At 42.0% G+C, this 72,089-nt stretch overlaps 1 protein-coding gene across 2 annotated transcripts; it reads right to left on the minus strand.

The window, feature by feature from the left end:
* Window positions 1-3,145: 3,145 nt before the first annotated feature.
* Window positions 3,146-37,284, minus strand: MTG1 (mitochondrial ribosome associated GTPase 1). 2 transcript variants are annotated; one of them, XR_015059293.1, is made up of 12 exons: window positions 37,075-37,284; window positions 36,792-36,858; window positions 35,759-35,861; window positions 26,284-26,370; window positions 26,093-26,149; window positions 25,897-25,987; window positions 22,224-22,285; window positions 19,642-19,738; window positions 17,397-17,478; window positions 10,516-10,628; window positions 3,864-10,021; window positions 3,146-3,826 (listed from the first exon to the last, which is right to left on the minus strand). XR_015059293.1 is itself a non-coding variant. In XM_085885557.1 (11 exons), the coding sequence occupies exons 1-11, from the start codon at window positions 37,145-37,147 to the stop codon at window positions 9,924-9,926; spliced, it is 930 nt and encodes a 309-aa protein (XP_085741683.1). In that variant the 5' UTR covers window positions 37,148-37,284; the 3' UTR covers window positions 3,146-9,923. The 2 variants fall into 2 exon arrangements, 1 of the variants encoding a protein (XP_085741683.1); XM_085885557.1 differs by having other exon boundaries at window positions 3,146-10,021.
* Between the last annotated feature and the right edge of the window lie 34,805 nt (window positions 37,285-72,089).

Genomic DNA, 72,089 nt, shown 5'->3' on the forward strand with positions numbered 1-72,089 from the left:
CAATTGTGACGTCATATCAAACGAAGAAGAAGAATTGTGATGTCATAGCACCGTGTCCTGTCATTGGTTTGGTAAATAAATGGCCATAACTTGGGAACCACTTGTCCGATTAATATCAAACCTTGAAAAAGCACATCCACAGGCCCCAGAAATATACCTGGCAAGTTTCAATTAGATCGGACCAGCGGTTGTCGAGAAACAGCGGTCACAGACACCACACACACACACACACACACACACACACACACACACACACACACACACACACACACACACCACACACACACACACACACACACACACACACACACACACACACACACACACACACACACACCTGGAATTATAGATAGATTATGAAGTATTCTAAGTGGGACTGACCAGGCTCATTCTCAATTTCTATCCTGTCTACCTCCAAGACCACATATCCCCCAGTTTGGACTGAAATATTCCATCCACTCCACACCTTACAGTCTATCCATCCATCCATCCTTACTCTGTGCAGGGTGTTGTTGCTGCCAAAGCAGTCTCCTTGGCTATTGGGCACAATCCTGGACGGGATTGTCGCCACTCCAATGTCGGATACCAGCAAGTTGGCACTCATTTTGCCAACCTCAGAAGGATGACAGGCAGAGTCAACCCCACCTGGTATTTTTTCAACAGCCAAGGGGGATTTGAACTCAGGATCCTCGAATCCCAAGCCCACCACCCACACCATTAAGCCAACACCAGGTTTACAGTCTATCGCTAATTGGGTTTTTCCAAGGTTTGTATCAAAACAGCTACAACATTGTCTGATACATATGGGTTTGGTCCTTGATAACGTCTCTCCTCTTACCAATTATAGTACATAGTGGGTGACAGCAAGTGGTCGATAACCCTCTCATCTTTGCCTCGATTCTCTTACTGCTATGCAGCATCAGGACTGAACCACAGCTCTCCATCCTTTCGGATCTTGGGTGAGATGTTGTGCATCTTCTATAGTAGTTGCAGCCTCCGTTAGATCTTTCTCCATTGTTTGCTTCCATCTGTTTCTTGGTCAACCCACTGGCCTTGCACTGTTCATCGTGCTTTGGTATATTCTTTTTACTTGTTTTTCCTCCTCCGTTCTTTCAATATGTCCAAACCATTTCAGTCCACATTTACGTATTTTCATACTCACTGGAATTTGTTGAAGTCTTTTTTTGATAGTGTTGCGAATTCGCGCCCGCCGGCGTGCGAACGGCCACGTGACTCGAATCGTGGCACGTCGCCCACCGGACGGACAATTCTGTCGTGACCCTCTCGGACTAACGCCGGGAGCCAGTCACGGGTGGGCCTTTCGGCCTCACCACGATCGTGTCAATCGGCCCCCCGCGTGGGATAGGGTTGTTCGCCAAACTCGACCTACCTAAGTACCCACACGGAGGGTAGACCGGGCGATCGCACCTCGCCGCAGGTCGACCCCAGACACGAGCCGCTTAAGCGATCCGTTCCGTACTATCGGGATAACCGAGCGGTGTTATCGTCGGCCTCGACGGTTCCGATTAATTATCGGGCGGATTAAGCCCACTACCAACCCTTGAGTGAAGCAAGATGGAGATTCAATTAAAGAAAAGACGAAGCGAAACGGGAAAACAATTCAACATGATGCATATTTATTCCGCGGCACACGGAGAGCACACATATACAATTAAAACAATTATGCACAAAAAGCAAATGTAACAAAAGAAACAATGACGCAGAGATACTACCGACTAAGACCGACACACGGCAACACTTAACAGTTTTACTTCACCAGACTGGCGCCACACACACACGTTTACACAGAAACAAAAGAAAAGGGCCACCCTCAAAGACAAGGGGGTAGACGGGGCCTGTAGGCCAATATTTGCGCGGGACCTGAAAGAGCGGTCAGGTCCGCGAGACCGGGTGGGTCCTACCCGTGTCTTTGTGATGAGCCGCAAATGTGGCGGCGCGGCGGTACCCCGACTTCGTGCTCCTTCGCGGGTTTCGTTGGCACTGCTTGGAGTGGGGTGGGAACGGGGCCCCCTTTTCGCACTATCTCAGCGCGGGGGGAAAAGGGTGGGGGGAATTGTTGATACTCTGGGGAAAGAGTATAGCTGGCTTGCTTAGGTCCCGTGACGAGCGATTCCACCGCGACCTCGTCGCCGACCGCCATCTTCCTTGCCTCGGACCCGAACTCCTCGGTCTCTTCCCCCAATTCTCCTCAGGCGACTGCCGAAACCCACCGGGACGCCCTCTCCTCCCGACTCCACTCCGCGCTCCAAACTGACTCTGCCCAAAATACTCTCCGCTCTTCCAAGGCCGACTCTCCGCTCTTCCAAGGCCGACTCTCCGCTCTTCCAAGGCCGACTGCTTCAAAACTCTCTTCGCTTTTCCAAAACCGACTCGACCCTTTTCTGCCACTCTCCGCTCTTCCAAAACTGACTCTCCGCTCTTCCAAGGCCGACTCTGCTTCAAAACTCTCTTCGCTTTTCCAAAACCGACTCGACCCTTTTCTGCCACTCTCCGCTCTTCCAAAACTGACTCTCCGCTCTTCCAGGCCGACTCGACCCTTTTCTGCCACTCTCCGCTCTTCCAAGGCCGACTCGACCCTTTTCTGCCACTCTCCGCTCTTCCAAAACTGACTCTCCGCTCTTCCAGGCCGACTCTGCCCAAACCGACTCTGCCCAGATTCGCCTTGCGCTCGGCGCTTGATAGGCTGGCAGGAGAACCCATATGCAAATTTCCGGATCCGGATGAGCTCGGGGGCGGAGTCACGCTCACCCATTGGACAGAGAAAAATGGGCGTGAATCTCCCCTGATCCCAGAATTTGCATATCTCGATTCCACACAGACGCACCTGGAGGCGGGGCCAAACCGCCCTGCGCTTGTTGATTGGACGGATCAGAAGTGGGCGTGTAGCATTTCTAATCCGAATTCTCCTCGGAAAGGCCGCATTTTGCACTCACGGCTCAGCGCGTGTCTTGTACGAGCCCAGGACAGCCCGACGCTCGGTGCTCACAGGTGGTGCGGGAATGGCCGCAGAAGGAGAGAGGTGGAGGGTTTATGGTGGTGGTTTATGGCCATGGCGCCGTTTGGAATGGCGGTGATGCGATGTTTGCGGGAGCGAGTTGTGAAGGTAAAGATCGTGGCTGTTGGCGTTGTTGTGTGATGGTTGGAGCGTGGTTGGTTCAAAATAAAGATAGAACAGAAAAACGGCTATCTCAAAGCGTCGCAGCCCGAATGAATCACATTTATTCCCTCTAAACAACGGGTTTGGGGCTAACTATACATGTACTTACAGAGATATATCACCTACGGGACCTGAATGGTGGTTTGCGAATTTCCACAACCGCAACAATATGTTCCTTTCTGATGAAATGATCCATTCATCTTCTGAAACAAGTGTATTTAAAAGGAATCTATTTTTTCTTTGTTGTCTTTGTTTTTGTAAGGGTACATTGTGGGTGATTCGCATATCAAAATCGGTGTAACTATTGCATGGAATACTGCATCTTCATTTTTACCTTTTCTGCTAAATCTCTCCTTTTTTGTAAAAGTGACTTGAGAGTGTTATAGACTGTCAATGTGGGGCAATTGTTCTTCTTGTCTGAACACGAATCTATACTAATAAAAGGCAATGTGTGTGTGTGTGTGTGTGTGTGTGTGTGTGTCACCTCCATATCTCCAAAACTATAAAACCTGGCAGCCTGAAACATTGCGTACATTCTAAGAAAACGCAAGAGTGAAAATTGGGTGTTTGGGTTAATTAAAACACCCCTTTTGAAGAGAATTAACGGCCTTATTTAATTATGTCCTTCATCAGGCGATCCTTGGCCACCTCACTGTCTGGGGTTGTGAGGTGTATCCAAGGTAACCTCACTGGGGTCTGAAGCTGCCATATTTTTTGGCCTGCTCAACCATGCCTTGACTTGGAACAGGCCACAATGATTTCTTAACGATAAAGTTGTTGTTTTCACTTTCCTCACTCATATTATCGAATGCCTGTTCATCATAGCTACACAATTCGGACATATTTGACATTTCAGGCGTCTCCGGGAGGTAAAAATAACGTACATGTCACATCGACCAAGCTGTGCGATGGCAGGTGGTCCCAGAGAGTGGAGCCTCGCTGGCTGAAAATGTGCAATTTCATTTTTTGACAACATCGCTTTGTTTAATATCATATACATGTCACTTCAACATTCATACATTAAAAACAACAAAACCTCCATCGACCTCATGTTCGGAGTTCCTGATCCGAGTTTCTTCATGTCAGTTTGAGCTGGAAAAGCATGTGCCCACATTTTGTGGTTGCTTTGGATTGGTTTTTCTTTGAATTACATTTTGTTATTTGTTCGCTTGATTTCCATATTTAAAAAATTATATTTAAAAGGTAAACCTTTGTGGTTCTTTTGGTATGCTTTATCCGTGTGGAACTTCAAACGGAACTTAGAACAGGCTGTGTTTGCTCTCACCCGGTGATTTAACAAGGTTAGTGATTTTAACAAGCTAACAAATTTAACTGATGCTTTCATGGAGTCGGGTACACCTTGAACGTATGACGTCAATAATTAATACTCGAGTATCACAACTACCTTGGTCCAGCGAGGATGGAGGGGCAGACAAAAATGTTTATATGAACCGAGTTTGCTCTCAGAATCGTGAGAATTTCTCCTTGTGACTTTCAAAGCTGAAAACGCACAATTTCCGAGCTGTTTGCCACATTAACATGTTTTCTATAATTCGAGACAATGTATTTTTACCCATCACACGACGATTGGTCACTGTATTTAAATAATCATGTTTATGCACATCTTGAAACGTCTACAATGCAACGTTTAAAAAATATTTATTGAAATTCCCCCCAAACAAGGGTTAAAGGTACACAAGGTTTCTGGGTTGTGTTATTCGTTATGGGTCGTGATCTCCATAGGCAGGTTTTAGAAAGTGGAATGGAGCCCTCCCATGTCTCAAAGTATCCACCTCCGTGTATGAGTGTTTGTGTGTACGTGCAAGTGGCTGTTGTCTGCTATCTCCACATGTGGGTGGGTTTCAGGAGGTGAAACATTGACCTACCACGTCTCAAAGTATCTACGTGTGTCGTTGATTGGTATCTACATATGTGTTTCAAAAAGTGAAATGGAGCCCTCCTGGGTCACAAAGTATTCGTGTGTGTGTGGGCACGCACAAGTTACTGTTGTCTGCTATCTCCACATGTGGGTGGGTTTTACGAAGTGAAACCGAGACCGACCAGATCTCAGTGTGTGTGTCGTTGATTGGTATCTACATATGTGAGTTTCAGAAAGTAGAATGGAGTCCTCCCAGTGTGGGCTCCAAGTATCCACCTTTATTTCATGGACCAATCTGTGATTTTCTGTTCTCAAAGTTTTGTGTCGAGGGCTCTCTCTTCAGGATCGTTACTGAGCCCTGGACAGCTTCCAACTGTAGTTTGTTTGTAGTAATATTCCCAAAGATGGTTTTTAATATGCCTGAGAGGTTCTTTGTCATCATTCCCAGAGCTCTAACTCTCACTGGTGCAACTTTGGCATTCTTCAGTTTCCAGGATCTTTTCACGTTATACTTGAGGTCCTGCTATTTGGTCATTTTCTTGATTTCTGCATTATTTAGTCCAAAATCACTAGCATCAACACCTCACTTTGCAATGCCTTGTTCTCTCTTTTTTGTACTGAAGTATGATATCTGGTCGTAATGCTTTGTTTTCGATGTTCACGCTCGATGGGATCATTAGGTCGTACGTGAGTAGTACCGTCCATGTTTTCAGTCCATGCTATTGGTTAATGTTCCCACAAATTTTCTCGAACTGGAATATCAAAGTTTTTGCAGATGTTCCTGTGGTTAACATTACAAACTCTGTTGTGTCATTGTGTGTACAGCTATTCTGACATGAGATTTTTTATATTAGTGTTCGGTCATTAAGCACAACATATTCTCGTTGCTAACGCCACCTCCACCCCTCACCTATCTCTTCTTTTTTTCTTTACTCCTCCTCTCCTCCACTCTGTCTGTCCCCTCCTCACTCCCCCCTCCAAATATAATGCAGCACTTTCCTCCCACACCTCTGTCTCTCGCATCCCTCCCTCCCGAAGTGTATAGTAACGTTTTGTGAGGCATTGCTCTCCCCACCTCCATCCTCATTCTTCTACCCTTCCTAGCTTCCGCTTCTTCACCCAGTCCTCGCTTCCCTTCGTCCTCTCCCCCCCCCCCCACCTCCCCATCAGTAAAGCGACGGGTTATATTTGCTAGTATGAAATAAAATAATCATAACACATAAATAACCATCTCAAACAAAATTATATTTGAGGCTCTTGTTACCGTTTCTTAAGATTGAGATTTGTATCATCAAAGTTAATCCTTGCACTGCACTTTCATGTGGTACTGCTGGGAACTTGGGGCTTCACTCACATTATGACATCAAGGTTGCACTTCAGAACCACAACATCACTCACTTGGAGTAGCCTGCACGATCTCTGGACTTGAATCTCATTGAACATACTTGGGACATCTTTGGAAGGCTTGTTCATGGTCCCCAAGTCAATAATCAACTGGAAGTCACCTGCTTGAGGAATGGTGCGATATCCCCAAGTGCAAGCTGGATTGTCCGATTTGGTTAGTGACGTGTCCAATTTTTTATCGACACAGTCGAGACTCGAGGAAGAGCTAGAATCAAGTTTGTATTTATATTGTTACGGATTTCAGAATCAGGTCTGATGAATGCATCCACACATCCAGGTCCTCAGACAGTTATTTCCTAAAATGCATGTTCAGATTAGCCCCATCCCCATATTTAGTGGGATTTTAAATGTGATGCGTTGAGAAGGGGAAAGGATAGATCCCCTCTCTTCTGGGAAGTTTTTTTTTCTTTATGACAAACACGTTTACACACATTTCTTTCATGAGCTCTGAAGCCCACTCCCATTCTTCCTCAGCTACAATCTTTCGTGAGCTCCGACGCCCGCCTTTTTTGAGAGCACACGGGTCGTCATGGTAACCGTGCACCAGTGGGGGCGGGTGAGCTTGTGGCGGACGGCACCCCGTGGAGACATAAAAACGAGCGAGAGGTACGTTCTATAGAGAAAAAGTGTGAAGAGAAAAAGCAAAGGGCGAGAGAAGTGAGCAAGAATCGGGTGTCTGACCAGTGCCAACGAGACAATTCATCCTTCCCAGTGCTTCGGCAAGCGAGCGTGTGGTGCACGTGTGGATATGAGCAGCGCCACCACCAAGTAAGGCACGGTCGGTCACCAACACCAGGGTCTAAACCAGTGACGGATGATCACCCTCAGTGCCCTCCAGACGTCGACTGGCGTTCAAGGCTGCCCCGCGAGAAGGTGCACGGCAAAGCTGGGTGCTGGCGGCGGACATGACACGCACGCACGCATTTCAGGACGTTTTCGCTTCACGGACGACCTTCTGGTGAGCGAGACGATTCTCCCCCTCCCCCTGAATGATCTGCTGGGTACCCTTGTCTGTGTTTTGCTGTAAGTCAACCCCCAATAAGCATCTGCTCTTTGTCTCTTTCCTGGCATTTTGATTGATTTTGCTTTGAAATTCATTCTTTATTTACCTCAGCAAATAAAAAGTTCCTTTTATTTATTTATTTTATTATTAATAAATTATTTATCGATTTCCAACCTGTCCGTGTTTGTCCTTTCCTTCCATTGGTCGAGCATTGTTCGAACTGAGATAGACTGGGAGGTAATTACCACAGATTTGACCCAAAAATAGTCGGCACGCACCAGCGGTTAAACCGCTCGGCCGCCCTAATTAAAATCTAATCAAGATAACATTGGTGCTTTGCCGAGGGCGCGCTCCCCGCTCAGGTAACCACTTGACCTCTAGTTAAACAGAATAATTAGACGGTGGACACTAGAACTCGTGGTTGACGTTCGTGGTTTTAAAACAACCCACCGTTCCACAACGTTAATTGTGAGCCGTGGCCCCAGGTCCGGCTCTACCGAGGACAACCGGGGATTAATCCCCCTGAGTGACAAGCTGGTGTCTCGGTACCAGTGGCCGCAACAATATCAATGATGGTCACATGTTGTTAAAGCCATTTCTGCCAATGTAAATGTGCCTGTATTCATTTGTCGACTGACATTCTGTTTGTTTATGGAGTATACAGATCAATTTGCCAGTCCTCTTCAAGCAAATGTGAGCACGTTTCAATGTACCCATGAAAACAATACAAGTCTTGAAACTTTGGTTTCTTAATTACATTTTGTGAGAAGTATATTACCTTTCATATCTGCCTCAACACCATCACTCTTCAAGCATCAATTCACCAATAACCAGGCAACAAGATGCTTTACATCATGGATCAAAACAGCGGTCGATTTATAAAGCAATAACATGTTTTGTGAAATGCACAGTGAGACACGAGTTCAGGTGAACTTTAACTGGCCTACGTGTATCGGTTTCATTTGTGAGGGTTTGAATCGACATGAGTACACTTCATATGTGTTTGTTATTAAACACACCCAAAAGTATATAGAAGTGCAGCCATTCCAAAGTTGGCCTCAGGTGCCATCTAAAAACACAGGTTTTGCAAATGTTTATAAAGTGTGAGGTTGAAATCACTATTTTGGCCAAGTTTGACACAGATTGAGCTACATTGGCTTGCAGAGTCCATTATTTTGGAACACAAGGGGTGGGGGGGGGCATCCAAAGATAGATCATGTTCAGACTTTAACTTGGTCTGTGTGTTCAACGAGGTGAGATTTACCCTTGAATTAGATATTTGTCGGAATTAAGTCGTATTGTAAAACGTGCACTGAGGGGGCAGTGACCATCCTTCATAGAGTAGAATAGGATAAGATTGTTGTGCAAAACCTCCTGTAACAGGCGAGGCCAGGTGGAAGACTTGGGCGCAAAGAAATGCTTTGTGCTTATAATGTAGACTGTCACCAACTGCTTGGCCGGTGGACCACAACCCATGGTGGTATAGTTGGCTGCATAGTCTGGAGAGGGACAGGATGTTGGAGCTCTGTGGAAAACGACCGAGTGATTGGAGTTGAGCATTTGGGACATGGTTGTTATGCATCTCTTTCTCGACTAGGCTGCCTCCCTCGCCATTCCTCATCTTCACCACCGCACCTCGAGCCGTACTTCACCTTGTGCCACATCATCCTGCAGCCCCAATCAGCGAGTGCCTACACAAGTCTGGTATTTCAGTGTCATCGTTAGTTATTTATTTACATTTACATCTGAGATCGTGTTTCTTTTCCCTCTTTCATTCCTATCTGTCTGTCGACCGCCAGATTTGTACCGTTATTTATTCAGCATCCCGTTTAATGTTTTCCCCAAATACATTGTAAATAAACCCTTTATTTATAAGAAACATCTTCCTGCTTTTTGCCTTTGTGTGTGACCCACCGCCAATTTCGGCTTTCATTAGGGCAATCCTTAGGGTTTTGTAATTAGTAATTAATTGAACGCAATACTTTAAACTCCGTTTCAGCATTCGCGGAGGCCTCAAATCGCATCCCCAGCTCTGAGTGACAACTACTGAGGTCATGTTCCCCTTTCACCTGCAATCTTATTGAGCTATGGTGCATCCTAGAGTTCTTGTCCTGTTGCCACTTCACCCCACTTTGTTCACCGTTGTACTCCTATTATTCAACTCATCCACGCATCTCAACACCGATATTTAAAATACAGTGCCTTATACAAGTGCCACATCATGCAGTTATTTGAAGAAAACTTACATTGATTCTGATTGTAGTTTAAAAAACAAAAGGAAGGAGAATCATGACCGAAGGTCGCCACCAATGTCATGGGAAAGAGGCAAGCAGTATCCAAGTCATGGCTGCAGCCTCTAGCTTCTTTGCAAGCTGCACTGGTTGTTTCTCATGCACAATCAACACATCATCGCAGAGCTAAACAATTGTCTCAGATTTTTGGCAATGAGTTTCCTGGCCTCAATCGAGCACGACCTTGCCGAGAAGGCCACTTCGAAAGCTGCGCAGGAACTCGTTGGCGGCAAAGTTGTAGTCAGGCCTGTGCATTGTAATCTTTCCTGCAGACATGACAGAACATCAGCACTTGTAAAAACATTCAATCATGATATTGTGGAAACATGATGTGCTATTTTTGATTGATTCTGTTCTGTTAAGGCAGTTTAATTCCAAGGAATATGCAAGGTCCAATCACAGCAGTCAGCACTGGAATCTCGTGAGAATACCAAGAAAAAAAAACAAATGCTTTACTCTTTTCAAAAGAGATCTGTGAGATATTTAACTGTGAGATCTTTAATATCCACCAGCAAGTGCTCGCAAAACTGAAAATCAGATTAACATTCACTTTGAAGAATATGCTCTTTGAAGTAACTCCCTGCATGAGCAGCATCGGGTCAACAGCCGGTACTCATATCTTATTCTGTTGGGAATCAACCTCAGTCTAAACTCTAAACTCAAAAGCAAGTATGCTACGTCTAAATCTAAAGTATCCTGACCATCCCTAAAAAAGCATAAATTCTCGAAGCCACCAGTGCATAAATATCCTGTTACTCACCAACACCAGTCAGAGCTTTCACCTTCTGTGTTTTCCCCATGTGCACAGCAATGTGCTTCAGTACCAACCAGATGTCATCACTCGCTGCTGGAAGATCATAATGTTCCACGTACCTGCAGAATAGACATATTTATCATGTTCTCATCTCAATTTCTAATTGCTCTCAATATTAATCTTTCTCATGCACCACCCAAGCAAATAATGCGACACCAATTTCCAATTGTGAAAAGTGGCTGCATATGTGTCTGATGTGCATCACCAACCATGCATATCATTAAGATATGCAAATATGGAAGAACCTCATTGCTCAGTTTCAGGGTGTGTATGTATATATACATACATATATATATATATATATATATATATATATATATATATATATATATATATATATATATATATATATGATCTCAGAGAAAAAGAGTTAAAATCAGTTCCAATGAGTAAAGTAACTCATTGTCAAATCTACAAGGCATCACCATTTGGTAATATTTATCATCTCCATATTAACTAAGAGAACCGGGCGTAGTGGCGTGCGCCTGTAATCCGGCTACTCGGAGGCTTGGGTTGGAGGATCGCTTGAGGACGGGAGCTCTGCGCTGGAACGCGCTATGAGAGGGTGTAGGGTAGCCCGGAATCATGGCGAAACCCAATCCTTATCCCTGTGTCGTAAGAGGTGACCAGGGTTGCGTCAGGAAGGGCATCCGGCGTAAAACCTGTGCCAAATCAGTTTGCGGATCATAACAGATGATCCGCTGTGGTGACCCCTAACGGGAGCAGCCGAAAGACGAAGAACAACAACAACAACAACATATTAACTAAGGGGAACATGATCATGAAGTGGAAAAACTATAGGCGACACCAACCCTGATCAATTGTAACAATGTTGTGGGATTATTTTCATTCAAAATTAATGGACAAAACAAATGTCACCGTATCAAACCTCTCATGAGATGAAAGATCTGGGGGAGTTACTACCATGCAAAGCGAGCACCGCGAAAGTTTTTGTTGCATCTTGCATTCCATGTAACTAGCAAAGAGCTCATCCTTACCGATGGGTGAATTTTCCCACTTCTATCGATGCGTACCAATTTGGAGATGGTCGCACATGGGTGCGTTTATATGGCCCTCTGGGGATACCAACAGGAGCCTCAGTCATGTCATAGGTCCAAGTGGTCATGCTCAATGATCCCACTCCAACAAGGTAGCACTCACTATACGATATACATTTACATGGGAAGAATTGGAGACCTCCACCAACAACCCTGAACACCTCTCCCTGGCTTTGATTTTTTTTTTTTTACTGCTCTAAACCTTCCCAAGCAAAAGCTCTAAACCATCGAATCTTTAAACTTTTATGGCCAAAGTACTTGAGCGCCTCATTCTCTCTCGCAATCACCCTCGTATTCCTCCAGCTCATCATCAACATGGTTTTAGACCTCTCCACTCCACAACGACTTATCTCACCAACTGAATGCAGCTAATTTAGATGAATTTAACGAACCCAAACACACATTACCGAGGGGTGACGCTGCTCTCAGTGCCGGGCAAGGTCTTTGCTCGGATAATTCTCGATAGGGTTCGCCACCATCTGCTTGAGCACCAGCGTCCAGAGCAGTCAGGCTTTACACCAAAGAGGTCAACGACTGACCGTATCCTTGCACTTCCTGTCCTCACCGAACGCAGACGAGAGTTTCGGCAGGGGCTGATTGCAGCCTATGTTGATCTCTGTAAAGCGTTTGATTCAGTGAATCGGGATGTCCTCTGGAGGATTCTTGGTCTTCGTGGGGTGCCACCAAAACTGATCGATCTGATGTCTGAACTCTACTCTGGTACTGAGAGTGCTGTGAAGTGTGGTGGTACCATCTCTGACTTATTTCCAGTTGTTACTGGAGTTCGTCAGGGATGTGTACTTGCCCCCACACTTTTCAGCACTTGTATGGACTGGATTCTAGGGAGGATGTCGGAGAGATCAAGTTGCGGTGCGTCATTTGGGAATGTCAAGATCTCGGACCTTGACTTTGCAGATGATGCAGTCATCTTTGCGGAGACTTTAGACATCCTCTTGGGGGCCCTCGAGGTGCTGAATGAGGAGTCGGAGCCGTTGGGATTACGGGTTTCTTGGGTCAAAACTAAGATCCAGGCTTTCGGTGACATCTTGGATGCTGCTGTCCTGTCTGTGTCTGTTTGTGGTGAGGATGTTGAGGTCGTGGAGAGATTCACTTACCTTGGCAGTGATATTCATGTCTCTGCTGGCTGCGAGTCAGAGGTCAATAGACGTCTGGGTCGGGCCTGGGGAGTCATGGATTCACTGGATCATGGGGTGTGGCGCTGCCGGTACCTGTGCGGGAGGACGAAAGTCCGAGTCTTCAGGTCCTTGGTACTTCCAGTCTTGCTCTATGGGTGCGAGACTTGGACTCTGACCAAGGATCTGAGACGGAGACTTAATTCCTTTGGTACCAGGTCTCTTCGGAGAATCCTTGGCTATCGCTGGTCGGATTTTGTGTCCAACGAGCGGTTGCTGAGAGAGACTCGGATGAGATTTGTTACCTGCATAGTCCGTGAGCGTCAGTTGCGGCTGTATGGACATGTGGCTCGTTTTCCTGACGCTGATCCTGCTCACCAGATTCTCTCAGCGAGGGAGTCTCATGAGTGGAGGAGGCCAGTGGGTCAACCACGTGCCTCATGGTTGCAACAGGTTGACCATCATCTCAAGGAGATGGAGATGGGCCTGGCATCTGCCTGGGGGATGGCCAGACGGAGGCCCCTGGAGTACCAGCGGAAAGTGGACGCAGCGACGTGCTGTTCTGGCACATGCTCCCATACCTGACCTGACCATTCCTCCAGCTCATCATCAACATGGTTTTAGACCTCTCCACTCCACAACGACTTATCTCACCAACTGAATGCAGCTAATTTAGATGAATTTAACGAACCCAAACACACATTACTCACGACCATCAACATGGACAAAGCTTTTGACAATATACACTGAAACAAAAGATTCTCATTCCAACCATGAGCAACGATGACAAACCTTGGATCTCACATTTTCTTTCTGGCATAAAGCACGTGTTGCAAGCAACACCTTTTCATCATCTGAAGACCTCCCAAATGGTGTCCCGCAGGGAACCATCCTTTACCCATCATGTTTACACCTCTTTCTCCATGACATTCCAAAATGTCCTCCTCATGTGACAATCCCTACTGACGCAGATGACCTTTCCATTGCAGCTCAAGATGACACCATAAACATGACCACTCGACTCGCTTACTCCAACATTACAAAACACAATTCCAACACTGGCTCACACTAAACAGAATCAACGTCTCACCACATCGACAATCATCCCCAGACAAACGGAAATCCAGTTACCGACCCAACAATCATAATGTACGACTCCCCATCACTAAAAACCCACCAAAATACCAGGAATAACACTGGATCCTCACCCGACCTTCACCATGAGAAAGTCTTTATTGTTATCCACTAAAATAAATAGAGCTTGTGTGGCTGTAGCTATGTGAGTGATATCTACTCGTCGATTGGTCACGGCACTGACCAATTGGGTGTGCCTGTTTTTCCCTTCACTCGTCGATTGGTCGTGGTACCGAGGTGATTGCAATCTTGGTGATAACAGTGTGGCATCTTTTTCACATGCTTTCCTCACTCCCACAGTGGTGGTTACAATATTGATTACGGTGCCACGTCTTGATCACATGCTTTCCTCACCTCATGACTCATCCTGGTGATTACTATACAGCATCGATCGCGGTGCTATCCTTAACAACGTTACGTTTCTTTGACTCCTCGGACACCGAGCGGCCATCCATGTTCGGTGGGCTGACATGGGTACTCCTGCCCTGAGGGCGAGAGTACCTGATGGTGTTTCTAAATGGTTTCCATTGCAGGTCGGTGAGACCATGTTAGTATAGAGTGACCTGTAATGTCACTATCCTTTTCTTTTTTTCCCCGATGTCATAGTTTTTTCCATTTCAAATCAGCTCAGCTGTGATGTGCTTCCTGCATGCCATTGTACTCTGTATCCCTCGACATGTTTGTGCCTTGGTTTAACTAAAGACAACAAAACCCAAGACATTAAAATCCAGTGTATTGTACCATCAATAAACCATTTAATCGCAGGTCCTTTCTTGGATCAGCTGTTTTCTTCGTCGAGCCAGTTTGTCTCAACACCGGATTCCCGATCCTACTTTTCATTCACGAAACACATATGAGAACAACAAATTATAGCGAAAGTCAACCAAAAACTCAATGCATGAGTGAAGAATCACTTTAAAAATTCGAGTAGTCTGATCCGGATCTTCACCAAAATCTAATCAGTTCTTCCTTGTCACATACCACCAAACCTGTCCACAAAATTTAATCCGGTTCCGTCCACAACTTTTTGAGATATCCTGCACACAAACAGACAGACAGACAAAGTGACAGAAAGGGGTGAAAACATAACCTCCTTCACCTTCAGTGGGGGGTAATAAGTTTGATCAATAAAAAGAATCCCTAACCACAATTTATAAACAGTTTAACCAAAGCACTCACTATTCACCATGCTAGCCCAAATTGGGCACCCACTATGTCCAAACCGAATGCATTGAAACTTCAAATAATACAACACAAAGCACTCCAAAACATGATGGGCTGCACCCAGCTCACCAATATAAATCATCTCCACGCCGAAACAAAAACACTTTCATTCCAACACCACCTTGATATCAGCGGCACACTCTTCATTGATGCCACTCAAGCAAGAGAACACCCGTGTCACCACTTGTCCAATCACCCACAAGATCTTTCCAGCAACTTGCTATAACAATATTATTTCAAATGTGCCACCTCCACCTTTAAACACAGCATCTCGGGAAAAAAAAAACACATTCACAATCACATCACCACAATTGCTTTGTAACACCAGCATAAGAATATAATACTCAACGAACCATACTTCGTGATCCATCCATCTGAACAAACCCTCCCGCGCTCCTCCAGAGTAACATAATCGAGACTTTGTTCCAGGTACCACCCGAGCATTTAAAACCTATCAACGCAATCTCGACCCAACTCGGGACCCATTCTACCCAAGCTGTCATCTTGAACTTGACAACATACACCATGTAATTACAACTTGCTCTCAACTCGCACAATACAGACAACTATTAAACATTTCTTCTCTCCTCAATCTCTGGGGGAATCCAGTTGGAGTGGCTGGTTTCCTCGGGACTGTGGGCTTCCAGGGGCTACTGATGATGATGATGATGATGATGATGATGATGATGATGATGATGATGATGATGATGATGATTCAGCCTGTCATCTTTCTGAGGTTGGTAAAATCAGTATCAGCTTGCTGGGAAAAGTGAACCAGTCGAGTATCCTGTGTCGGAGTGGCGACCCGTCTAGGTTGTGCATGTGCCCCCTAGCCAATGAAACCACCGAGCCAGCCTTATGTGCCTGGCACAGCACAAGAATCATCCATCCAAATGTGTATTGTACATCACCACCTGATGGCAGCCATCAATATAAAGTCATTTTCAGTTACGCCAGAGACATCATAGAAGTGGAGGAATTAACTCATCCTTGTGGATGGGTTCTTTGCCAATACATTACATCAAAACATCATAACTTGGTCCTCAAAACATGCGCCTTATAAAAATAATGCAGGTACTTTGGTACCTTGTGAGGGCGCCATCCCACCTTTATACACATTAAATACAACTAACGGAAGAAGAACAGAAATTACAAACTGACAACCTTGAGTCCTTCCAGGTCCTTCTAGAGTATCTAGATTCTAGAAGGAACTGGAAGGAGAAGACCAAATATTATACGGGCAGAAAAAATTGAAAAATTAACTGTAAATACAACGGCTCTGAATTTCTGAGCAAAGAAAAGAAGGAAGCATGTTGAGGGAGGAATTTGTCCTGAAGTCAAATGAAATAGATGAGTAAAGTCAAGCCAAATTCATCATTACCTTGCCATCACTCCACAAGGAGATAAGTTATCATACCTCATCTGGAGGAAAAAATAGCAGCAGTCGCGTGAGTGTGTGCGTGTGTGTGTGTGTGTGGTGTTTAAAAATCAGCAAATAAAATAAACAAATCAAAACAAAATTTAAAATGAAAATTATTCAGTTCATGTGCATTGTTTCTTTGAGAATGTGAAAGGAGCTGAAGGGTCCAGGTGTGATATGATGATTAAGGGAGGCCATACAAGACAAAGGGCAACACATCCAAGGGTTATTTTGCATAGTCAATACAATCGTATCATGCATGAGGCTTGGGAAGATAGTGTATGATGTACAGGTAGTGAAAAAAAATGGAAACACCAGTGTAAAGCCACTTTATCGGGCGTTAGGCCACCACATGCACCTAGTATGGCCTGTATGCGCCGTGGCATGGAGTCCACCAGCATCTGGAATTCTGCAGGAGGGATGCGGCACCATTCTTCCACGAGAAAGTCAATCAACTCACACCTGCTTGATGGAGGTGGAAAACGCTGTCTCAGGCGTCGTTCCGGAATATTCCATAAATGTTTGGTTGGGTTCAGATCTGGTGACTGAGAAGGCCATGGCGTATGGATAGCATCAGTGTCATGCTCATCAAACCATTGGGCAACCACACGTGCTCTGTGGATGGCGGCATTCAGGGGGTCTCCTCTTGCAGCCATGCCAGTCATAATTATAGGCAACCAGGCCTGTGCAGCATTTTTATACACGACCCAAAGCATGCTGGGATGTTATTTGCTTAATTAACACATGGGCCACACCTGTGTGGAAGCCGTTGTTTTGTGTCCCTCATTTGCCCAGGTGTTTCCATTGTTTTGTCCACTAACTGTAGGCTTATTACGACAGACACATGAGTAAACCTACTTGAAATTTCTACATTTGTTGAGCACAAATAGTAGATAGTCTGCGATCATGTCCTCTCCAACAAGGTGATCCAGAATAGTTCCTGGGCAAGAGCAAAAATACTTTTGAGTTTGTTTCTGTTTCTGTTAATGATGGATTTTAGTGAAAATAAAACACTCAGTAAGACAATGAGATAAAACCTGGAAATTTATTCCCTTTTTACCAAAGTTGTGCTGCAAATGCCAAAGTCCATAAATGAAAAGACAGACATATCACATACCTTTTGTCCACGTTGGGCTCATCAAAGCACTTACATGAGACACCGTTTAGAAATGTGGTATGTTTGTTCATTACCTCCGTCATCTGGTTTCACCCCTGTCTGACTGTTTGTCTGCCCATGAGCAGGACATCTCAAAAAGTTATGGACGGATTATGACAAAACTTGGTTAATGAGTTGGTTCGGTGACAACAAGCCAATTTGATTTTGGTTCAGGTCAGGATGTAGATCCGGCCTATCAGTGGGAAGCAAAATGTAAACTGTTCAGCCTGGCAGAGGTATGCGCTCTACCGAGTGCCATTCTAGTTATCCCCGTGGTTTTTGAAAAAAAAAAAACAGGGGGATATTGTTAATCGGCTCCGTTTGTCTATCTGTATCTTTCCGTCCGTCACGCGATCTCCCCCGAAAGGGTTGGGCCGAAATTAACCAAACTTGCTAGTTATAATCAGCACATGGAAAGAAGGTGTTAAAGCAGTGTCAATGTTGGTCCTGCACCCTGGGGCAGGGTCAAAAGGTCAAATACCAAAAAATGCAATTTTGGGCACATTTTCAAATGAACCTTTATATATGCGATTAACATTGGGAAATGCATGAAATATGTAACAATGTTTTGTATTTGATCCTCAGTTCATTTCCCAGGGAGTGGGGACTTAGGGTCACAAGGGTCAAAATGGGAGGAAAAAAAACAAACTCAAAATTTGATATTGGGTCATTCTCGGTGGAACTTTTTGCCATCTTTGAACTTGGTTTTAGGTAGGAAGCGTGGGGATTTGTGATGGCATGTCATCGACTTCACTCTTGTTTCTATTTAAATATGTCTGGTATTTGATTTATTTATTTCTATGTATGTCCATGTACTAGAATAGAACTGTCATTCATAACCTGGTGTTGGCTAAGTGGTTAGGGTGGTGGCTTGGGATCCTCGGGTAGTGAATTCAAGCTCCGTTTTTCCGCCGAATTAACACCATGGGGTTGACTCAGCAGTCATCCTTCCGAGGTCGGTGAAATGAGTACCAGTGTAGCAGCCAAAAGGCTGCACACAAAGGGAAGGGGTATTGACGAATTTATTAAATCTGGTATTGGCGTGGCGCAGGCATGATGGGCCGAATATCCTCCTCCTGCACCTTAATCCCTTGTAAACCCTTGTTTAAAAAAGGGTACTATCACAGATTTCCTTGTTTTTTCATACTTATTTCCCATGAGGAGTACTTGCTATGTGCCAAGTTTAAATTTTTCCATGGAGCGGTTTCATAAATACAGAGGTCCAAAGTTTCCCCTTTTTTCCCATGGCTGCCACGCCACATAACCTATGACGTCATAATTATCATTAAAACATTCTACATGAGTAGTCACACCTATGGTGAAAATTGTGTCAATCGGATAAGCAGAAAACAGAGAAAATTAGCATGGACAGACGCACGTACGAACGGACACAACCCGAAAACAAAATTCCTCAGACAACTTCGTCAGCGGAGGTAACAACGTCATTTTGCTCAATGTTGCACTTTCTAGGAACGCATCCAAAATGCTAAGTGGAAAAGTGTCGTGCTTAAAATGAACAATTATACAATTTATTTCAAAAAAATCATAATTTGCAAAAAAAAATTTCATTTATGCATTTCAATGTCTTGAACCATGGATAAGTCAAATCTGAGTACAAGTCTAAGCCTGGACTTTCGGGGAAAAAAGTAGCGACATATGCCGAACAAGATGGTACACGCACGTGCCCCCACGTACGTGTACGCGCGCGCGCACACACACACACACACACACACACACTAGAAGGCTTTAGCTTTGCTGCTTACCACAAGTGGCCAGTTTCATTCCCACATCAATCTGAGTACAAGTCTAAGCCTGGACTTTCGGGGAAAAAAGTAGCGACATATGCCGAACAAGATGGTACACGCACGTGCCCCCACGTACGTGTACGCGCGCGCGCACACACACACACACACACACACACTAGAAGGCTTTAGCTTTGCTGCTTACCACAAGTGGCCAGTTTCATTCCCACATCAAAGATGTCAATCTGTGGTTTCATTACACCAGGTGTATCCAATACTGAGATGGGAGGATCATCACATACCTGCCACACACATACCTCTTGTTCTGACAACATATGCAACAATGCACAGGATACCATCAAAACACCAAACGCAATACGTACGCTGAGACAATGTTTGAAGACTTTCGCCGTTTTATAGAATTCATTAATTTGTGTTACAAAACCTTTTGCATCACTGTACATCATGCTTAAAGATTTATAGAGTTAGATCTTTATGTTAGTCTAAATCTTCTTCTTCTTCTTTCGGCTGCTCCCGTTCGGGGTCGCCACAGCGGATCATCTGTATGATCCGCATAGCGATTTGGCACATGTTTTACGCCGGATGCCCTTCCTGACGCAACCCTGGTCGCCTCTTACGACACAGGGATATGGTACACCTATTTTAACCGGGGTATACACCGGCCCAGTACACTGGTACTCATTTCGCCGACCTCGGAAGGATGACAGGCTGAGTCAACCCCCTGGTGTATTAATTCAGTGGCTCAACAGGGCTTGAACTCAGGACCTTTTGGATCCCAAGCCGCTGCCTGAACCACTGCGCCAACACCAGGCTATTATGTTAGTCTAAATGCAAATGGTAATTCAAATCACTGCTTCAGTCATTTTTTTTTTCCTTCAAAAATCTTTTTGAATAGAAGATTTTAGCGATTTTCTCTTGCCTCCTATGGCCTGCATGCCTGGTGTTGGCTTAATGGTCAGGGTGGCGGGCTTTGGATTCTAGGGTCCTGAGTTCAAACCCCGCTCACCTGTTGAATTAATACCAGGTGGGGTTAACTCGGCCTGTCATTCTTCCGAGGTCGGCAAAATGAGTGCCAGCATGCTGGGATACTGTGTCGGAGTGGCGACCTGTCCAGGATTGTGCCCAATAGCCAAGGAGACTGCTTAAACAGCACCATCGCTCTGCACAGAGTATGGTCCCAATCTCCTCCTCCTCCTCCTATGGCCTGCCCAACTCCTCTCTCCCTCAAAACCACAATTGTACGAGGTAATGCACTATGTGATCTTCCATAGATTGCACTGCAATGTTAAAAGATACAGTCATGTGCATACCAAATCTTGCTTCCACATCTTTGTTGGTTGTGTACATCAGCTATTTCATCGTTGTCACTATCCTCACTTTCTATTTCAGGGTCATACATGCCTGGAAGTATTGTCTCAGAATCCACATCAACACAATCTTGAAACATCCTCAAAATGTGACGTATCTTCATCCAAAAATAGTGTCAAATTCATTTTACAAATATAACAACGATCTTCTTCATTAACGGCCACAATTATTACCACGTCCTTGTGGGGTTGGCCAAGGGAAGCTTGGCCCGAGTCTTTCCAGACATGACGACCTGACGTTTGTCTAAGGTTAGGGCAGGAATTTGGAATTTGGCCATGGTGCCGAGCCGGCAATAGCTCGCCTATTCTTTGTGAAGGACACCGTGGGATCCTCAACGTCCATCAACTAATGCCGGCAGACAGGACGCCAAGTTTAACGTCCATCCAAAGGACGGCACACACATTGATGAATCACCATTTCTGTAAACACCGGGATGGCAGTTTATAGCTGGGTTGGGATTCAAAACCAGGCTCAGCGGCTTCGAAGCGAATGTGCGTACCTCTCGGCCATCCTGCCAGCACCCAAGTAGAAGGACGATATCAATTAGATAATTTTACCCATGCATCTTCATTTTTAAAACCAACAACGAATTTTTCACAATTTCCATTGCTGTAAAACCCTTTAAATTTGAAAAGTGTTCCTGCTGTCACAGCATCTTTTACTGCATTGGGATCTTCTCTCAGTTGAGCAAAACATAGTCACTGTTCAACAACAACAAAAATTATGCATCTAAAAGCAAGTTGGACAACCTCAATTTTCACATTGCACTTGTGGATATTGCAATTTTATCGACTGCTGAAAATTTCTGCGATTTTTCCCTCATCTGTTGCATATGTATGGTTTGTTCCTCCATCGTTGAGTTTAATTCGTCTCAATACCCCACTTCAAAATTTGAATGAACAAACGGTATTGATTCTTTTTCACCCATAGTTCTTATTGATGCATATCCATTTTGTTTTGAAGCTAGTTATGAGACATTGGCTGATGGGCACCATTCATGGCTGAGCAATTTCCTTGATACAAGCAAATAGATACGTGTCAGAGTCTTGTAAATATCTACAACTACGAGGGGCCTCTTTAAATACAATTGCCAAGTTATGTGAAGAATCATATGATGCGCTGAATTAACAACAACAAAAAACAGCCATCAAGTTGAGCACTGTAACGATGCTTTTCCAAGAATACAACACAACCACATCATGATTCAGGACACAAACGACATAAAACTATGCAAATAAAAAGCAATTGCTTTCCACAAAAATTGATGAAATATAGACTTTAAAGCAACAAATGTTTATATGGCAGCAATGGAATAATCTTTTGTAATAACAACTGCGATGCAATGATATTCTCACAAACATCATGGGAATAAAAGGGCGATAAAGATAATGAGCTGACCCGGATTCTTGTGAGAACAGACTTGGTTATGCCAGGAGTTGCCCCGACCAACGAACCTTTTCCTACGAAAAGGGAACAGGAAAGCCACTTTACTCAAACCCGAAAACACATTCAAACAATTAGGTCGACTCTTGATAGAAATTAACTCATGTGGTGATATCAGTTCTCTCCAAAACGACCAGAATCTGTCTTTTGTTGGAGTGCCTGCTTTGAGTCTGGGAGGTCAAGGGTTCGATTCCGACCCTGGCAGAGTCATAACAAAGACTTCAAGATGTGTGTTGCTTTCTCATTTGCTGCTCAGCATTTACAGCATAGAGCACAGACAAAAACCAATGGTTCACCTCCCATAAGGGTATGACAGATTACTCCCTAAAAGTCCCAAGGGGTAATAAATGCATCAAAAAAAAGATCAAAATCTACCATAACTGGTGAGAAAAAAAGTCATTTGAAAGCCTATTCAAATAAGTCTATTCAAATCATTTTAAAGATTAAATGGACCACGAATCGTGAGAAAAGGTCTATTTTACAAGCATAATATTTTCCCCCATTTTTACCCCTTAAATATATCAAGGACAACGCATTGACATATGTCATAAAACATTGAAAAAGGCATCATCCTACGACAGAGCACACATCAACACATGAAGATACAAGACATCTATGGGCTAACTTTGTGTCGTATAGGGTAGTTATCTCCCATATCCCATGGACCAGAGTAAGTGGGAGGTAATTTAATTGTGATGCAAGATATGCATCGTTTTATGTTTAGAAAGCTTTCGTCAATCCGCCTCCAATGTTTGTGTCCAAACCCACTTGAAGCCCCTTTTTTAAAATATGGATATAAAATGTTCTTACTGTTGATCTGTCCTTTCTGTGCTTTTACACGTTTCCACAGGTCATCGGCACAAGTTTAGGTGAGAGAAGCCACCTTCACGATCCAGACTGGACCCGCACCGTCTGGGTGAAAGGTCGAGGGGGGATTTCACCAACCTGCGAACTGGGCCCCGGACCAATAGCGGCCAAGTGAGGAAGGGCTAAGTACGTCACTAAAGCAGGTGGGGGCAGAAACTACAAAGGCAGTGTGTGCAAGCTGTGAGGGTGCAAGTGGTGGTTGGGGGGTGGGTAAAAAGATGCTCGGGAACTTTGCAGAGCCGGACGTGGCTTGCAGCGTTTCAGTCCTGTCTTTCTCTATCTAGGGGTAGTATATCCTCCTATGGAATGAAAGAGACCTTCAGTGATTAATTACCCAAAGTTCGTGTTCGTTTGTTGGCTCGTGCATGTGTATCCTGCTTAATGGGGGGTTCAGGGGTAATTGTTTGACGGTTGACAGCTTATTTTTGTATTCATGCCCCATGTCCTTTCAATGACACTTCAATAAAAAAATTATTGGAGAACAGGCGTACGTTACCGAAAAGCAAAGTGAATCTACTGGCTCAGTGGTCCCACTCGGCATGCTATTGTGGTGGACAGATACGCAATCCAGCCTGGGATGACCAAATCAGTTGGCTGCTGCGACCACTTTGATGCGGTTCGCCAGGATTTGAGCCAGGCAACCGGACAACTTCAACAATATAAATACCGATCTCGAAATAGTTAGTGCTTTTGTAGAAATGGAAATTAGAGCTATCTCCAAGAATTGGTAAGTGTGAAAATATATATGGGATTTCAAGTCAACATAGTTAATGAATATTCAAGAGGAAAAAAACCCTTGGCTGAGCATCTCATCGGGAGTGGAAAAATATTCTTAATTGCCCCACTGGCTGCAGAGAGTACAGCACTATGACAAGGATGGCATTGCTGATACCCAGAGTGCCCTGGTAAGAGATGTCACTCCACCCAAGGTCAGCAGCTGTATTTGGCCGGTGTCTCACGTATTTGTTTCCATGTGAGTGCATGATTTGTACTGCAGCTCATCTATGTGCTGGGTTTCACAAAAGTTTTTTCATTTGGTTCTCCAATGAGTACCAGCAGAAATGGCTTGGTACTCATGAAAAAAAAAGAATGTCAGCTTTGAGCATGCTCGTCTGCTTTCCCAAGCGCCTCTCAGCTTAGTATGTACCTCACTCCTCTGTAAGCGCTTTCTCAGAACGTCCGCTCCAAACGGGACACTCACAAGCCGCTCTTCTTCTTTTTTTTTTCCTCGTTTCGGACACTCCTGAACCTCCTCTTCTTCCTCTTTGCTCGCATGTTCTCCTTAGATCTATTTTTTTAATCTTGTAAGTTATAAACCTACAATATAACTTGTGAATTATAATATTATCACTTATAAACTTGATTTTGAAATCACAGTATATCAATTATCAGAAAAGCCTGGTGTTGGCTTAGTGGTTATGGTGGCGGCTTAGGATCCTAGGGTCCTGAGTTCAAGCCCCATTCGCCACTGAATTAATACACACCAGGGGGTTGACTCAGCCTGCGAAATGAGTACCAGTGTGTACTGGTAGAGGGACACTGCATCAGCGACAAGCCGCGTCCCAACCAATGATGCAACCAGCAGCCATAAGGCTGCACTCGAAAGAGAGAGAATTAATCAGAATCATCACGGAGCAATCTTAGGCCAAAAAAAAAAATGTTGCATTGGCGTAACCCGCCCGACCCTAAAAATTCCGCCGACCCTACGTTTTTTTTTGTTTTTTTTGCTAGATAGCAAAAAAAAAAAAAAAAAAAAAACCCGAAAAATTTTGCCGACCCTATTTTATTGCTATTTTTGTTGTTTTGCTATCGTTTTCAAGTATCTTGTTGATTGCGATTGCAAAAACCCGGAAGTGTTTCGGACAGAACCCGCCGACAAAAAGGGTGGTACTCGAGCCGGGGGAGATTTTGGGAGGGATTTATTAGGAAAAAAAAATAAATAAATAAATAAATAAAGATCCCGACCGACCTACCCTATTTTTCAGTGACCCGTTACGCCAATGCAACATTTTTTTTTTTGGCCTTACCCACACTCGCTGAGAAAACCTCTTCTTCCTCTTCGCTCACATGTTCTCCTTCGATCTAATTGTTTTTTTTAATCTTATAAGTCTGTATTCTTAGGAGGGTGTGGGGATTTAACTCATTTATTTTGTTTTTTTTGTTTTCTAAAAATCTTTTTTAAAACTTCCATTTACTTGGTTGGAGTTTAGTTTTATCCTATATGTTATAATATAACTTATAAATTATAATGTTATCATTTATGAACTTAATTCTGTGCACTTCAATTTTGAAATCACAGTACAGGATATCAATTTATCAGAATTATCATGGAACAATCTCACCTACACAGGCTGAGAAAACCTTCCATCAAAAGCCTCTGTTGCGCTAGTATGCTGTTGAGCTGTCGGAGCATCTTTGAAGCATGCATTTAGTGTTTTTAACCGTGCTTGAGTACCTGAGTACCAGTTATGTGAACTGTCTATGAGCCTCGGACAATGTCAATAAAAGGTCTTCATAATCTGACCAACTGGCTTTTGAGATAATTTCTAACTCAGAAAATAGTTGTCAGTGGAAGAAAAATCTGGTGTCACAAATATAAACTCAGTGTAAAAGGATTAAGTTTTGAATGCTAAAAACAAATTTTCCAATCAACATTAGAATTAGCATTTGACAAAAGTCAAGTATAAAATCCCCAGCATGACCAAGAAGAGACAGCTCTGCTGTAGCACTGGCGTAACGGTAAAAATGATAACTTAGGAACCTTTATTGAGGTTTATTCTGCGGAGAGCATTGATGAGTGATGATTTTCCAACATTTGGAATCCCCACCACCATGACAGAATAATCATATGCCTGCAACAAAATGCACAATTCATTTTACCTGTCAGAAACATAACTTTCATGTTTCATTATATGTAATAGGCAGTGCACCACACAAACCGCCGAGGCTTCACTCACCTCTTCTCGATGATGGCGAGGAGCTGAATGAATCAATTTGCAGACAGCGGGAACAACCTAAAAAGAGCATAAAACAAAAATTATTGTTCATAACCAATAACACGAGAAGAGACATGCAATGATTAAACAAATTGCAGTGTGCTACCTTTTACCGAGTGCAAGGAACAAGGTGCTGAAACATGCTGCCCCACCTGCTTAACACTGTGGTGCTCCTGTTGGAGGCAGTCTGTGAATATAACGTTTGTTTCGCTCTTTTCTGCCAACTCATCCAGAATCCTCTGTGGAGGTTTTCACGTAAAAACAAGAACGAGAGAGAATATTGCATTTAAACCATCTTAACAGCATCAAACTTTCGATTTTTTTTGGACTAATTTCACATTCCAAAGTAAGGCAGAGTTCCTACTTGCCCAATAAAACAGATCTTGATAAGAAACAACACTTACTGCTTCAGCAAAGCTGAATTTGACAGGTGACCAGCTGAAGAGAATGTAGTTTCCACTCTGCCCGAATTCTCACATTGTTATTGTAAATATTATGATGATAAATGCAAAATATTTGGATCAGAATCCACATCATAATATTGCTGCGGGCCAGAGGTCTGGTGGCGAGAACGACCACTAGGTGGGGGAGGTTACGTCGCCTCCCACCAGACTCTCCGGAATTATAGGCCGTCCCTCTCGGATAATTCCGTGAGGCGGCAGGTCGCTGAACCGACCGTGGAACGCCAATATCTCGACCGCGTGGCATAGGGTCTTTTTGTCTATAACCAATTTACCTAATTAACCACGCGGTGTCGTCTACCGGGGAACCATGCCCTAGGCACATCTTGCTCGAACGGGGTCACTCTACCGACTGCTGTAGAGTTCCAACTACCGAATACCAACTCCGGTTTGGGTGCAGCTGAGCGGAAACTGCCAAAGCTGTGCCAGCTATGATAGACTGATTACTGGGGATGAAACCCTGCTTATACTCAGACCCGAACCATGCTGGACCTATACAAGAGAGGACGGAAACGGACTGGGAATATTTCTCCAATTGTTTTATTTACAGTAAAATAAGGACAAATGCCAGACTTGACGTGAATATGCAATCAGGGAAATATTTACAATCAGCAAAAACACTTACTCAGTTCGAGTTACAAGACGGGCCCACACGCAGACACACACACAAAAAGAAAAGAAACCCCAGTCTTTATTTGACCATCGCAGCCATGAAGAGACAAGTTGGGTATCAGAGTTCGTGGGTACCTGGCCGTGCATGTTGAAGGGAGGGGGTGCTCCACAGTGCGGCACCTGCTAATGGTCATGCTGCTCGGCCCACAGTCACATGCGTGGGGCTCGTGCCCGTAGAGGAACCCGAGCAGAGCAGTCGGAGTCCCAGGGCGGAGATCAGGGTCGCGGACGGGACCCAGGAAAACGCCAACAAACGCCAGCCAAATGCAGAACTCCACTCGAATGTCCCAGACTCCAGCTCAAACCGCAAGACACAAACAAACCAACTCAACTCCTCCAAAAAAGTTACACTCTGAGGATCGCGTTGTATTTTTATGGACCTCCCCGAACGGGGCGGGGGCTCGGTGAAACAGACTTCACCGTCGCCTCGATTGGACAGGGACTTCATGGGGTCCGCCCTTTCTGGGCGTGACCTCGGCCAAACCAGGAGCCCCCCCCCTCCACGCGTGTGGACTCATCAAGGGGAAGATCCAACGTTGAAAAAGAACGTTTGTAGAAGCGCAAAGGAACGGCGGACTGGACGTTTTTGCCCCGTATACTGTGGCCAGCGAGGTGAGGGTTGCAAGTGCTGGAAGGTACCATCGTTGGTTGTTGGATGGTCTGATGGATGGTCGTTAGATGCAATAACCTCCCCAAAAGGACATCGCAACGCACACCTTTGATTCTCCCACGAGACAAAAGGAAGGGACCTGTCTCACATGTACTTAACGGAATAACTGACTCTTGGGACATCTGTATGTTTGAATGCATGTGGTTTCCAGATCCGTAACAATATGCTGAGGAGTTTACTTTGTGGATCAATTGCATCTGGTGCGCTGCTATTTATGCTACCTTCTGTGGTCTCATAGGTTTCACGGCGACTTTCTCCGACTCAATTTAGATGGAGTTTAAGCCAAAATCTGTCCATGTTGCCTGGAGAACGCCACCATCTTGCTACTCCAAAGCTAGAGTTTTGTTGTTCTATCTGTATAGTTGTTGTCCGATGGCATACATCTGGAAAACTGGTACCCACGTTTTTTGTTTCTATTGGGTGTGTGTGTGTGTGTGTATATATATATATATATATATATATATATATATATATATATATATAAATATAATGTTACGGCTGTGGAAATTGGCAATACACCATAAAGGGTCTTTAGATCAGTTATGACGCGAAGTTCATGTGTAGTTAGTCCACACCTGTTGTTTAGGGGAATATGTGTGATTCATCCGGGCTGCGACGCTTTGAGTTAGCCATTTTTCTTTCTCTATCGTTATTTTGGACCATTAAGCCGCCAACAACTCAAACAACACCACCTTCGCCTGATTACCTCCACAACTCCATCCCGCAAACATTGCTTCACCGCCATTCCCAAACGACGCCTGCCAACAACCAAACCACCACAGCAAACCCCCCACCACCTTCCCCTTTCTCCTTCCACAACCAACAACCACACCACCTGTCAACACCGAACATCGTGATGTCCACGACCCGTTCCGTGATTCTTGCCAAACGCGTCAAGCCATGAGTGCACATGGATGCCTTTTCGGGAGAGGAGAAGCGGATCAGGAAGGCTTCACGCCCCTTTTCTTCCATCCAATGACTGAGCATCGGGTGGCATGGCCCCGCCTCCGAACCCGCTGTGAATGCGTTCCGTTTATGAGAGGAAGTCGGATTAGGGGAGGCTCATGCCCCTTTTTCTTCCATCCAATGACTGAGCATCGGGTGGCATGGCCCCGCCTCCGAACCCGCTGTGAATGCATTCCTTTTAGGAGAGGAAATCGGATCAGGGGAGGCTCACGCCCCTTTTTCTCCGTCCAATGGGCAAGCGTCAGGCGGTGTGGCCCCACCCCCAAGCGCGATGCATGTGGGCTCCTTCTAAGAGGAAATTCGGATTTGGGGAGGCTCACGCCCCTTTTTGCCCGAGCAATGGCTGAACGTCGGGTGACGTGGCCCCGCCTCCAAGCATGTTTTCATCCGCGAATCTGCATACAAGCTCCTCCCCCGGTCTATAAAGACACGAGCACAACGCAGCTCGTGTGTGCAGAAAGGGGTGCAGAAAGTGGCGCTAGTCGGAAGTCGTGGAGGTTGAGTCGTGTGTTTGCGGGGATCGGACGGCGAAGGGGACGGAGCTCAGAGTGGAGGTCGAGGGACGAGTCGCGGAGTGGAGCAGGGACGCAGAAGAGGACTCAGGGGCGAGAGTTCGCCGGAGTCGGTGCGGTCCCGAGAAACACTGATCTATATAAATAGCTGCGTGTGGTGGGCGAAAAAAAAAAATTTGGCTCGGTAATTTTGAAAACATTAATACGGCAAACGGCTCAGAATTCAGATGTTATTTCACAATAACTCGCTCAGGGTGACAGAGCACGAGCCACTCGCTCAGGGTGACGGGGCACGAGCCACTCGCTCAGGGTGACGGGGCACGAGCCACTCGCTCAGGGTGACGGGGCACGAGCCACTCGCTCAGGGTGACGGGGCACGAGCCACTCGCTCAGGGTGACGGGGCACGAGCCACTCGCTCAGGGTGACGGGGCACGAGCCACTCGCTCAGGGTGACGGGGCACGAGCCACTCGCTCAGGGTGACGGGGCACGAGCCACTCGCTCAGGGTGACGGGGCACGAGCCACTCGCTCAGGGTGACGGGGCACGAGCCACTCGCTCAGGGTGACGGGGCACGAGCCACTCGCTCAGGGTGACGGGGCACGAGCCACTCGCTCAGGGTGACGGGGCACGAGCCACTCGCTCAGGGTGACGTGATGGGGAAAAAGCGTCCGTTTTTCACAGTCCTATGAAAAAATGCCCGTTTTTCACCAGATTTACTTTGATTCTTCGTACAGCAACTCGCAAAACCTCCGAAAATATACACAGATCTGGCAGACGCATCCATGGCAAGATGAAGGTGACAAAAATGGGTTGGTAGGAATCAAATGCGTGATTTTATTTTCAACTCTTTGCGTGTTGCGGTCACAGATTTGCAACAGAGATTAAAAAAAAAAAAATGAAAATTTTTTTGTTTTAATTTTGGTTATTCATCTAACTTGACACCCAAGTTGAGTTGTTTTTTTTGCAAATACCACTTGAAATTCACAGCCCTATGAAAAAAATTAATCAAGCAACAGGGAACGATGCACCTGTAAGCAATGGAGCACGCCAATGGTTAACCAAATGTGGCAAAAATGCTATTCGATATGTTGACTAATCAATGATGATAAGGAGGTTCCAAGTGAGACAACATACATACACACATAGATACATACATACATACAATTTCTCAAACAAAGAATATTTGTTACGACGCTAAACAGACATTAAACAAAGCGATTGATTGCAAGGCACAAGTCCATTTTTTCCGCAGCACATAACATTCACATATCTCCGACTCAGTTAAGATGGCCCCTCCCTCACGTTCCACATGTCCCTCCCCCTTGCATCATGATCTTTCTCATAATCTCTCAACATCCGGCAATTCAACAATAACAGCAACAACAACAAATTTGGAGAGAATATAACACCTAAGAAAGAACACAACAATTTCTCAAAGTTTTATTTACTTTTGTCGTTTCCAGTTGTCGCCTGTGATGCGTGACGTTACATTTACTGGAAATAGTGTCCCCACAATGAAGAGTAGTGTTGCCTGGTTTAAAGAGACCAAGTGATGATAAATGGTGATGAATGCGACATGATGATCTTGACAAATATTGAGAATAAAACTTTGAGAAATGTTAATTCACAAGCATCAACCCACATTATTGTATCCCATTTCATTCATATTAATATTACGGTTTGAATTTGGAACGGTAATTTGTGGACACCCTGTATACGAATGAAAACAATCCAAATCAAATCGTACCATTCAAAATACTTGAAAGTACCAAAAAAATATCACAATTGGAATTCGAAGAGCGTATCAGAAAACAAACAGGCCGACCAATTGATTTGGGGTGACGACAAATAGTAGACGAGAGGAAGTGAAGATGCGTACAGGTGAGGATTGAAGGAATTAGTCGGTTGGGTAAAGCTCATAACGTCACTCAGCCAATAGGATCAGACGAGAGCAGTTCCTTGCATATCAGATAAAGATCGCAACAGATCTGTCACGGTTTGTGTGAATCTATGAGTGGAATGGAAGCTAAACATTGCATTTTTGAAATTGTTCGTACTTTTCATCCAATACGGGTTTTAACGATACAAAAATGTGTCTGCAGGTTTCAAGAAAGAAAACGGGTCAAACCCGCAAAATACGGGTCACTTGCCATGTGAGCAGACGCTATGGATAGGCAGTCGGGGCAAAGGGCGCAAGGTCTAGTAGTGAATGCATTCAATCATAAACCTCAATGAAGCTGGTTAATTTTGGCACTTTCTTAAATTTTTTGTTCACTCAATATAATTCTCCAAACAGTAGAAAAAGATAAGTTTAATGCTTTGGAAATTTCACATTTTTTGTGTATGTATGGAGAAGGAGGGAACATTGCCTTGCATGCTTAAAGTAAATAGGTATATCGGCTTTGTTACAAGACTCGTTATTTCTTTAAATTATCAGATTTCGCTCCAGATTTCGACACTCGTCCAGACGACATCTGATCCTCAAAAGCGAAATAATATTTCGATGATATACTTTAATTAGTCCATGAGAGTAGATCGTGGAAAATCGTATCATATCATGCGTGAAATCGCTCCAAGCTCCTAATTTGAAAACTATAGCGCTTACAAAAGTGAAGTATACAGCGATTCGTAGCTATGAAGAACAGGCATTCGATATTGAGTGAGGAAAGTGGAAAAAAGCTTTATCGCAAAGAAATCGTTGCGGCCTGTTCCAAGTCAAGGCATGGTTGAGCAGGCCAAAAAAGATGGTGGCTTCAGACCCCAGCGAGGTTACCTTGGATACGCCTTAAGACCCCATTGAGAGCGGTGACCGAGGATATGCCTGATAAAGGATATAATTAAATAAGGCCGTTAATTATAATCTATAAAACGGGTGTTTTAATTAACTCAAACACACAATTTTCAGTCATGCACTTCCTGGGAGTTTTCTTAGTATGCATGCAACGAACGTTTCAGGCTGCTACGTTCCAAGAACTGTCACCAACTGTCAGAACGACGGTCCTCCTATCCTTTTTCTTGGCGACCAGTGTGGGCGGAGCCTCAAGCAGACTTCAGCCAAGTCCAGCTTGCCTATTGGCACATCGCTGCACATGACCTCCAACCGTCAATCTCGCGATCATCCCTTCCTTACGATCGAGCGAGACAGAACCCACAATCAACACAGGCCCGGCCCACGACGCCACTTTTTTTTGGTATACCTTGTCGAGGCTAGTATGAGAGCGAACACACAACGCACAGCAAGAGGGGCATAAGACAAGAGGGGCGGGAGTGGAAATGGACAAAACAGTGGGGAACAGAGACAATAGATCTGCAGAAGGGAGAGGGATGGGGCAGGGAGCACGGGGTATACAAGATGGACATCACAGGGACTTTCAGGAAGGAAAGCAGGGAATTTGAAGGAGATGGGTTTGGGGAGGATTAACAGGGGTAGAAAAGATCAAGCATTTGGATGGGGGACGATAAGAGGTGGTGTTGAACAGCTGTTTTGAAGGCGGGGAGGGAAGAATGGGATTGAACAGAGTGAGGGAGTTTATTCCAAAGGCGGGAAAAAAAGAGGAATGAAAGAGGGAAGGTGGGCAGTGATTCGTGATTTTGGTAGTTTTACCAGAAGGGTGTTGTTGGCGCGCCTTGAGCGCCCTGCGGAAATACGAGGACAAATCGCAGACACAGCGGGGGGAGACCGGAGAGATGACGGTAGAAGACAGAAAGACCAACGACCTGCCTGCGGTGAGAGAGTGAGAGGCCCAAAGACTCAGCCTCATTGCGGGAGATGCCAATGATCTGAAATGCCTTGGTTTCCAGTGTGAAGCCGAGAAAGGTGAGAGGTAGGAGCACCGCACCAGCCCAGAGGGGAGAGCAGTACTCCATCAGGCTGCGGACGAAAGCTTTGTATGTGGTCAGTCGCTCAGGTGAGCCAAGGAAGGACTTTGCACGGTGGAGGATTCCCAGTCGGTGACTGGCTTTGGAGGACAGGTTGGAAATGTGGCTTTCCCAGGAAAGATTGTGGCAGATAGTGAGACCCAGACGCTTGAAAGAAAGGACTTCATCCAGAGGATTGTTGAGAAAATGGATGAGGTGGGGAGGGGGGGGTTCCAAACGGTCCTTTCGGAGAGACATGGTGAGAGTGTGAGATTTGTCCAGATTGAAAGTCATAGGCATGTTCCACGTGTTTGACCAGTTTGTGATTTTACCCAGATCTGCAGTGAGCGAAGAAGCTGCTGCTTGCCAGTCTAAGGGATGACAGATGGTACGGCAGAGGGTGGAGTCATCAGCAAAGAGATAAACGAGGATTTTCCAGAGAGTCCGAGAGATCATTGATGAAAACCAGAAAAAGAACAGGGCCCAGATCGCTGCCTTGAGGAACTCCAGCCTGGACAGGAAGAGGGGATGAGAGAACTCCATTAAGGGCCACACGTTGGCTGCGACAGGAGAGGAAGTCTGCAAGCCATGAGTGGAGATGTTCTTCAATACCATAGGAAGAGAGTTTGGTGAGCAGGGCAGGGTGCCAGACCGTGTCAAAAGCACAATGTAATTTATATATACTTATGTATGTTTACAAAATGTGTAAGCATACCTCACTCATATTTATATATACTTATTTATGCATACATAATGTGTAAGCATACCCCCCACAAATATCTTCTACCATATAAAACACAATATGTGTTTGTGTATTTGTTTGTGTGATGTCTTTACCCCTTCAAAGGACGATTTACGAATGGTTTTGAAGGCCAATCTTTTAACATGACTCTTTCTTCACTCCGGTCTATTTTTCCAGGATAAAAAAAAAAAAAACTTGAAAAACATTTCACATGATAGAGCAATTACGTCTCTTCTTTTGGAAATGTAGATGGTGACTTGCAACCTGGCATCAATGGTGGTATACAAAAGCGTTTTAAAAATAACAATAAATAGAAGGTGCAGGGAGGTGAAATTCGCTGCACATGATGTGTAACACACGCAGAGTAAAACGAGTGTTCATTTACATACGTGCGATGTCTCATAAATAAAGAAGATATATAAGCACACCTGACGCTTGGCCGAGGCTTCAGGTTTTGGTACACTCATGAGGCTGTACCCTTGAAATGAAAGGTCCCAGAAGATAAATAAAATGGGGTAACATTTGCACATGTAGTGTTTTAAAATAACACTTTTTCTTGCTACAAAACATCATATCTTCAAATCTCTGAATATTTTGAATTACATCATTCCCAGCAATCATTTTTGACAGGCTTTTATACAAGTATATATATATATATATATATATATATATATATATATATATATATATATATATATATATATATATATATATACTTAACAATGTAATTTATATACATATATATATATATATATACTTATTTATATATCCACCCACAATGTGTAAGCATACCCCATTAGTATTTATATGTATTTAACCCCCCCCCCTGCTCTTCTAGCAGGAGAAAGCTTTGACCCCAATGAAATTTGTGAGTGACCCCACTGCCCCATTGCTATTAGGTTATAGTTTTACCCTTAGTCACCTCACTCTTCCATAAGCCCAGCTATGTTTATACAATATATGACATAATTTCCATATCAGCTCAGTCATCTGCCAAAATTCAACAAAATAAACCAATGTCACCCGCAGGGTGACCCGTATCTTGCCAAAAGGTGACCACGTGTGACTTCTTTAAGGTCACACTGAGGTGAACAGAGCTGTTATCCACCAGGAGCGACTCCTTAAGGAATATCTGCCTACGAGAGATTCCGATGAGAATCGTTCTACAGAGTAACCATGAAAAATATGCGTTTGCCTCATAACGTCACCAAATGACGTCATAATGTCTCAAGCTTGACATATCTAGAAAGCACTCATCGAGGTGTTCAATTTGAGGTATTACACGATATGGTTCCTAAAACTTGAAAATTTGACCTTGTGGTCAAATATGTTTGACGTTAGGTGCTAACCATGAAGGTCAAGGCCAATCGCCACCAAAAATTAATCAGCTGAGCGCCCGACCATGAACTATAATCCCATGAAGTTTGAAGACGATCCGATCAAAATTACTCAAAAAATAAGGGTTTTGTCAACTCCCCTGATTTGCGACAAAGTGACCTTGAGCTTTGACCTTGACCTTCAAAATTTTATGCGCTGAAAGGGACCTCTATAGGCCTCTGATATGCGAAGTTACAAAAATTTCCAATGATAACTGCTCTGCAGAATTTTTTATACGTGATTACAGCCAACAAAAAAAAAAATCAATAAATAAAAAAAACATACAAGCTGACTAACATATCTTGCAAAAACTTCGTTTTGGCAAGATAACAAACAGAAAGCTGGCAAGTTTAAACATACAAACTTACATGCTGATCATCAACTGAAATGAGATCCGCCTTGTTAAGGAGCAGAAGATGTGGTCGCACATCAAGCTCTTCCTTGAACAGTGGATTCCTGCCTGAATGGGGGATGTATCTCTGTTAAGAATCCCAATATCTCCACCACCACCACCACCACGAATCTAATCAACTACTATACAATGTTGAAATTATTTTTAGATCCTCGTGGAGGATCTCTAAGTCTTACTCACGTTGTTGTTCTTCATCTTCTTCTTGTGGACTTTTTTGTTTCACAGCCTACAGTTTTCATCAACTTCCTGAAACTTGGCATATACAGTATATGTAAAAATTCCCTGCGCAGACAGTAACCATCTCCGATTTTGAAAATTCCTCCTAGAAAGAAAAGTTATGACGTCAAAATATCTCTGCTCATGGGAATCGCCTAAAAAATATCTCCAAAAGTAGGCAAGCTTTTTGAATTCTCTTTGCGGGAATCGAACAGGGAATTAGCAGAGACGAATTACCGCACATATGATACATCACTATGACGTCATATCAATTTTTATGACGTCATTCCTATTTTTGACATTTTTTGTTTCACAACCCAGAGTTTTCATCGGATCTTCGTGAAACTTGCCATGTGTATGCAGAAAGCCCACGCGCAGACAGTAACCATCTCCGATTTTGGAAATTCTTCCAAGAAAAAAATGTTGACGTCATAATATCGCTGCTAATGGAAATCGCCGAAACCATTATCTCCGAAACTAGGCAAGCTGTTTGAATTTTGTTTGCGGGAATCAAGCCGGGCATTAGCACAGATATAATTTATCGCAAACCTGATACATTACGATGACGTCATAATCGTTTTTATGACGTCATCATTAAGAGGACGAGGATCTAAACTCATTTGAGCTTGTTTTTAATCAATTTCCAACCCTTTTATTAATCCCATTGCCCACTTTTACATGCAAGTGACATGTATTTGGTTGTCCATGAGAGACGACGCGAGTCTCGAAACAACTCCTTGGCTGCCATTACCATATCGACACAGGGAAAGGATATGCGAGCATCGTGTACTTCAACAACACAATCCACGTTCCGAAGCTTTCCTTTGATGGCAAGGACACCTGCACAGGTGAGATGCAATTAGGGTAAATCATACGAACAGCTGCATTTACAGATGGGTCAACCGAGTGTTGAAACACCCAAACGTTCCTGGTGAAACGCGACACGGTCATGACGGTCCAAACGGCCAATCCTCCAACGTTTTATAATATTGAACACACCAAAAAACCGAGGGAAACAATGACGTGCCAGCAAACACGTGACATCCAATACAATACCTCTCGCCATATGCCGAGGAAACCAAGAATTTACGCTTCGTCCTCGTGAATTAAAAGCGGTGCGGAAAGCCATGGTGACAGTAGCAGAAGACGATTACCAAAGAGAAATTGTTTGAAGTTTTGTCTCAATGCAAACGCAATTTAAACTCCTCGCCTCATATTTAAATAATACTCGAATTACATGAACCACGAAAATCAACTTCAGTTTTATGATTTTACTTCACACAAGTTTTTACAGAGGAAAAAAAAAATTGAGTTAAAGAGTAAGATGGAGATTTGTACAACCGAGCTAGAATGTGCGCTGGTTATACACCGCAATAAGGAAGGCAGTAGAATTTAAATCTTTCTTTCGCGCCCAAAAGAATGCAGAGAAGAAGCTGGAAGAAAATTAAAATATATGTAAATAATGGAACTGGCATAGCGAATTTGTTTATTTATACGGAAAAGGTTGGGACCACCGTAATATACCAAAATTAACTCGACGTCACAGTCAGAGCCTTCACAGTTTACACACTTTAAATACAGTAGAGTCCAGTACAGTATAACTGTGGAGTGTGTGGAGTGCAGATTGTGGAGGATACTTCAACACATTTTCCTACTTTTATCGTTCCTCATTCCTTAAAACACCCAACAGGATTAAAACACCCAGCAAGATGAAAACACCTAGTAGGATAATAACACCCAGCGAGATTATAACACCCAGCGAGATTATAACACCCAACAAGATTAAAACACCCAGCAACATTATAACACACAACAAGATTAAAGCACCCAGCAGGATTATAATACCCAGCAAGGTTAAAACACCCAACAAGATTAAAACACCCAGCAAGATTATAACACCCAGCAAGATTAAAACACCCAACAAGATTAAAACAAACACCCAACAGGATTAAAACACCCAGCAAGATTATAACACCCAACAGGATTAAAACACCCAGCAAGGTTAAACACCCAACAAGATTAAAACATCCAACAAGGTTATAACACGCAACAAGATTAAAACACCCAGCAACATTATAACACACAACAAGATTAAAGCACCCAGCAGGATTATAACACCCAGCAAGGTTAAAACACCCAACAAGATTAAAACACCCAGCAAGATTATAACACCCAACAAGATTAAAACACCCAACAAGATTAAAACAAACACCCAACAGGATTAAAACACCCAGCAAGGTTAAAACACCCAGCAAGATTATAACACCCAACATTATTAAAACACCCAGCAAGGTTAAACACCCAACAAGATTAAAACACCCAACAAGGTTATAACACCCAACAAGATAAAAACACCCAGCAAGATTATAACACCCAACAGGATTAAAACACCCAGCAAGATTATAACATCTAACATGATTAAAACACCCAGCAAGATTATAACACCCAGCAAGATTAAAACACCCAACAAGATAAAAACACCCAGCAAGATTATAACACCCAACAGGATTAAAACACCAAGAAAGTTTATAACATCTCACAGGATTAAAACACCCAGCAAGATTATAACACCCAACAGGATTAAACACCCAGCAAGATTATAACACACAACAAGATTAAACACCCAGCAAGATTAAAACACCCAGTAGGATTATAACACTCAGCAAGGTTAAAACACCCAACAAGATTAAAACACCCAGCAAGATTATAACACCCAGCAAGATAAAAACACCCAACAAGATTATAACACCCAACAATGTTAAAACACCCAACAAGATTAAAACACCCAGCAAGGTTAAAACACCCAACAAGGTTAAAACACCCAACAAGATTAACAAACCCAACAAGATAAAAACACCCAGCAAGATTATAACACCCAGCAAGGTTAAAACACCCAACAAGATTAAAACACCCAGCAAGGTTAAAACACCCAACACGATTAAAACACCCAGCAAGGTAAAAACACCCAACAGGATTAAAACACCCAGCAAGGTTAAAACACCAAACAAGATTAAAACACCCAACAAGATTATAACACCCAACAAGATTATCACACCCAGCAAGATTAAAACACCCAGCAAGATTAAACAGCCAGCAAAATTAAAACAGGATTATAACAGGATTATACAGGATTATACAACAGGATTATAACACCCAGCAAGATTACAAAAATATGGACACCCGGCAAGATTATAACACCCAACAAGATTAAAACACCCACAAAGATTATAACACCCAACAAGATTAAAACACCCTAAAGATTAAAACACCCAACAAGATTATAACACCCAGCAAGAATAAAACACCCAGCGGGATTGTAACACCCAGCGAGATCATAACATCCAGCAAGATTATAACACCCAGCAAGATTAAAACACCCAGCAAGAATAAATAGCCAGCAAGATTAAGACACTCAACAGGATTATAACACCCAGCAAGATTACAAAAATATGGACACCCAGCAAGATTATAACAACCAGCAAGATTAAAACACCCAGCAAGATTATAACACCCAACAGGATAAAAACACCCAGCAAGATTACAAAAATATGGACACCTGGCAAGATTATAACACCCAACAAGATTAAAACACCCAGCAAGATTATAACACTCAGCAGGATTAAAACACCCAGCAGGATTATAACATCCACCAGGATTAAAACACCCAGCAAGATTAAAACACCCAGCAAGATTAAACACCCAGCAAGATTAAAACACCCAACAGGATTATAACACCCAGCAAGATTATAACACCCAACAAGATTAAAACACCAAACAAGATTAAAACACCCAGCAAGATTAAAACACCCAGCAAGATTAAAACACCCAACAAGATTAAAACATCCAACAAGATTAAAACAGCCAGTAGGATTAAAACACCCAGCAGGATTAAAACACCCAGCAAGATTAAAACACCCATCAAGATTCAAACACCCACAAAGATTATAACACCCAACAAGATTAAAACACCCTAAAGATTAAAACACCCAGCAAGATTAAAACACCCAGCAAGATTAAAACACCCAGCAAGCTTAAACACCAAGCAAGATTAACCATGCAACAGGATTATACCACCCAGCAGAATTAAAACACCCAGCAAGATTCCAAAAATATGGACACCCGGCAAGATTATAACACCCAACAAGATTAAAACACCCAGCAAGATTATAATACCCAACAGGATTAAAACACCCAGCAAGATTATAAAAATATGGACACCTGGCAAGATTATAACACCCAACAAAATTAAAACACCCACCAAGATTATAACACCCAGCAGGATTAAAACACCCAGCAGGATTATAACACCCAGTAAGATTAAAACACCCAGAAGGATTACAAAAATATGGACACCCAGCAAGATTATAACACCCAGCAGGATTATAACACCCAGCAGTTTTAAAACACCTATCAAAATTAATACACCCAGCAGGATTAATACACCCAGCAAGATTACAAAAATATGGACACTCAGCAAGATTATAACACCCAACAAGATTAAAACACCCAACAAGATTATAACACCCAGCAAGATTAAAACACCCAGCAAGATTAAAACACCCAGCAAGAATAAACAGCCAGCAAGATTAAGACACCCAACAGGATTATAACACCCAGCAAGATTAAAACACCCAGCAAGATTAAACACCCAGCAAGATTAACCACCCAACAGGATTATAACACCCAGCAGGATTAAAACACCCAGCAAGATTCCAAAAATATGGACACCCAGCAAGATTATAACACCCAACAAGATTAAAACACACAGCAAGATTATAATACCCAACAGGATTAAAACACCCAGCAAGATTAAAAAAATATGGACACCCGGCAAGATTATAACACCCAACAACATTAAAACACCCACCAAGATTATAACACCCAGCAGGATTAAAACACCCAGTAGGATTATAACACCCAGTAAGATTAAAACACCCAGAAGGATTACAAAAATATGGACACCCAGCAAGATTATAACACCCAGCAGGATTATAACACTCAGCAGGATTAAAACATGCAGCAAGATTATAACACCCAGCAGGATTAAAACACCCAGAAAGATTATAACACCCAGCAGGATTATAACACCCAGCAGGATTAAAACACCCAGCAAGATTAAAACACCCAGCAAGATTAAAACACCCAGCAGGATTAAAACACCCAGCAATATTGAAACACCCAACAAGATTAAAACACCCAGCAAGATTAAAACACCCAACAAGATTAAAACACCCAGCAAGATTATAACACCCAGCAAGATAAAAACACCCAGCAAGATTATAACACCCAGCAAGGTTAAAACACCCAACAAGGTTAAAACACCCAACAAGATTATCAAACCCAACAAGATAAAAACACCCAGCAAGATTATAACACCCAGCAAGGTTAAAACACCCAACAAGATTAAAACACCCAGCAAGGTTAAAACACCCAACACGATTAAAACACCCAGCAAGGTAAAAACACCCAACAGGATTAAAACACCCAGCAAGGTTAAAACACCAAACAAGATTAAAACACCCAACAAGATTATAACACCCAACAAGATTATCACACCCAGCAAGATTAAAACACCCAGCAAGATTAAACAGCCAGCAAAATTAAAACAGGATTATAACAGGATTATACAGGATTATACAACAGGATTATAACACCCAGCAAGATTACAAAAATATGGACACCCGGCAAGATTATAACACCCAACAAGATTAAAACACCCACAAAGATTATAACACCCAACAAGATTAAAACACCCTAAGGATTAAAACACCCAGCAAGATTATAACACCCAACATGATTAAAACACAAAGCAAGATTACAAAAATATGGACACCCGGCAAGATTAAAACACCCAACAAGATTAAGACACCCAGCAAGATTATAACACCCAGCAGGATTAAAACACCCAGCAGGATTATAACACCGAGCGAGATTATAACACCCAGCAAGATTATAACACCCAGAAGGATTAAAACACCCAACAAGATTAAAAAAACCCAACAAGATTATAACACCCAACAAGATTATAACACCCAGCAACATTAAAACACCCAGCAAGATTATAACACCCAGCAAGATTATAACACCCAACAAGATTAAAACACCCAGCAAGATTATAACACACAACAAGATTAAAACACCCAGCAGGATTATACCACCCAGCAAGGTTAAAACACCCAACAAGATTAAAAAACCCAGCAAGATTATAACACCCAGCAAGACTAAAACACCCAACAAGATTATAACACCCAACAAGATAAAAACACCCAGCAAGATTATAACACCCAACAGGATTAAAACACCCAGCAAGATTATAACACCCAGCAAGACTAAAACAGCCAACAAGATTAAAACACCAAACAAGATTAAAACACCCAGCAAGATTATAACACCCAGCAGATTAAAACACCCAGCAAGATTAAACACCCAGCAAGATGAAAACACCCAACAGGATTATAACACCCAGCAGGATTAAAACACCCAGCAAGATTACAAAAATGTGGACACCCGGCAAGATTAAAACACCCAACAAGATTAAAACACCCAGCAAGATTACAACACCCAGCAGGATTAAAACACCCAGCAGGATTATAACACCCAGAGAGATTATAACACCCAGCGAGATTATAACACCCAGCAAGATTATAACAACCAACAAGATTAAAACACCGAGCAAGATTATAACACACAACAACATTAAAGCACCCAACAGGATTATAACACCCAGCAAGGTTAAAACACCCAGCAGGATTAAAACACCCAGCAGGATTATAACACTCAGCAAGATTATAACACCCATCGAGATTATAACACCCAACAAGATTAAAACACCCAGCAACATTATAACACACAACAAGATTAAAGCACCCAGCAGGATTATAACACCCAGCAAGGTTAAAACACCCAAAAAGATTAAAACACCCAGAAAGATTATAACACCCAGCAAGATTATAACACCCAGCAAGATTAAAACACCCAGCAAGATTAAACACCCAGCAAGATTAAAACACCCAACAGGATTATAACACCCAGCAGGATAAAAACATCCAGCAAGATTACAAAAATATGGACACCAGGCAAGAAAAAACACCCAACAAGATTAAAACACCTAGCAACATTACAACACCCAGCAGGATTAAAACACCCAGCAGGATTATAACACCCAGCGAGATTATAACACCCAGCAAGATTATAACACCCAACAGGATTAAAACACCCAGCAAGGTAAAAACACCCAACAGGATTAAAACACCCAGCAAGGTTAAAACACCAAACAAGATTAAAACACCCAACAAGATTATAACACCCAACAAGATTATAACACCCAGCAGGAATAAAACACCCAGCGGGATTGTAACACCCAACAGGATTAAAACACCCAGCAAGGTAAAAACACCTAACAGGATTAAAACACCCAGCAAGGTTAAAACACCAAACAAGATTAAAACACCCAACAAGATTATAACACCCATCAAGATTATAACACCCAGCAGGAATAAAACACCCAGCGGGATTATAACATCCAGCAAGATTATAACATCCAGCAGGATTAAAACACCCAACAACATTATAACACCCAGCAAGATTATAACACCCAGCAAGATTAAAACACCCAGCAAGATTAAAACACCCAGCAAGATTAAACAACCAACAGGATTATAACACCCAGGAAGATTACAAAAATATGGACACCCAGCAAGATTATAACAACCAGCAAGATTAAAACACCCAGCAAGATTATAACACCCAACAGGATTAAAACACCCAGCAATATTACAAAAATATGGACACCCGGCAAGATTATAACACCCAACAAGATTAAAACACCCAGCAAGATTATAACGCTCAGCAAGATTAAAACACCCAGCAGGATTATAACACCCAGCAGGATTAAAACACCCAGCAAGATTAAAACACCCAGCATGATTAAACATCCAGCAAGATTAAAACGTCTATCAGGATTATAACACCCAGCAAGATTATAACACCCAACAAGATTAAAACACCCAGCAAGATTAAAACACCCAACCAGATTAAAACAGCCAGCAGGATTAAAACACCCAGCAGGATTAAAACACCCATCAAGATTAAAACACCCACCAAGATTATAACACCCAACAAGATTAAAACACCCAGCAAGATTAAAACACCCAGCAGGATTAAAACACCCAGCAAGATTATAACACCCAACAGGATTAAAACACCCAGCAAGGTTAAAACACCCAGCAAGATTATAACACCCAACAGGATTAAAACACCCAGCAAGGTTAAACACACAACAAGATTAAAACACCCAACAAGATTCTAACACACAACAAGATAAAAACACCCAGCAAGATTAAAACACCCAACAGGATTATAACACCCAGCAGGATTAAAACACCCAGCAAGATTACAAAAATATGGACAACCGGCAAGATTTAAACACCCAACAAGATTAAAACACCCAACAAGATTCTAACACCCAACAAGATAAAAACACCCAGCAAGATTAAAACACCCAACAGGATTATAACACCCAGCAGGATTAAAACACCCAGCAAGATTACAAAAATATGGACAACCGGCAAGATTTAAACACCCAGCAAGATTAAAACACCCAGCAGGATTAAAGCACCCAGCAGGATTATAACACCCAGCAAGATTATAACACCCTGCAAGTATATCACACCCAACAGGATTAAAACACCCAGCAAGGTAAAAACACCCAACAAGATTATAACACCCAACAAGATTATAACACCCAGCAAGAATAAAACACCCAGCGGGATTGTAACACCCAGCGAGATCATAACATCCAGTAAGATTATAACACCCAGCAAGATTAAAACACCCAGCAAGAATAAATAGCCAGCAAGATTAAGACACTCAACAGGATTATAACACCCAGCAAGATTACAAAAATATGGACACCCAGCAAGATTATAACAACCAGCAAGATTAAAACACCCAGCAAGATTATAACACCCAACAGGATAAAAACACCCAGCAAGATTACAAAAATATGGACACCTGGCAAGATTATAACACCCAACAAGATTAAAACACCCAGCAAGATTATAACACTCAGCAGGATTAAAACACCCAGCAGGATTATAACATCCACCAGGATTAAAACACCCAGCAAGATTAAAACACCCAGCAAGATTAAACACCCAGCAAGATTAAAACACCCAACAGGATTATAACACCCAGCAAGATTATAACACCCAACAAGATTAAAACACCAAACAAGATTAAAACACCCAGCAAGATTAAAACACCCAGCAAGATTAAAACACCCAACAAGATTAAAACACCCAACAAGATTAAAACAGCCAGTAGGATTAAAACACCCAGCAGGATTAAAACACCCAGCAAGATTAAAACACCCATCAAGATTCAAACACCCACAAAGATTATAACACCCAACAAGATTAAAACACCCTAAAGATTAAAACACCCAACAAGATTAAAATACCCAGCAGGATTAAAACACCCAGCAAGATTAAACACCCAGCAAGATTAAAACACCCAGCAAGATTATAACACCCAGCAGGATTAAAAGACCCAGCAGGATTATAACACCCAGCAGTTTTAAAACACCTAGCAGGATTAAAACACCCAGCAGGATTAATACACCCAGCAAGATTACAAAAATATGGACACCCAGCAAGATTATAACACCTAACAAGATTAAAACACCCAGCAGGATTAAAACACCCAGCAAGATTAAAACACCCAGCAAGATTAAAACACCCAACTAGATTAAAGCACCCAGCAAGATTAAAACACCCAGCAAGATTATAACACCCAACAAGATTAAAACACCCAGCAGGATTACAAAAATATGGACACCCAGCAAGATTATAACAACCAGCAAGATTAAAACACCCATCAAGATTATAACACCCAACAGGATTAAAACACCCAGCAAGATTAAAACACCCAGCAGGATTAAAACACCCAGCAAGATTAAAACACCCAGCAAGATTAAAACACCCACCAAGATTATAACACCCAGCAAGATTAAAACACCCAGCAGGATTATAACACCCAGCAGTTTTAAAACACCTTGCAGGATTAAAACACCCAGCAGGATTAATACACCCAGCAAGATTACAAAAATATGGACACCCAGCAAGATTATAACACCCAACAAGATTAAAACACCCAGCAGGATTAAAACACCCAGCAAGATTAAAACACCCAACAAGATTAAAGCACCCAGCAAGATTAAAACACCCAGCAAGATTATAACACCCAACAAGATTAAAACACCCAGCAGGATTACAAAAATATGGACACCCAGCAAGATTATAACACCCAACAGGATTAAAACACCCAATAAGATTAGAAAAATATTGACACCCAGCAACATTATAACACCCAACAAGATTATAACACCCAGCAAGATTATAACACCCAACAAGATGAAAACACCCAGCAAGATTAAAACACCTAGCAAGATTAAAACACCCAGCAAGATTATAACACCCAACAAGATTAAAGCACCCAACAAGATTATAACACCCAACAAGATTAAAATACCCAGCAGGATTATAACACCCAACAATATTATAACACTCAGCAAGATTATAACACCCAGCAGGATTAAAACACCCAGCAAGATTAAAACACCCAGCAAGATTAAAACACCGAGCAAGATTAAAACACCCAGCAGGATTAAAACACCCAACAGGATTAAAACACCCAACAAGATTATAACACCCAACAGGATTAAAACACCCAGCAAGATTATAACACCCAGCAAGACTAAAACAGCCAACAAGATTAAAACACCAAACAAGATTAAAACACCCAGCAAGATTATAACACCCAGCAGATTAAAACACCCAGCAAGATTAAACACCCAGCAAGATGAAAACACCCAACAGGATTATAACACCCAGCAGGATTAAAACACCCAGCAAGATTACAAAAATGTGGACACCCGGCAAGATTAAAACACCCAACAAGATTAAAACACCCAGCAAGATTACAACACCCAGCAGGATTAAAACACCCAGCAGGATTATAACACCCAGAGAGATTATAACACCCAGCGAGATTATAACACCCAGCAAGATTATAACAACCAACAAGATTAAAACACCGAGCAAGATTATAACACACAACAACATTAAAGCACCCAACAGGATTATAACACCCAGCAAGGTTAAAACACCCAGCAGGATTAAAACACCCAGCAGGATTATAACACTCAGCAAGATTATAACACCCATCGAGATTATAACACCCAACAAGATTAAAACACCCAGCAACATTATAACACACAACAAGATTAAAGCACCCAGCAGGATTATAACACCCAGCAAGGTTAAAACACCCAAAAAGATTAAAACACCCAGAAAGATTATAACACCCAGCAAGATTATAACACCCAGCAAGATTAAAACACCCAGCAAGATTAAACACCCAGCAAGATTAAAACACCCAACAGGATTATAACACCCAGCAGGATAAAAACATCCAGCAAGATTACAAAAATATGGACACCAGGCAAGATTAAAACACCCAACAAGATTAAAACACCTAGCAACATTACAACACCCAGCAGGATTAAAACACCCAGCAGGATTATAACACCCAGCGAGATTATAACACCCAGCAAGATTATAACACCCAACAGGATTAAAACACCCAGCAAGGTAAAAACACCCAACAGGATTAAAACACCCAGCAAGGTTAAAACACCAAACAAGATTAAAACACCCAACAAGATTATAACACCCAACAAGATTATAACACCCAGCAGGAATAAAACACCCAGCGGGATTGTAACACCCAACAGGATTAAAACACCCAGCAAGGTAAAAACACCTAACAGGATTAAAACATCCAGCAAGGTTAAAACACCAAACAAGATTAAAACACCCAACAAGATTATAACACCCATCAAGATTATAACACCCAGCAGGAATAAAACACCCAGCGGGATTATAACATCCAGCAAGATTATAACATCCAGCAGGATTAAAACACCCAACAACATTATAACACCCAGCAAGATTATAACACCCAGCAAGATTAAAACACCCAGCAAGATTAAAACACCCAGCAAGATTAAACAACCAACAGGATTATAACACCCAGGAAGATTACAAAAATATGGACACCCAGCAAGATTATAACAACCAGCAAGATTAAAACACCCAGCAAGATTATAACACCCAACAGGATTAAAACACCCAGCAATATTACAAAAATATGGACACCCGGAAAGATTATAACACCCAACAAGATTAAAACACCCAGCAAGATTATAACGCTCAGCAAGATTAAAACACCCAGCAGCATTATAACACCCAGCAGGATTAAAACACCCAGCAAGATTAAAACACCCAGCATGATTAAACATCCAGCAAGATTAAAACGTCTATCAGGATTATAACACCCAGCAAGATTATAACACCCAACAAGATTAAAACACCCAGCAAGATTAAAACACCCAACCAGATTAAAACAGCCAGCAGGATTAAAACACCCAGCAGGATTAAAACACCCATCAAGATTAAAACACCCACCAAGATTATAACACCCAACAAGATTAAAACACCCAGCAAGATTAAAACACCCAGCAGGATTAAAACACCCAGCAAGATTATAACACCCAACAGGATTAAAACACCCAGCAAGGTTAAAACACCCAGCAAGATTATAACACCCAACAGGATTAAAACACCCAGCAAGGTTAAACACCCAACAAGATTAAAACACCCAACAAGATTCTAACACCCAACAAGATAAAAACACCCAGCAAGATTAAAACACCCAACAGGATTATAACACCCAGCAGGATTAAAACACCCAGTAAGATTACAAAAATATGGACAACCGGCAAGATTTAAACACCCAACAAGATTAAAACACCCACCAAGATGATAACACCCAGCAGGATTAAAGCACCCAGCAGGATTATAACACCCAGCAAGATTATAACACCCAGCAAGAATATCACACCCAACAGGATTAAAACACCCAGCAAGGTAAAAACACCCAACAAGATTATAACACCCAACAAGATTATAACACCCAGCAAGAATAAAACACCCAGCGGGATTGTAACACCCAGCGAGATCATAACATCCAGCAAGATTATAACACCCAGCAAGATTAAAACACCCAGCAAGAATAAATAGCCAGCAAGATTAAGACACTCAACAGGATTATAACACCCAGCAAGATTACAAAAATATGGACACCCAGCAAGATTATAACAACCAGCAAGATTAAAACACCCAGCAAGATTATAACACCCAACAGGATAAAAACACCCAGCAAGATTACAAAAATATGGACACCTGGCAAGATTATAACACCCAACAAGATTAAAACACCCAGCAAGATTATAACACTCAGCAGGATTAAAACACCCAGCAGGATTATAACATCCACCAGGATTAAAACACCCAGCAAGATTAAAACACCCAGCAAGATTAAACACCCAGCAAGATTAAAACACCCAACAGGATTATAACACCCAGCAAGATTATAACACCCAACAAGATTAAAACAGCAAACAAGATTAAAACACGCAGCAAGATTAAAACACCCAGCAAGATTAAAACACCCAACAAGATTAAAACACCCAATAAGATTAAAACAGCCAGTAGGATTAAAACACCCAGCAGGATTAAAACACCCAGCAAGATTAAAACAGCCATCAAGATTCAAACACCCACAAAGATTATAACACCGAACAAGATTAAAACACCCTAAAGATTAAAACACCCAGCAAGATTAAAACACCCAGCAAGATTAAAACACCCAGCAAGATTAAAACACCCAGCAAGCTTAAACACCAAGCAAGATTAACCACGCAACAGGATTATACCACCCAGCAGAATTAAAACACCCAGCAAGATTCCAAAAATATGGACACCCGGCTAGATTATAACACCCAACAAGATTAAAACACCCAGCAAGATTATAATACCCAACAGGATTAAAACACCCAGCAAGATTATAAAAATATGGACACCCGGCAAGATTATAACACCCAACAAAATTAAAACACCCACCAAGATTATAACACCCAGCAGGATTAAAACACCCAGCAGGATTATAACAGCCAGTAAGATTAAAACACCCAGAAGGATTACAAAAATATGGACACCCAGCAAGATTATAACACCCAGCAGGATTATAACACCCAGCAGTTTTAAAACACCTATCAAAATTAATACACCCAGCAGGATTAATACACCCAGCAAGATTACAAAAATATGGACACTCAGCAAGATTATAACACCCAACAAGATTAAAACACCCAACAAGATTATAACACCCAGCAAGATTAAAACACCCAGCAAGATTAAAACACCCAGCAAGAATAAACAGCCAGCAAGATTAAGACACCCAACAGGATTATAACACCCAGCAAGATTAAAACACCCAGCAAGATTAAACACCCAGCAAGATTAACCACCCAACAGGATTATAACACCCAGCAGGATTAAAACACACAGCAAGATTCCAAAAATATGGACACCCAGCAAGATTATAACACCCAACAAGATTAAAACACACAGCAAGATTATAATACCCAACAGGATTAAAACACCCAGCAAGATTAAAAAAATATGGACACCCGGCAAGATTATAACACCCAACAACATTAAAACACCCACCAAGATTATAACACCCAGCAGGATTAAAACACTCAGTAGGATTATAACACCCAGTAAGATTAAAACACCCAGAAGGATTACAAAAATATGGACACCCAGCAAGATTATAACACCCAGCGGGATTATAACACTCAGCAGGATTAAAACATGCAGCAAGATTATAACACCCAGCAGGATTAAAACACCCAGAAAGATTATAGCACCCAGCAGGATTATAACACCCAGCAGGATTAAAACACCCAGCAAGATTAAAACACCCAGCAAGATTAAAACACCCAGCAGGATTAAAACACCCAGCAATATTGAAACACCCAACAAGATTAAAACACCCAGCAAGATTAAAACACCCAGCAGGATTAAAACACCCAGCAAGATTAAAACACCCAGCAAGATTAAAACACCCAGCAAGATTAAAACACCCACCAAGATTATAACACCCAGCAAGATTAAAAGACCCAGCAGGGTTATAACACCCAGCAGTTTTAAAACACCTAGCAGGATTAAAACACCCAGCAGGATTAATACACCCAGCAAGATTACAAAAATATGGACACCCAGCAAGATTATAACACCCAACAAGATTAAAACACCCAGCAGGATTAAAACACCCAGCAAGATTAAAACACCCAGCAAGATTAAAACACCCAACTAGATTAAAGCACCCAGCAAGATTAAAACACCCAGCAAGATGAAAACACCCAACAGGATTATAACACCCAGCAGGATTAAAACACCCAGCAAGATTACAAAAATGTGGACACCCGGCAAGATTAAAACACCCAACAAGATTAAAACACCCAGCAAGATTATAACACCCAGCAGGATTAAAACACCCAGCAGGATTATAACACCCAGAGAGATTATAACACCCAGCGAGATTATAACACCCAGCAAGATTATAACAACCAGCAAGATTAAAACACCCAGCAAGATTAAACACCCAGCAAGATTAAAACACCCAACAGGATAATAACACCCAGCAAGATTATAACACCCAACAAGATTAAAACACCAAACAAGATTAAAACACCCAGCAAGATTAAAACACCCAACAAGATTAAAGCACCCAACAAGATTAAAACAGCCAGTAGGATTAAAACACCCAGCAGGATTAAAACACCCAGAAAGATTAAAAAAATATGGACACCCGGCAAGATTATAACACCCAACAAAATTAAAACACCGACCAAGATTATAACACCCAGCAGGATTAAAACACGCAGTAGTATTATAACACCCAGTAAGATTAAAACACCCAGAAGGATTACAAAAATATGGACACCCAGCAAGATTATAACACCCAGCAGGATTATAACACTCAGCAGGATTAAAACATGCAGCAAGATTATAACACCCAGCAGGATTAAAACACCCAGAAAGATTATAACACCCAGCAGGATTATAACACCCAGCAGGATTAAAACACCCAGCAAGATTAAAACACCCAGCAAGATTAAAACACCCAGCAGGATTAAAACACCCAGCAATATTGAAACACCCAACAAGATTAAAACACCCAGCAAGATTAAAACACCCAGCAGGATTAAAACACCCAGCAAGATTAAAACACCCAGCAAGATTAAAACACCCACCAAGATTATAACACCCAGCAAGATTAAAAGACCCAGCAGGATTATAACACCCAGCAGTTTTAAAACACCTAGCAGGATTAAAACACCCAGCAGGATTAATACACCCAGCAAGATTACAAAAATATGGACACCCAGCAAGATTATAACACCCAACAAGATTAAAACACCCAGCAGGATTAAAACACCCAGCAAGATTAAAACACCCAGCAGGATTAAAACACCCAACTAGATTAAAGAACCCAGCAAGATTAAAACACCCACCAAGATGAAAACACCCAACAGGATTATAACACCCAGCAGGATTAAAACACCCAGCAAGATTACAAAAATGTGGACACCCGGCAAGATTAAAACACCCAACAAGATTAAAACACCCAGCAAGATTATCACACCCAGCAGGATTAAAACACCCAGCAGGATTATAACACCCAGAGAGGTTATAACACCCAGCGAGATTATAACACCCAGCAAGATTATAACAACCAGCAAGATTAAAACACCCGGCAACATTAAACACCCAGCAAGATTAAAACACCCAACAGGATTATAACACCCAGCAAGATTATTACACCCAACAAGATTAAAACACCAAACAAGATTAAAACACCCAGCAAGATTAAAACACCCAACAAGTTTAAAGCACCCAACAAGATTAAAACAGCCAGTAGGATTAAAACACCCAGCAGGATTAAAACACCCAGCAAGATTAAAACACCCATCAAGATTAAAACACCCACCAAGATTATAACACCCATCAAGATTAAAACACCCAACAAGATTAAAATACCCAGCAGGATTAAAACACCCAGCAAGATTAAACACCCAGCAAGATTAACCACCCAACAGGATTATAACACCCAGCAGGATTAAAACACCCAGCAAGATTCCAAAAATATGGACACCCAGCAAGATTATAACACCCAGCAGGATTATAACACTCAGCAAGAGTATAATACCCAACAGGATTAAAACACCCAGCAAGATTAAAAAAATATGGACACCTGGCAAGATTATAACACCCAACAAAATTAAAACACCCACCAAGATTATAACACCCAGCAGGATTAAAACACCCAGCAGGATTATAACACCCAGTAAGATTAAAACACCCAGACGGATTACAAAAATATGGACACCCAGCAAGATTATAACACCCAGCAGGATTATAACACTCAGCAGGATTAAAACATGCAGCAAGATTATAACACCCAGCAGGATTAAAACACCCAGAAAGATTATAACACCCAGCAGGATTATAACACCCAGCAGGATTAAAGCACCCAGCAAGATTAAAACACCCAGCAAGATTAAAACACCCAGCAGGATTAAAACACCCAGCAATATTGAAACACCCAACAAGATTAAAACACCCAGCAGGATTAAAACACCCAGCAAGATTAAAACACCCAGCAAGATTAAAACACCCACCAAGATTATAACACCCAGCAGGATTAAAAGACCCAGCAGGATTATAACACCCAGCAGTTTTAAAACACCTAGCAGGATTAAAACACCCAGCAGGATTAATACACCCAGCAAGATTACAAAAATATGGACACCCAGCAAGATTATAACACCTAACAAGATTAAAACACCCAGCAGGATTAAAACACCCAGCAAGATTAAAACACCCAGCAAGATTAAAACACCCAACTAGATTAAAGCACCCAGCAAGATTAAAACACCCAGCAAGATTATAACACCCAACAAGATTAAAACACCCAGCAGGATTACAAAAATATGGACACCCAGCAAGATTATAACAACCAGCAAGATTAAAACACCCATCAAGATTATAACACCCAACAGGATTAAAACACCCAGCAAGATTAAAACACCCAGCAGGATTAAAACACCCAGCAAGATTAAAACACCCAGCAAGATTAAAACACCCACCAAGATTATAACACCCAGCAAGATTAAAACACCCAGCAGGATTATAACACCCAGCAGTTTTAAAACACCTTGCAGGATTAAAACACCCAGCAGGATTAATACACCCAGCAAGATTACAAAAATATGGACACCCAGCAAGATTATAACACCCAACAAGATTAAAACACCCAGCAGGATTAAAACACCCAGCAAGATTAAAACACCCAACAAGATTAAAGCACCCAGCAAGATTAAAACACCCAGCAAGATTATAACACCCAACAAGATTAAAACACCCAGCAGGATTACAAAAATATTGACACCCAGCAAGATTATAACACCCAACAGGATTAAAACACCCAACAAGATTAGAAAAATATTGACACCCAGCAACATTATAACACCCAACAAGATTATAACACCCAGCAAGATTATAACACCCAACAAGATGAAAACACCCAGCAAGATTAAAACACCTAGCAAGATTAAAACACCCAGCAAGATTATAACACCCAACAAGATTAAAGCACCCAACAAGATTATAACACCCAACAAGATTAAAATACCCAGCAGGATTATAACACCCAACAATATTATAACACTCAGCAAGATTATAACACCCAGCAGGATTAAAACACCCAGCAAGATTAAAACACCCAGCAAGATTAAAACACCGAGCAAGATTAAAACACCCAGCAGGATTAAAACACCCAACAGGATTATAACACCCAACAAGATTAAAACACCCAACAAGATTATAACACCCAACAAGATTAAAACACCAAGCAGGATTATAAGACCCAACAGGATTATAACACCCAGCAAGATTATAACACCCAGCAGGATTAAAATACCCAGCAGGATTAAAACACCCAGCAAGATTATAACACCCAGCAAGATCAAAACACCCAGCAGAATTATAACACCCAACAGGATTATAACACCCAGCAAGATTATAACACCCAGCAGGATTAAAACACCCAGCAGGATTAAAACACCCAGCAGGATTATAACACCCAGCAGGATTGTAACACCCAGCACCAAGAGTCAGTGGCAGGTCATGCAGCAAGCGCTGTGATGGGAATCAATTTGTGCTCTGCTGTCTTGTCAAGTTCGGGGTTCGATTCAATTCCCCCGGCAGTATATATATATATACGTACTGCTGGGGTACGCTTACACTTTGTCAGCAATAACAACCCACGCTTCCCGATTGTCTCCCTCTATTTTTTCATTTCTTTTTTCATTTACTTATATTTTCATTGACGGATACTTTCGAATGGTTCTGTGATTTTCCCCATGTATCAGCTTCGATGTCCCGCGGTGTGCAAAATTTCAGTTCTCTCCGTCACCCAGAAGGTACCAAACTTTAATATATAACTTGTACCAAGGTGGAGGCTGGATACCTCAAAGTTAAGGGTTTGAATCTGGTTTGCTTCCAAATTAATTAATTTGTAGCCTAAAATGCAACACTTTCAGTCACCACAAGGCAAAGATTTCGTTTTGTACGTGCACTGTGGTCACCTAGGCCCTAGAAAGGTATCATGCAGTAAGGTTTCAGCACACATCTGTAAAATGCCACGATTGACGAAGGCCGAGAACAACCAGGCAGTTGGAATGCTAAATGCTGAATTCTAGAATGTCACAAAGACTTGTTGCTCATCGGTTAAATGTCCGCTCAGCAACCATTTCTCGACTGAGGGATCGATTGTACACGACAGGGTGAGTAGATGATCACCCTCATCCTGGCACGCCAAGTATGACGACAGTCAGGTAAACCTATAACATGTGCCTCCAACCTCTGTGCAATCAGTTCCAGACAGCTATGGACACTGTTCATATCGTCATTAGAACAAGAAAAAGAACCATTAAAAATGGTTCATTTAAAAGTATTAAAGTATTGTAAAATAACAGCCATTGTGAGAACACATTATAATAGCAATTCCCTTACTATCTAATTGAGCTTTGACAGTAGAATTAGACACAAATATACTGCAATGTTTTTTTTTTTAATTGAAGATTTATTTGTATTTCTACAGTATATCTATACTAACAAGTGTCAGTGTGCGTATATGTGTGTGTGTCTCCTACATAACTCCAAAACTATAAAAACCTAGCAGCTTTAAACTTTGCATGCAGACTAAGAAAACTCCAAGGAAGTGTAAGCGTGAAAATTTGGTGTTTGGGTTAATTAAAACACCCCTTTTGAAGATAATTAACAGCCTTATGAAATTATATCCTTCGTCAAGGCTTCATCCTTGGTCAACTCTCTTCCCATCGCTGGGATTTTAATTCGCCATTTTTTGGTCTGCTCAACCATGCCTTGACTTGGAACAGGCCTCAATGGTTTCTTCATGATAAAATGCTCCAATCATTTTTTTTTCACTTTCCTCGCTTTTATCATCAAATATCTCATCTTCTTACCTAAAAATCGGTGGATACATCGGAATGTTTTTAAACGCCCGGAGATGCTGTGTCCTTATTTCATTTCCGCACATGTGATAAGCTCAAGAATCTCTTAACCTGAGCCAAATTTCAACATTTAAACTGTGGAATTGACCTCAGCAGCAATTGGATAAATGAACACTTTTTTAGTAGTAGGAACTGCTGCTAAATTCAATTCCGCAGTTTAAATTTTGAAATTCAGTTCAGGTTAAGAGATTCTCGAGCGTATTGCATTTCAGCTGTCATGCTTATAAATGTCCAGAGAATTGTATTCACACATTATTTGATACTCCGGACGTGTACAGATGGTGGTTGTCTCCAGACGTGTCATGTCTGTATTCACACTCACTCAAGCTGAACAGCTTATGAGATATTGCTCAGACTGGACAAAGTCATCAACCTTAAGCGGTGAATAAAAGTCGATAACTCAATTTTCCATAGACTAAAAATGCCTACTGGTACTCACAAACTAAAGTGGTGCTCATAAACTAAAAAAAAAGGTGAACTTACAAGCTCTCTCCGATAAATGAGTTACAGCTTATTTATCCTATTGTATAAAGACATTGGATGAGTCTCAATATAGTCCGGGCACCAAATCTGGCAAGGGTGGTGGATCCAACAACTTCAATAGGACTGCAATATTCATGACTCCATTGTTGTTCCTTGAACTTACTGTTGAGTTTGTAATTGGACCTGTTATGCATGTCATGATAAAAATGGCCAAGAAACAGAAGTTCTGTCACACAATACATTTATTTGCTGTATATATTTGATTAGGTCTACAACTGGGAACAATAGCCCATTAACACAATACAGTATCATCTTGGATAATATGCCACCTATTGTGGCCTGTTCATGTGAACAAAACAATGGTGGTGAACTCAAACAATAACCCGAGCATTAGTCAGTCCTTCCTCTTCACTGAAGAGCAGATTGATTTCCCAAGTTCAAGGATATGGACATTTTATTATGGACAAGCTAATTCTGGAATTGTAGTGACATCCATCCAAAATTGGTCATGTTAACTCGATTATATAACAAAATCTAATTAAGCACCAATGTGCAGGAAGGGTAATTTTGTAAGATGACCTCAAACAATAGCACTAGTCATTGATATTGACTGAAGAACAGCCTGAGGGGAGTGTTATAGACTGGTAAATTGCTGCATAGCAAAGTGTAACGTGGCAGTGGCATTTTGGCAGTCTGAACAACCGCAGATCTCAATACACAATAAAAAAGCGGAGCAATATGAACACCTCTGTTTCACAGCTATTCTCTTTACAAACACAATGAACATACTTCAGAAAGTCTCGTGGTGCAACAGATTGTACTTCAGCCTCATCACAAGAGATTCCAATAATTTTGAGAGTGTTAGATTCCCTAGAATACAGGAGAAAAATGTGTGATGCTGGGATATCAGCCCATATTGGAAAACAGTACTCCATTGAGCTATGGACAAAGGTCTTGTAAATTGCGAGTCGCTCTGATTTTCCAAGGAAAGAGTTGGATCTATGAAGAATGTCTAAGTCTGTGGCTGGCTTTCGAGGCCAGCTTGTGGTCGCCCCAGGAAATGGCATGACTGATGGTGAGGTGTACTAGAAGTTCAAAATACTGAACTTCTTACAGGTGATGGCCTGAGTGCGAGTCTGAAAATGATGATGAAGAGAATGATGATGATGGACTCGATGATTATGATGACTTGCTGGATTACCTAGATGATGAGAATGAGTCATTTCCTTTGATTTGACCAAATAAATTAATGATTTTTTTTTTGCCCCATTAAACTGCTTTAAATCTCAAAAAATGTTGCTTGCAAATGTTTTTTCATGTAAAAATTGTATGGAAAAGTGGATTTATTTATTTCCATATCTTTTGAACGAGATATTCTATGATATCTAGTTGAAAAGTTATGGAAATCCTTAGCTTTAGCCATTCACTCACGACAAAATCGATGATGGCCGCCTTACGACCCCTGTGGTGTAGTGTGTTTCAATGGAAACATCTGAAACCGGTTAGTCGACACCCATAGGAGCATAAGAGTATGAATGTCGTAAAGTTTTCCAGGGGATGCACGAGGTGCGGGGAACCTCTACCAACCAGACACATAACAGTATCACAGATTCACAGCCACATCTGTATCAGGATTTTGACAATGACATTGTCAGACTACAGTAGTTGCTGCATGTTTTCTCACGATGTTTTCATACGACATCATGTTTTTCGCCTGACGTCGCATTTTTTGCACGAGTTTGTGTTGTTTTTTTGCACCACACTGTTTTTCGTGCGACATCGAGTTTTTTGCTCGCCATCGCATTTTCCACCTGATTTTGCTTTTTTCACTTGATATCACATTTTTTGCACAATGTCGCATTTTTGGCTTTGCACTACCTTTTTCAAAACAATGATGCATTGTTTGCATGACTTCAAGCTTTTTGCGCCACACACTGTTTTTCATGGGACATTGCGTTTTTCTGGCCACATCACGTTTTTCGAGCACTTTTCACAACATCATAATGCATTTCTGCACAATATCAGGTTTTTTTTTTACGTGACATCGCGTTTTTTTATGTGATATCACGTTTTTTATGTGATATCAAAAAACACCTTCAAACCAACAAACACACATTCAATCTTTTCAGACAAATATCTCCACTTGACCAATAAACAAAACATTGTGATGGATGTGATAATGATATTCTTAAAATAAATTATAATAAACACTTTCAATCACGCAAACACAAGAATAGTGAAGAAAGGGAAGGTGCCACTAAATTCTCCATTGAAAACACTGATGGGGGCATTTAAAGGACATATAAAAATAAGATTGTTTTGCTTTTAAGACCCTGGACCATCTTCAATCATTGAAGCTGTTGATATCGTACTGCAGCATAGCAAACCAATTGTTCGACTTTTCATAAAAGCACCAAAATTGGTACATATGTTGACTAATGTATTCTGAATAATTCTGGATATGGAGCCACTCGACATTTTGCCTTGGTCAGCTTTGGCGGCCATTTTGGAAAATGGCCACCATTCTACTTTAACAACATGGGATATCTGTCATTGTTATTCTCTTTGTAGGTTTCTCAGAGGTGATAAATACTCCATGTGATGTGCATTTACAAAGGAAAACAATACAAATGTCATTTGTGTTGATTTATTATATTTCCAACCATTGTATTGGGGAAAAATGGTCATTTTGGGACCTCGTTTGGGATAGCTATAAAGATGGCTCTTTGAAGACGGCGACAAGGGAGAAACGAGGAAAAGGGGTGCGACGGCGCGTGGTGAGCACCACAGCCATACCAGGAAACTGGCAGAGTTTCTTACGTGTCGACGCAAACAAGGTGGAGCTCTTCACCTTCCTGTCCGATGTGCTGGTGCAGTCCTTCCATGACGAAGCAAAGGAGCTGGTAGTCACTGATGGTGAAGCAGTCATCTGCCTTCCAAGGCAGGAAGATGAAAGCTCTCTGGCTCCATGCGGTCAAGAAGAGGTGGACACTCGCATCATGCTACATGTGGCCCATGCTGCAGAACATGACCACCGTCGGATTCAAGTTCGAACCGTAGACACCGACGTCGTCGTCTTGGCGGTGATGGTAGCCCAGGCACTACCATGCGTGGATGAACTCTGGATTGCCTTTGGGACGGGCAAGAACTACCGCTACATCCCTGCCCATGAAATAGCTGCCTCCCTCAGTCCACAGAAGGCACGTGCCCTCCCTGTCTTCCATGGCATGACCGGATGTGACACGGTATCAGCATTCATGGGGCATGGGAAGAAATCTGCCTGGGCCACAGGTAACTCGTTTCCAGAACTAACAGATTCTCTTGTGACCCTGACCACCATGCCAGTCAACATCCAGGATGACACAATGCACTGCATTGAAAGGTTTGTGGTGCTCCTCTATGACTGCACCGGTCCATATACGGACATCAACAGGTCAGAAAGAAACTCTTTGCCAAGAGCAACTCCGTCCAGCGCATCCCACCTACCTACGATGCTTTGGAACAGCATGTGAAGAGATCAGTCTTCCAGGGTGGCTATGTCTGGGGCAGGTCTTGGTCCCTCAACCCGTGCTTCCATCACCAACAAGCTGGGGCTGGTGGCAAACAGAGGATGGGTCCTACGAACCGCTCTGGACCATACTCCCTGAGGCTTCAAAAAGCTGCTTCGAGCTGGTGTCGTGCAGCTGCAATAAGGCTGTAGAAACCGCTGCAAATGCAAGAAGGCTAATCTGCAATGCACTGGACTGTGTGCTTGTGAAGGAGAATGCCAGTAGACAGACGCAGTAGACACAGACTGAGATATCGGCCCAGCTTAGAATGTGCAAATGCAAAGTCGCATTGCTTGTAAAAGTGTTGACTTCTTGATCCAGAGCCAGTACACTTGAGCTCAGAAACTCATATTGGACTAGACTGATGTATGCGTGTACCATGTGTCCTGGTAGAATGGTAGTAGACAGTAAACCGTAGCTGCTTCAAAGTGAAGTGTGCAATAATTTGACTACATTTTCTGAGTTTGTCATTATCATGATTATCAGTTCCCTTTTCAAAATGGAGTAAAGTATGTAATCTATAATGCAATTTTTGTTGATTCCAGACCCATTGAATGTGATGAATATCATTTGACTCTTGTTCTCCATGCAATAATGGGTACTTTTCAGCAAAAAGTTTCAGGAGAGCAGCAATTTACAAATCAAATAATGGCTTTTTTACCGAAAATACTGGCTCATAATATTTGAATACGCCTTTTCATGGTCAATTTACTGAATTTTACACTTTCCTTATATCTACCACCAATACAAAAAAAAATAAGAGCATATAGCCAATTTCGCTAAAGTAGAATGGCGGCTATTTTGAAAAATGGTCTCCGAAGCTGACCAAGGCACAATCTTGGGTGGCTCCATATCTTGAATTGTTCGGAATACATTATTCTACATGTCTACCAATTTTGGTGCTTTTATGCAAATTTGAACAATTTATCTGAAATATCAGACTACGCTGCAGGAATAATATGGTTAAACAAAGTATTAAAACTATAATTAAAAACACATTAAGTGAAATGAAAACTTTAAAGTTTTATATGGGAGTAAAGTTGAATATGGTAAGAGAAGGTGATGAAACTACTCCCTATATAAGGACAAACCCTCACTTTATCTCATCATTTCAAGATTTTGTAAGATGTGATATTTACGATGAACTCCAGAGACAAGAAAAAGATATTGATAACACTGTAGTAGGTTGTGGATTTGCTATTACAAAAATAATCTTTTTAGAAATACACATCTTAAAATCAGATCCTCTTCAAGCTTCTCCTTATATTGATTTACCAAAAGAGATAAAACTTAAGAAAGCGGTTGTTAATACTCAAAACATAGATAACTAGAGGGGGAGCACTCGGTAGAGTGCAAAACCTCCGCCGCCAATACTGCTGGGTCACTCAAGTGAACCTGATATCCTATTCATTCAATTTGACGTCAACAGTGCTCACAGAGTTATAGTTTGCAACTTTTACTTTTCACTTTTACATACTCAATTAATTCGTCATAACGAGATTCCTTGAGACAGAAATTGATTTTACGTGGGTATATCCACCTGAAGTTCCAAAGTCAGCCGCAATTATAATTTTGGCATGTTCTTTGTTGGAAATCACTTATAACATGTAGAAATGCAAAAAAAAGAAATTGAAATTTTGTTGAAAAAAAAGTTGAAATTTTTTTTTCTCTAACAATTTTTTTTTTGGGGGGGGGGGGGTGGAAATCATTAAAAACATGTAGAAATGCAAAAAAAAAATTCAAATATTTTTTCAAAATGGCCGCTATAGCGGCCATATTGGATTTTGGACCAAGTCCAAAATTTAATGGCATGTTCCTTGGACCATGCCTAATCCCCCCACCAAGTTTCGTCGAAATCCGTCGAGGAGGTTTTCCGTAATACTGTTCACAAACAAACAAACAAACAAACAGAAAGGCGTGAAAACAGTAACCTCCGATCTTCGATGGCGGAGGTTAATAAATGTTTTCTATGGTCTGTTCTTGCTCACTTACATCCTCCACAATGGAAACCTGAAAGGGTTGAACATTATAAGAAATACGAAAATACATTAAATGTTAAAGATTTAAAGTTTCCAATGTCAGGTCAGGTATGGGAGCATGAGCCAGAACAGCGCGTCGCTGCGTCCACTTTCTGCCGGTACTCCAGGGGCCTCCGTCTGGCCATCCCCAGGCAGATGCCAGGCCCATCCCCATCTCCTCTGAGATGATGGTCAACCTGCTGCAACCACGAGGCACGTGGTCGGCCCACTGGCCTCCTCCACTCATGAGACTCCCTCGCTGAGAGAATCTGGTGAGCAGGATTGGCGTTAGGAAAACGAGCCACATGTCCATACAGCCGCAACTGACGCTCACGGAATATGCAGGAAACAAATCTCATCCGAGTCTCTCTCAGCAACCACTCGTTGGACACAAAATCCGACCAGCGATAGCCAAGGATTCTCCGAAGAGACCTGGTACCAAAGGAATTAAGTCTCCGTCTCAGATCCTTGGTCAGAGTCCAAATCTCGCATCCATAGAGCAAGACTGGAAGTACCAAGGAACTGAAGACTCGGACTCTCCTCCTCCCGCACAGGTACCGGCAGTGCCACACTCGATGATCCAGTGAATCCATGACTCCCCAGGCCCGACCCAGACGTTTATTGACCTCTGACTCACAGCCAGCAGAGACATGAATATCACTGCCAAGGAAAGTGAATCTCTCCATGACCTCAACATCCTCACCACAAACAGACACAGACAGGACAGCAGCATCCAAGATGTCACCAAAAGCCTGGATCTTAGTTTTGACCCAAGAAACCGTAATCCCAGCGGCTCCGACTCCTCATTCAGCACCTCGAGGGCCCCCAAAAGGATATCTAAAGTCTCCACAAAGATGACTGCATCATCTGCAAAATCAAGGTCCGAGATCTTGACATTCCCAAACGATGCACCGCAGCTTGTTCTCTCCGACATCCTCCCTAAAATCCAGTCCATACAAGTGCTGAAAAGTGTGGGGGCCAGTACACACCCCTGATTAACTCCAGTAACAACTGGAAATAAGTCAGAGATGGTACCACCACACTTCACAGCACTCTCAGTACCAGAGTAGAGTTCAGACATCAGATCGATCAGTTTTGGTGGCACTCCACGAAGACCAAGAATCCTCCAGAGGACATCCCGATTCACTGAATCGAACGCTTTACAGAGATCAACATAGGCTGCAAGCAGCCCCTGCCGAAACTCTCGTCTGCGTTCGGTGAGGACACGAAGAGCAAGGATACGGTCAATCATTGACCTCTTTGGTGTAAAGCCTGACTGCTCTGGACGCAGGTGCTCAAGCAGATGGTGGCGAACCCTATCAAGAATTATCCGAGCAAAGACCTTGCCCGGCACTGAGAGCAGTGTCACCCCTCAGTCGTTGTTGCAGTCTTGGCGATCACCCTTCCCTTTCCAGAGAGGAACAACAAGGCCCCTCTTCCAATCAGTTGGGATGATGCCTGTGTTCCAGGCAGAGCACAAAACTGCATGCAACGACACGAGTGTAGCATTTTCACCAGCCTTGAGAAGTTCAGCATGGATGCCACAGATCCCTGGAGCTTTGCCCTGCTTCAACTGGTTCACCGCAGCCCGTGTTTCCACAAGCGAAGGTGGACCACAGTTGATTGGAGGGTCAGCAACAGGGATTGTAACACCCTTGACGTCCAACTCGACAGCTGGGGGATCAGCCTGGTACAACCGCTCAAAGTAACCGGCCCAGCGGGCCTTCACTTCGGACTCCTCTGTCAAGAGCCAACCACTCTCTGCTCTAACTGCAATGCTCCGAGGGATGGGCTTGGATGAACGCAATGCGTGAATTCCCCTGTAAGCGGGACGAGAATCACCTGTCCACAGGTGATTCCAATGTCATTGAGGGATATTCCTAAATTTGAGAAAATGAATATTCTATCTGTTATTGTATATGGATTAATGGATACAAACAAAGTTCAGATATTAAAAATTTCAAACAACTATAAAAATGATGAAACACACATTGACCTCTCTACTGTACTTCAAAGGAAAAATCACATTATGCTTTCATCAAAAAATTATGAAGATTAACCAAATCACAACTATACAAGAGAAAATGTAAAACTTATCCTTGTGAGAGATGTCTCAACTCCTTTCATACAAAAGAACGATTAAATAAACATTCAAAATATTGTAGTAATCATAAATCAACCGTAATCAATTTACCAAAAGCAGGTTCAAACATATCATTCAAAGATTTTAACAAATACTGTATATAAAACATCCGTTTGTGATATATGCTGATTTTGAAAGTATCCTTGAAAAGATAGATACTGATTTTCCAAATCCAAATAAATCATACACAAATAAATATCAAAAACATACTCCTTGTGGTTTCTGTTATGATATCAAATCATCTGTTGGTGATGAATACAATAAGTTAGAACTTTATAGAGGAGAAGATGCCTCAGAGGAGTTTCGAAAACGATTGGAAAAAGACTGTATCAGACTCAGAGAAATGATGGTTAAAACCTATAAACAATGTCATTAACAAAGGGAGAGAAAAAGGAATTTAGAAAGAACAGTATCTGTCATATTTGTGAGCAGAAAATTGAAGGAGAGGTCAAAGCTTGGGATCATTGTCATCTTACTAGAAAATATAGAGATCCAGCTCATTCCCATTGTAATCTTAATGATAAGCCCCCAAACTTTATTCCTGTCTTTCTTCACAACAATGCTCACTCTGACACACATCTATTTATAAATGAACTTTCAAAGACATCTGGAGATATTTCTGGCATTCCGAACACAGATCAAAATACATCTCATTCACAAAAACAATTCCATACATCCCCCATAACCCATATCAAATTTTTTGACACGTACAAGTTTATGGCAAGTCCATTATCTAACTTAACATTAAATATTAAAAACTTACCGAATCTTAAATCACATTTCTCAAATCAAGAAGAGATTGATCTCTTATCACAAAATGGAATATATCCATATGACTCTATGGATTCATTGGAGAAGTTTAAAGAAACACAACTTCCTTCAAGGGAAATTTCTATTAGTGGGGCAACTTAGCATTACAATTGTGCATTTTGTGAGGAAAGCACCAAATTTGGCACACTAGTAGCCTATCATATTATGAACAAATTTGGATATTGGGCCATTTCAAATTCAGCCGCTGATGGCTGTGGCAACCATTTTCCACTGCCATCAAAAATTTTGAGATCTTTTTTTGAGATCATCAAAATGAGATTTTGAAACGTGTGATAAGAAGCTGAAGGGAATAAAGAAAAATATAATCAAGGAAACAATAAACTTTAAACATTATTACAACTGTTTAACCTTAAAGAAGGAAGAGTACAGAAAAATGAATACAATAAGAAGTTATAAACATCAATTATATACAGAAGAGAAAAATAAGAAAGCATTAGGAGTTTTTGATGATAAAAGATATATTTTAGAGAATGGAATCAATAGTCTCCCTTATGGTTATCAGTATAAGTGTTAAGATATTGGGTTTGGGAATTTTAACAGGCAACTGCCATCTTTTTACTGATTTATAAATGATAGAACCAAGCAATAACCAAACCAAAGAGTGGAGATGTAATCAGCCTTGGTATTTAAATGGGAAACATAAAGAATGTGAGAAATATCAAATAAGTCTTTTTGAAGAAATAGCCAGGGTAAAAGTAGATAAAACAAATAAGCGAATAAATTTAATTATAAATAAGTTGGAGGATGTAAAGAAAAAAAATATCCTTGAATGGACTGAAAACTTTGATGGTTATCAATTGAACAATGGAAAAACAATTTACTGCAATCTCAAAATGATATGTGGATCAGGAGATGGTCAAATAAGAGCATTAAGAGAAGTTTATCATTTCATTTCTGCACAACAAAGACACAAACCAAGAACCAAGTTCCAAGTTATTATTTGTGAATATACTCGATAGAAATGAATATGATAAGAAAATTATTTTATTCCCTAAAGTAGAACATGGACAAATATTAATTGGTTCACTCTTTGAGTGGAATGAATATATGAAAGGGAAGAAGTGCATTAATCAGTAAGTCTCAATCTTTCATAGTCTCAATTTTACATTTGCTTGTATGGGAGGGAAGGGGATAGGTGGGGGGAAAATGAGTCTCCTATTTTGAGCTTTTGGGGTTTGGATCAAAAAGTTTTTTCCTTTCCCCCCATTCATTTGAATGGGCGTCCCAGAAACCACATTTATCATCTACTGGTGGAGCTTGGAACAATCAAAGGCTCATCACAAAGACAAAAAATGCTTATATATATATATATATATATATATATATATATATATATATATATATATATATATATATATATATATATATATATATCTCAATATAAGAGATTAAACAGCTTCCATCTCTGCTGTTTATGCTACATCTTTTCCACCAAGTGGCAAGACAAGGTGACAAATGCAGAGGTCCTTGAGAAGGCATTAATGCCAAGCATGACAGCCATACTGAGGCAGAGTCGTCTACTGCAATCGTTTGGACACCTCAGCATAACAGAAGATAGATGCATACCCCAGGACATGCTCTATATGGGGAATTAGCAGAAGGAACAAGAAACGTTGGATCCCCCCGCCCCCCCCCCCACCCAAGCTATGCTTCAAAGACTCATTGCAAGTATGACATGAAGGTATTTCGAATAAACCTTCATGATTGGGAAGAACTGGCCAGTGAACGGGGAAAGTGGCAACACCAAATGCTTAAAGGTATAAAGGACCATGACACCAATTGGTTGCTACAACTTAAAGATAAGTGAGCTTGCAGAAAGGAAGTAGCCCTCCAGCAACTGGTTTGTGACAAGTCAACTTCACATGCAATTACTGCTTCAGGAGGTGCAAGTCTCGGATTGGACTATTCACTCACAGGAGGCATTGCAAACCCATAACATATTAAGCTGCGAAACTACAGTCTCCCGTAGAGGAAAGGATGCCATAGATATACTAAAGAACGAAATAATTATTTCATCATTTCGTTTTTTTCGTGATTATTTTTTATTATATAGAATATATATTTAGGTTTGAGTAGTTTGAATATGTTGGTTGTGGATTACTGACCGAGTCAAGGACGAAATGAGTGAGCAAGTATAACAGAGCGCAACATAGGTATCTCAGGTGAGTGAATGAATGAGGACATGCGGGGTAGCAGACACTGCACAAACAAGATGAATGAGGACAATGACCGTCAGGGAGTTGTCATAATGACCTTACGCCTACGCGGTTGATGGCTGTGACTCATGAGGCAAAACCAACATATTGAAACTGCTATACACAAGGATACACAAGGAAATTAGACGCAGGAGGAGCTGGTCATTTGGCCCAACATGCCTGCGTAACATCAACACCAGACCAATTTATATAACAAAATAAAAATACTTCCAAACATATACTGTATTACTGTTTCAGGAGGTGCAATCCTTACCTCCTCACCCCTTACCCCTTAGCATACTCTCACATCCTTACCCCACATTGACACGAATGATCGGACAATTCTTGAACCCTAGTTGGAAGTTAAGCAGTTGGGTATTTCTTATAAATGAATTACCATTATTGCATCATATTTCTTTATGACTCATAAATTTGCAGTTGATCAATTGGGCACACCTTACGTACAAACTACTCAAACCCCCAGGTATGATGCAAACCTGGCTTCATAAAAGATGTTCGGTTTGTTTTCTGTCGTCATTTCTCTCGAAAACTGCCGCTTCTTCAGAATTATTCACTGCAGTTAATTGGGACCGAACCGCGTCCTGACATAGTGGCATATTCATCTGAATCTGTGTCATCTCTCTGGGCATCGTCCAACGGACACACAACATATGACTCCATTTCGTGCTCAAATATACCATTTGGTCCATTAATTATTTGGCCGACACAACTAGCATATTACAATCGATATAACACAACTGGCCAGGTCTAACATTTGACTGAAGTTGGCAGGAAAAATTTGTTCAGGTTGCCATGGTTCACTCACCTGCAGACGAGACACCTGGTTGACAGTCATATTTAACATGCACTCACTAATGTGAGCAGACGAGACACTCGAGTTGTGTTCAGTTACCAAAGAGGTAGCCATTCCTCATCAACGGTTTCGAATGGAGTGCTTAAGCCACTTGCCGAGCGCTCTACAAGAAGCTTCATAATGAACACACCCCCGGCTTAATGTCCATCCTTGGAACGGCCAAAATAGATGCAATACCCTGCCTAAATAGAGTACCAATTCAATCATGTATAATCCGGTAGTGCGTTGAACCTGCTAGCCAAACAGCTCTACCATATACTGTATAGTGCACTACCTGACTGTATCCCCCCCCCCCCCTTTTCCACGGGTCATGACTGGCTATGAGGAAACAAGTAACGCTGTCGAGGGTTGTTAAAGTGTGATTGCATGAAGAAGAATTACGTCGACAATCGGGATATTTGGGTCCATTAGCAACACTGCAATCGTTGATGAGCCACCAGGATCACAGCTGCTCTTGATTCCATCCACAGTGTTCACAAAGGGGTCTTTATCCCCATCCCACTCTCGGAAAGTGCCATTATCCCATTATTATTGTAACCAGTTAGTGTATTGTATTGTATTGTATTGTAATTTTAACCAGAATAATTGTATTGTATTGTAATCAGAATAAAATTACACTTAGCCATTATTAAGTGGCAAACGGCTAGTAGTTTGCTCAAAACCGTGTTTGAAAGTAAAGTATTCAATTTGGGTCAATCTCTAGTTACACTTGTATTATATACATAGACCATTCATCAAACCTTTTACAAGGTCCCACTCCAGATGTACTGCATGGTGTAAATTCACTTTGATTGTGGTATTCCCATGGGATCAAGACGAGACCCTGAATGCTTATCATGAAGGTTCATTGAGCTGCCATTTGTGCAGATTTTCCAAATAAAAGACCACCATTTCAGTAATATGCTGTACTATCATACCTGTTTTAACGGATGAGATAGTTTCTTGAGGCTTGTCCACAAAGCGAATAATCCGTTAAAAGAGGCCAATATAACATGGTGCTGATGGAGATGCGTTCCCGACAGTGTTAATTCTTACCCTATAAAATATAAATGCTATATGATGGCCTCCTTTGGTAAATAAAAATACAGTATGGCCTTTTATAGATAAAATGAAGACTTCTATGTTAACATAAATAACATATGAATCTAATTTTATTAAAACTAACCAGTTAATTATTTCGGAATTTGCCATGTTGTACAGACACCACTGCTGCCTCCACTGCAATATGACGTCACAATTAATGTCCTACTGCCCACTTACTTCCTGGCAACCGTAGGAGATGAGAAGGAGCAGCTACTCCTGGGAAGATGGGCCGGGCTGTGGCCCATCCACCTGCGAACCTTCAGGTTTATTCACAAAGAAGGCATCGAGGGTTAACTGTCCAGCCTTCCTCTTCATGTCGTGAAGCCTTTCCATGTAGCTTAACTCCCGTGATTCGCTCCATATCAGAGTCGTTTTGGGTTACAAGCTCGAGTGCATCACGACATCCTGGAGACATCACTTAACCATAGTCCTTCCAACAGCGGTCTTTTTGGATGCCAGTCATACAATTTGATGAATTTCTATACGACTATAAAAGGCCGTCAAAAATGACGGTTGGAATCATTTTATTTGAAATATTCAGAGACTGGAAGATATGATGTTTTGTAACAAGAAAAAGCGTAGTATTAAAACACTACTTGCACAAATGTTACCCTATTTTCTTTATCTTCTGGGATCTTTCATTTCAAGGGTACAGCCTCATGAGCATGCCAAAGCATGAAGCCTCGGCCTAGCGTTAGGTGTGCTTATATCTTCTTTATTTATTCGACATCGCATGAATGTAAATGAACACTCGTTTTACTCAGCACACGTTACACATCACGTGCAGCGATTTTCAACTCCCTGCACGTTATATTTATTCTTTTTTTATTTTTCGTATACAGTGTCGAGGCTCGTATGAGAGCTAACACACAACGCACAGTAAGGGGGCATGAGACAAGAGGGGCAGGAGAGGGAAGGACAAAACAATGGGAAACAGACATGAGGAAATCTGTGGAAGGGAGAAGGATGAGGTGGTATAAAACACAGCTAGAAAACACAAAAATGATATAAAACACGATATCTCAAAAAGTGGTGGTCAGATTCGGATGAAACCTAGTGGACATGTTGAGTGTCTGACAAATCCATGGTTAGAAATGCAGTAGATAAAGTAGCGCGTACACCTTTTAAAGAGAAAGCACCACCAAGACAGGTTTATTTGCAAAATGGAGGGGGACTAAAACACAATGAATTATTATCTATCTATAATTCCAGCAGTGTGTGTGTGTGTGTGTGTGTGTGTGTGTGTGTGTGTGTGTGTGTGTGTGTGTGTGTGTGTGTGTGTGTGTGTGTGTGTGTGTGTGTGTGTGTGTGTGTGTGTGTGTGTGTGTGTGTGTGTGTGTGTGTGTGTGTCTGCCTGTCTGTCTTTATGCGACCGCCGTTTCTCGACGACCGCTGGTCTGATCTGATTGAAACTTGCCAGGAATATTTCCGGGGTCGTGCGGATGTGCCTTTTCAAAGTTTGATATTAATCGGACAAGCGGTTCCTAAGTTACGGCCATTTATCTGTCAACCAATGACAGGACACGGTGCTATGACATCACGAATGACGTCACAATTAATGTTTATTTATTTTTTTTTGCACGATTGACGTCACAATTCTTCTTCTTCGTTTGGTATGACGTCACAATCGACGCTGGGGACCTGAGTATGTGCCTTTTCAAGGTTTGATATTAATCGGACAAGCGGTTCCCAAGTTACGGCCATTTATCTTTCAACCAATGACAGGACACGGTGCTATGACATCACGAATGACGTCACAATTAATGTTAATTTATTTATTTATTTTCTTTGCACGATTGACGTCAACAATTCTTCTTCTTCGTTTGGTATGACGTCACAATTGACGCTGGGAAAAATGTCCCTTTTCAAGGTTTGATATCGTTCTTCATCCGTTTTAGCTGTTTCCCAAGGTTTGAAATGAAAGCTGTTTTTTCCCCAAGGTTTGAAAGCTGTTTTTTTCCCCAAGGTTTGAATTAATTGTTCAAATTATTAATTAATCCCAAGGTTTGGGGGGGGGCGAGAGAGATGGGACGAGAGAGGGGGCGTCACAATTCGAGAGAGGAGGGGCGAGAGAGGGGGCCGGAGATGGGGTGTGAGAGGGGGTGTGGGAGGGGGTGTGAGAGGGGGTGAGAGTGGGGGTGAGAGAGAGGAGCGAGAGAGAGGGGCGAGAGAGGAGGGAGGAGAGAGGAGGGGCGAGACTAGGGGTAGAGGGGGGCAAGAGATGGGGGAGGGAGGAGGGAGGAGAGAGGAGGGGCGAGACTAGGGGGGGGGAGAGAGGTGGGCGTCACAATTCTTCTTCTTCTTTGTTTGATATGAAGTCACGATTG

This window comes from Eptatretus burgeri, chromosome 6, assembly GCF_056783735.1.
Source record: "Eptatretus burgeri isolate ZD-2024b chromosome 6, Ebu_testis_v1, whole genome shotgun sequence".
Taxonomy (NCBI): Eukaryota; Metazoa; Chordata; class Myxini; order Myxiniformes; family Myxinidae; genus Eptatretus; species Eptatretus burgeri.

Excerpts from the sequence above, each read along its gene's own strand:
- MTG1 (XM_085885557.1), bottom strand. The coding sequence starts at position 37,147 with ATGGCTTTCCGCACCGCTTTTAATTCACGAGGACGAAGCGTAAATTCT. Across the intron at positions 35,862-36,791 it reads GAAGTACACGATGCTCGCAT|CCCCCATTCAGGCAGGAATC; the intron begins ATCCTTTCCCTG and ends ACAGAGATACAT. Across the intron at positions 17,479-19,641 it reads AATGAAACTGGCCACTTGTG|GAACTATTCTGGATCACCTT; the intron begins GTAAGCAGCAAA and ends GCTCTTGCCCAG.